This window comes from Rutidosis leptorrhynchoides, chromosome 4 (genome assembly GCF_046630445.1).
Source record: "Rutidosis leptorrhynchoides isolate AG116_Rl617_1_P2 chromosome 4, CSIRO_AGI_Rlap_v1, whole genome shotgun sequence".
In the NCBI taxonomy this organism is placed as follows: Eukaryota; Viridiplantae; Streptophyta; class Magnoliopsida; order Asterales; family Asteraceae; genus Rutidosis; species Rutidosis leptorrhynchoides.
In genome coordinates, this window is record NC_092336.1 from 328468461 (window position 1) to 328540549 (window position 72089).

The following is a 72089-nucleotide window of genomic DNA, read 5'->3' on the forward strand; positions in this document are numbered from 1 at the left end:
TTTACCGTTTATTCTTAAGGTATAAATATCTTTAAGCAATCAACCCAAAATATTTCAGAAATTCGTCAGGAGTAAAACTAGGTAATATAGCCGAAATTACTTTACCGAAAAGAGGGGCGTATATTTTTGATAATATTTGATTGATTAAAGTGGGATAAAAGACCAAAAATATTTTTAATTTTTAATTTTCTTATGTTTTTAAATTTAATATATTAATATTAAATTATTAATGTAACTTTTTAAAATTAATATATTTAAAATTGTAAATATTTGAAAAATTAATATTTTTAATATAAGTTTGTATGTATAAAAACAAAAATATAATTTAAGTTTGATGTGAATTTTTAATATGAATTTTTAATTTTATGCATTTTAAATTTAAGTTTGGTGTGAATTTAAAAACAAAAATTTACTTTATTTCGCTAAGTTAAAAATTGATTTCTAAAAATTCGTCGTGAGTTGACGACTAGGTCTTTGAACCGAAATTGCTCTACCCAAGGGAGGGACGAGAACTTTTATTATCATTATTTTTAATCTTATTGAACTAAAGTATGCCAAAAACATTTAAAAAACCCAAAAATCTTTACTTTTAAAACCGCGCTTTGAATTGACAAATTTTAAAATTTTGTCGAGGGACGGACTAGGACAACTATCCGAAACGCCCTCATCCTAAAAAGAAACAAATTTTTAAAATTTAAGTTAATCATATGTTTTAAAAGTTATAAGATTTTTATAAAAAAAAAAAAAGTGAAAATCACTGTACCCGAACCCCATGCGATCGCATGGAATTTGCACTGCAACCTCATGCGATCGCATGAGGCTGGATTTCAGCTCAGGAAGAAAAGTCCAGCGAGCTCTTCTCTTAACCACAACAAACACAATACACGAAAACTCTCCCAAAACCCTCTCAAATTTCATCAATTTTTCACCAAAATTCACCAAATTTCTTGCTACAATCCGCTCTAAACATGAATTTGATAAGGAGTTTATCAAAAAGGGTAACAATTTCACTCCTAAACGTCTTTAAATTTGATTTTTAGTGTTCTTGAGCTATAATTTACCTAATTTGATTTTATTAATTTCTAGTGTAATTAGAGTTAAATTGTTAGTATTTTATGCATGTATAACCTAGATTGATGCTATTTAACATGATTTGAAGCCAAAAACTTCAAAATTTTTAGAAATCTAGGGTTTGTGTTCTTGAGCAATTTGGGGCTTTTTGATATAAACAGGTTATGGACGATTTTTGTCATGAATTATTGCTAAATTATGTAGTGTAACATGTTTAGGTAGTTAAATGATCCAAACTTTGATCCTAAACATGATTTTTGGAGATTAAAGTAGACTTTTTAAGTCTAAAATTCATGAACTAGATAAATTTGATATAATTGCCATTTGAGACTTGTTTAATTGCTAGTAATGACTATTTTGACATGTTATTTGAGTTAAATGCTTATGAACTTTGTATACATTTTCATATATGCTTATTTGAAAAAAGTGTAGAATTGTTAAAATTGTGAAAATGTATATAAGTTTAATTTTGATTTAACATGTTATTGTAATTATGTTAATTTGTTATTTTGCTAACACTAATGCATATTTGGATGCACAAATTTTGTGTTTAATGTGTTTTGCAGAGATTTACTAATACTGATACTGGAGGTTCATCATCATCATCTAGACGACCTGCTCCAGAACCTGAACCTGAAATGCAATATGAACCTGAACCGGAACAACAACAGGAACCACAAAAATAGCCTGATCAACACGTACCTTATTATGATCCGCTACAATTTGTTGATGCCTTCATAGTATTTCCGATGCATCCACCAGTAGAATACCCAACAATTCCTGAACACACGTTGCATCCTAATCTGAGATTCGATAGAAGCTGGAGAGATTACCCATCATATCAAAGTAACAAATTCAAACTGCTACCGAAAAATGTAGAGGTGCCAAGAGTAATCGATTGGGATCCTTTGGAAAGAGTCCAACTAGCTAACCGAGTTAGACTCCATCTGATCCAAAGGTATGGCAGTTCTTCTTTTCCCGATTGGGAACGTCTATTCACCATTCGTAGGCCTGTATATAAGGAATGGTGTGTTGAGCTGATGAATACTATAGCGTTAAATGTAGATGTAGATAGGTTAGATGATAAAAGTTTTCTTAGGTTTATACTTGGCCGTAGGATGTACATGATGTCCATGCTGGATATGGCCAGGGCATTACAGATTTACACTCCTAGTGAATTCCTACTACCCGATTGTATGAATTTGATTTATCGTGGTGAAAGGGTAGATAGGAATTTTGACGCGAACGCCGTCTGGAGGCGTATGTAAAACTATAATGTTTTTACACTGGGATGAAAACACTCCTACTTACATATTAACAAAGCCGAGCTTCGTATAATTCATAGATTTTTGGCTAACTCGATTACACAGAGAGGTTACAACAAGGAAAAATTGATCTTACATGATTTATTTTACCTAAAGTGTATTCGAGACCCAAGAGGCTTTGTTAATATCCCCTACTGTGTTGGTTTTTATTTATCTAAGATGGTTGAAGGAATATAGGAAGGGGGGATAATTGGAGGAGGTATTTTTGTTACTCTCATTGGAGAGTATTTAGGTGTAGATAAGGACGAAGGGGGTCCACTTTTGGAATGTAGGGAACAGGTCGAGCCTTTAGGATTGAAGGTTTATGTGGGTGCTCAGGTATGGAAGAGTAGATGCAACCAGGCAATACCCTATGAAGGTAGTCATCCACAGGTAGAGAGAGGATCAGAAGAGGAAATAGAGGAAGCGGATGACATTAGGGATGTCATTCGGAAGGCTATGACTGATGTCTACCAGCATATAGATGAGGTAGATATGACAAACGCGGAGAGATTTCGTCAGATGGAGCAGTGGCAAGCTTGGAATGATTACGAGCATTCCAGGCAACGACAGCATGATAGATGGGACTATCATCAGCGTCAGATTATGAGCCGACTGTCACCTCAGGATCACTACGTTCTGACCCGACCCGCTTACTATCCTCAACACTAGCCCGAGATGAGACCACCATATACTCTCTACGATCCTAACCAGGCCTACCGGTACACCTATCACCAACCATGGAACCCAGACGATGACACGAACTGGAACCCCTATCCAGATTGACATAGTTCCAGTTGGTGATTTCTATGATTTTTATCTTTTTATTATTTTTATTTATTTATGTTTAAACATATGATATTGTGATACATTAAAGTATTGTTTAATATTTTTATTATGTTGTACTAATATTTCATATTTGATTTGAAAGTGGGATTTTAAGTCCCATTTCAAATTAACATGCTTGTTTATATTTGTATGTATGTATATTGTCAATTATACACAACAGGGTAAAACAACGCATTTTCAAAGACTGGCATTAAGTTCAGCAAAAGCTAATACTTTTGACGACAAAACGAAAAACAAATGTGATGTAACAACAAGACGGAATGAACAAATGATGTGCACCATTTATCATTCAGCAAACAAACGCCAATATGTTTGGAAACTTTGGTAAAATTTAATCATTTTTCTACGCTAATTACCCTCAATAATTTAAATTGTTACTGATTTCTTGCAAATGAGGGCATTGCAAGATCTTAAGTGTGGGAAGGGGTTAAATTCTTTCGGATTTTTAAAATTTTAAATTTAAACACTTGGTTACCATTAGAAATACTAGTAACGCAGTAGTTGTATTAGAATCTAGTGCTCTCTGATAATAAAGAACAGCCCTAGTCTTATATACTGACTACCCAATTCTCGTAAAATTTTCCAAAATTTTCAATTAAATGAACTCAAAATCATGTTTATACATATTTATGAACGATAAAACTAGGTGTTAACACCGAAATTATTGTTACCTTGGAAATGACATAAATTGAGAAACAAACCAAAATGTTAGAATTCATTTAAAATGGAATAGAGGACAATAAAAAGGCAAATAAAAGAAAATAAAAAGCCAAGTGTGGGAAAAATTTATCAAGTTATTTTGAACATATATCACATATTTCTGTAACAAATAATTGAAGATACTTTTGCTTTGGACTAATTTAATCAGTTTTACCCGATTTACTGTAAGAAAAGATGGATCTACACGATGAATCTACTCCATCATTAAAAGAAAGTAAAGTCTTCCGAAAAAGACACGCGCTTCTTGATTTAGGTCATGAAGTTGTCGTCCAGACCAACTGTAGGTTGACGAAAAATCTAGAAAAGTCATCACTAAAATCAGCAGGAAATCCATGGACCTCAGCATCAAACAGGGTCGCCAAGTGGTCAGACTTATCCTAACCATGATAGGATCTGTCTCGTAGAATGGGGAGGACGCCGTGCAAATTAGCTTGATAAGACTAATGAATCAGATCTCCAGAAAGGATAATCTCCTTAAAGATTAAAAATCAGCTTTTAAGACTGATATTACTCAATCCTTGAGATTGACTTTAAAGATTGAGAATTACAAACTCATGGTATTCGATGATATCTAAACTCGAGCTTGAACGAGAAAATATTTTGATCAAAATTACAAACCGATTTGTTTTCTGAAAAACCCATTTTTAATGCGTTCATTACCATTGAACGTAAAATCCTAGGAATTCACCTGGAATTCATTAGGTCACCTGAACCAAATCGGGTATCAACCGTAAGAACGGTGGTTGCATAGTATGGTCGAAGACAGGACCTTGTGCCAAATCGAAAAACCATAAGGGTGAGCTTTACTATTGCTCCTACCAAGGATAGTAAATGCATCCGACACGTTATAGACCATAATTAAAAGCATGTCAGGGGACATTGCCTTAACAATTGCTTGTTCAATGATTTCCTTTACAATCAGACGGTAGTTTACCGAAAGGTAATATACGGAGCAAGTATACTTAACGTGTTGCTTTCTCAATACAAGGTTAGCAAGTGGGTGACACAAAACCGCAAGTTTTTAGCCAAAATTTTTAAATCTGAAACCCACCAAACCCACAAAAATAATTTGCAAACACCGGTGAAGGGTTATTCCGGAAAATTTATCTAGGGTAAAAACTAGATTGTATTTTCAAAAGATCAAATGTTTTCATAAAGATCCAATTTCCTTAATGGATCTAACTTTTCATAGTCATGTGGAACTGTAAACCACAACGTTACTACCATTGTTTATACCGCCGTATAGAAATCACTGATGTACAAAGTGTGAAGAATAAACAAGTGATTCTAATATTTTTATTTCTAGACTATATTGCTTGAGGACAAGCAACACTCAAGTGTGGGAATATTTGATAATGCTAAAAATGAACATATATTTCATAGCATTATGAAATGTCCCGTTCTTATTGATTAAAAACGTTCCATATTAATTGATTTCGTTGCGAGGTTTTGACCTCTATATGAGACGTTTTTCAAAGACTGCATTCATTTTAAAACAAACCATAACCTTTATTTCATCAATAAAGGTTTAAAAAGCTTTACGTAGATTATCAAATAATGATAATCTAAAATATCCTGTTTACACACGAACATTACATAATGGTTTACAATACAAATATGTTACAACAAAATAAGTTTCTTGAATGCAGTTTTTACACAATATCATACAAGTATGGACTCCAAATCTCGTCCTTATTTAAGTATGCGACAGCGGAAGCTATTAATAATCACCTGAGAATAAACATGCTTAAAACGTCAACAAAAATGTTGGTGAGTTATAGGTTTAACCTATATATATCAAATCATAATAATAGACCACAAGATTTCATATTTCAATACACATTCCATACATAGAGATAAAAATCATTCATATGGTGAACACCTGGTAACCGACATTAACAAGATGCATATATAAGAATATCCCCATCATTCCGGGACACCCTTCGGATATGATATAAATTTCGAAGTACTAAAGCATCCGGTACTTTGGATGGGGTTTGTTAGGCCCAATAGATCTATCTTTAGGATTCGCGTCAATTAGGGTGTCTGTTCCCTAATTCTTAGATTACCAGACTTAATAAAAAGGGGCATATTCGATTTCGATAATTCAACCATAGAATGTAGTTTCACGTACTTGTGTCTATTTTGTAAATCATTTATAAAACCTGCATGTATTCTCATCCCAAAATATTAGATTTTAAAAGTGGGACTATAACTCACTTTCACAGATTTTTACTTCGTCGGGAAGTAAGACTTGGCCACTGGTTGATTCACGAACCTATAACAATATATACATATATATCAAAGTATGTTCAAAATATATTTACAACACTTTTAATATATTTTGATGTTTTAAGTTTATTAAGTCAGCTGTCCTCGTTAGTAACCTACAACTAGTTGTCCACAGTTAGATGTACAGAAATAAATCGATAAATATTATCTTGAATCAATCCACAACCCAGTGTATACGTATCTCAATATTGATCACAACTCAAACTATATATATTTTGGAATCAACCTCAACCCTGTATAGCTAACTCCAACATTCACATATAGAGTGTCTATGGTTGTTCCGAAATATATATAGATGTGTCGACATGATAGGTCAAAACATTGTATACGTGTCTATGGTATCTCAAGATTACATAATATACAATACAAGTTGATTAAGTTATGGTTGGAATAGATTTGTTACCAATTTTCACGTAGCTAAAATGAGAAAAATTATCCAATCTTGTTTTACCCATAACTTCTTCATTTTAAATCCGTTTTGAGTGAATCAAATTGCTATGGTTTCATATTGAACTCTATTTTATGAATCTAAACAGAAAAAGTATAGGTTTACAGTCGGAAAAATAAGTTACAAGTCATTTTTGTAAAGGTAGTCATTTCAGTCGAAAGAACGACGTCTAGATGACCATTTTAGAAAACATACTTCCACTTTGAGTTTAACCATAATTTTTGGATATAGTTTCATGTTCATAATAAAAATCATTTTCTCAGAATAAAAACTTTTAAATCAAAGTTTATCATAGTTTATATTAACTAACCCAAAACAGCCCGCGGTGTTACTACGACGGCGTAAATCCAGTTTTACGGTATTTTTCGTGTTTCCAGGTTTTAAATCATTAAGTTAGCATATCATATAGATATAGAACATGTGTTTAGTTGATTTTAAAAGTCAAGTTAGAAGGATTAACTTTTGTTTGCGAACAAGTTTAGAATTAACTAAACTATGTTCTAGTGATTACAAGTTTAAACCTTCGAATAAGATAGCTTTATATGTATGAATCGAATGATGTTATGAACATCATTACTACATTAAGTTCCTTGGATAAACCTACTGGAAAAGAGAAAAATGGATCTATCTTCAACGGATCCTTGGATGGCTCGAAGTTCTTGAAGCAGAATCATGACACGAAAACAAGTTCAAGTAAGATCATCACTTGAAATAAGATTGTTATTGTTATAGAAATTGAACCAAAGTTTGAATATGATTATTACCTTGTATTAGAATGATAACCTACTGTAAGAAACAAAGATTTCTTGAGGTTGGATGATCACCTTACAAGATTGGAAGTGAGCTAGCAAACTTGAAAGTATTCTTGATTTTATGTAACTAGAACTTGTAGAATTTATGAAGAACACTTAGAACTTGAAGATAGAACTTGAGAGAGATCAATTAGATGAAGAAAATTGAAGAATGAAAGTGTTTGTAGGTGTTTTTGGTCGTTGGTGTATGGATTAGATATAAAGGATATGTAATTTTGTTTTCATGTTAATAAGTCATGAATGATTACTCATATTTTTGTAATTTTATGAGATATTTCATGCTAGTTTCCAAATCATGGTTCCCACATGTGTTAGGTGACTCACATGGGCTATTAAGAGCTGATCATTGGAGTGTATATACCAATAGTACATACATCTAAAAGCTGTGTATTGTACGAGTACGAATACGGGTGCATACGAGTAGAATTGTTGATCAAACTGAACGAGGATGTAATTGTAAGAATTTTTGTTAAGTAGAAGTATTTTGATAAGTGTATTGAAGTCTTTCAAAAGTGTATAAATACATATTAAAATACTACATGTATATACATTTTAACTGAGTCGTTAAGTCATCGTTAGTCGTTACATGTAAGTATTGTTTTGAAACCTTTAGGTTAACGATCTTGTTAAATGTTGTTAACCCAATGTTTATAATATCAAATGAGATTTTAAATTATTATATTATAATGATATTATCATGTATGAATATCTCTTAATATGATATATATACATTAAATGTCTTTACAACGATAATCGTTACATATATGTCTCGTTTAAAAATTATTAAGTTAGTAGTCTTGTTTTTACATATGTAGTTCATTGTTAATATACTTAATGATATGTTTACTTATCATAGTATCATGTTAACTATATATATATATCCATATATATGTCATCATATAGTTTTTACAAGTTTTAACGTTCGTGAATCACCGGTCAACTGGGGTGGTCAATTGTCTATATGAAACATATTTCAATTAATCAAGTCTTAACAAGTTTGATTGCTTAATATGTTGGAAACATTTAATCATGTAAATATCAATCTCAATTAATATATATAAACATGGAAAAGTTCGGGTCACTACACATTATCCCTCAAGAAAGACAAGCTTTTAGTTGCAATTGTTCTATTTACAAGTGATATTCGTTTAAATAATAAAAGGTGAAAACAAAAGACAGATTCGATGAATTGAAGATGCAAACGACCAAAAAGCTCAAAAGTACAAAATACAATCAAAGTGGTTCCAATCATTGATAAGAAACGTCTCAAAATTACAAGAGTACAAGACGCGAAACGCAAAGTACAAGATATTAAATTATACTCAAGGACGTTCGAAAAACCAGAACCGGGACCAAAGTCAACTCTCAACGCTCGACGCAACGGACTAAAAATTACAAGTCAACTATGCACATAAATATAATATAATATTTAAATAATTCTTATAATTATTTATATATTATATTTATTTATAAAAACAGTCGGCAGAATGCAAACAACAACATGTGGGCTGGAAAAAGTGGCCATGCGATTGCATGGCCAGGAAGGCTAAAAACCATGCGATCGCATGGCAGTAGGTGAGAGGCCACATGCCAATAAATTCGCAGTTTGGTGAACGATATATCCATCTTTTATCCATCTCTATCTATCACGTATATATATATATATATATATATATATATATATATATATATATATATATATATATATATATATATATATTTTAATTCTAATTTTAATTTTAAATTCTAATAATAAGGGTATGTTAGCAAAGGTTGTAAGGGTGTAAGTCAAAATTCTGTCCGTGTAACGCTACGCTATTTTTAATCACTGTAAGTTATGGTTATTGTTATTTTTAAATTAATGTCTCGTAGCTAAGTTATTATTATGCTTATTTAATGCCGAAGTAATCGTGATGTTGGGCTAAATACTAAAATTGGGCAATTGGGCTTTGTATCATAATTGGGGTTTGGACAAAAGAACGACACTTGTGAAAATTATACTATGGGCTATTAATGGGCTTTATATTAACTAAACGATACCTCGTTAATTTAATATATAGACTTATAATTTGACGTATTTATATATAACCACATACGCTTGACTGGGTACGGTGGGCAGGATATCTATAAATACCAATAATTGTTCATTTTACCGGACACGGAACAGGATTAATAGTTAATAGACTTGTTGAAACATGGGTGGATTACATTGTAACACCCCGTTTTTCCCCGTACATGATTTATAGGTGTATTGTGTATGTACGACAGGCGTATGAAGGGTTCGATACATGTTTGGGTGTTAAAGTCTTGTATGCGAGAAAATGTGTCAGGCCACGTTGGGTGTCGCGGCGCGACAAAGGGAGCCACGGCGCGGCGTTTCGAATAAATCCAGATCAGAAAGCTTGTTAACAAAGTCACCAGTTCGAGGCAATCGTCGCGGCGCGACGAATTAGGCCGCGGCGCAGCGAATGGTGCGAACTGGCACCAGATTCTTGTAAATTTAAATGAAGTTCAAGGGCAATTTGGTCTTTTCGCGTTTGAGCCAGATTTGAGGATTCAACCTCATCCATTCATTTCATTTCTCATTTTAATTTCCCTTTTCTTTTCATTTTTCCTCTCAAACTCAAACACCCATTTGATTTCAAAAGGATTTTTGGAAAGGAAGGATCGGGAGTTGATCCTTGGCGTAGTTGACAAGTGTGTTCTCCTCGTTCTTAGCTACACGGTGATACTAGTGGTAAGCTCTAACTCTGAAATTCATTTTCGTGTTCATCATTCAAGTTTAGGGCTTTTGATTGTATGATTCATAGGTGAAACCCATTTAGTTGTTAATTGAAGGTTAACACCAAGATTTGGGTTTATTGTTGTTAATGTCGAGTTTTGGGTTTGATGTGCAAGTTCATGCTTGTAAGACTTGTAAATGGTGTATAATCACTAGTATTAGTGATTATTGAGGTTTTGGGACATTTAGGGTTCTTGGAGTTGACTAATATTGACTAGAGCCAAAATTAGGGTTTGGTGATGATTTTGACCCGATTGTTGATTTATTAAGGTTTATAAACTTAAAATGGATTAAGTTGAAGTATTAAACCGAGTTAAATGTGTTTTGGTGTCAAGACTTGTAAACGGTGAGATTTTGACTTAATGGGTCAAAATTAGGGTTTTGGTGTCAAAATGGGTGAGACATGTGTTTAACACTTGTGTTTGGGTTTACTTGGCATATTAGGACCATTTTCACCCGTGTTAGTAATTATTGGTTAGTTTGGGCGCGGTTTGTACTTGGAATTACATTTGGGTCGAATTTGCACTAAGTGTCAAATTGGGTTGGTTTGTAAATCCAATCTAAGTGTGTTGTTGAATTTGTGATAATGGAATAGGTACTTTCTATTGACGAGTTGCGGATTACTTGGTTGCATTCATCAAGGCTTAAGGTGAGTGTTAATATCCTATATGCATATGTATGTGTAGGATGGGTGCGGGTCGGGTGGAGTGGTTCTCGGTTATAGAGCTCACTTTACATATAGGTGGATTGATGGACTTGTGTGTAGGTCCAATTAGCACGGTTGTGCGTTTTGGTTGACCATCTTTGACGAGGTGCACACCTTGTGTGTACTCTATCACATGGGCGTGTGATGTGGATTATATAACCCCAATGGCGAAGGGTTAATATTGTGAGTGGAATAATTATGCGTGTACGTATATAATGTATTTATTTGTGTAGTATGAATGTGGTATTGTCGCGGTGTTCAAGACACCACATTCTAAGTAACGAGTAGTAGTGTCGCGGTGTTTAAGACACTACTCATTGTTTGATTGGCATGTGGTATTGTCACGGTGGTTAAGACACCACATTGTCATGGGAGTGGAATTGTCGCGGTGTTCAAGACACCACTTATTATTTTGATTGACGTGTGGATTCGTCGCGGTGTTTAAGATGCCACATTGTCATGGGGGTGAATTAGTCGCGGTGTTTAAGACATCACCCGGGGGATTAGTGATTACGCGGTGTTTAAGTAACGCTAATGGATGTTATGAACTCCGACGGTCTCTTACGAGTATCGTTCCCTTGTACGATTGGTTAACCATGGTTATTGTGTTGTAAGCGTAAGCAAATTATGTTATTCGAGATATATATATATATATATATATATATATATATACATATATATTGTATACATATAATGTTGTATTGTCGTGTTGTAGCTAACCCTCCGGGTGTAGCTTATTGGCATTGTTCACATCGTTGTTGGCAAACTTATATTTTGTTGATGTATCTTTAGCTCATTGCTTAGTGATCTTACGGTATGCTTAGACTAGCTTGCCTTGATGTTTGGATGCTCCGGTATGCGGTATTTGCTATTTTGTGGCGTGTCCATTTTATGCATATATATGTATGTAGTATATTCTCACTCACTAAGCGTTAGCTTACCCTCTCGTTGTTGATATTTTATAGGTTCGCATGCTTGGCGGCTCGGGTAAGCTTGGGAATTAGAGATCTCGACTAGGTTGCTTTAGAAGATCTTGCTTTTGGACTCGATTAGGATTTGGGTAGCGTAGTCCCAAATCACCATGCTCGGTTTTGTGTAAACGTAACTAGTCGGGTCATAATGATTATAACCGGTTTACGATTTAATTAATGAACCATTGTATTAAGGAGTTTAAATCATTAATGTATGTTTTAAGTTCGATGAACTTACTTTGATAACAAATACATTTTGGAATATGTGTAACGGGACCTAAAGTATTATTTAACGCGTATTAAAAGGAAAAATTTTTATGGGCCGGTTTTAATACGGGTTGGGTTGTTTCAAGTGGTATCAGAGCATGGTCTAAGGGATTTAGTTAGTGACTTGAGATAGGTGCCTAGACTTAGACTTTTGTGTGTGCTTATTTGTTGCGGGACTTGTAGGATTACGGGTCGGAATGGGTTTAGTTAGTGCCTTAATTATAGGTTGACTAACGTTTATATTAGTAATGCAGATATTATTAATATGCTATTGTGTTGCGATATTGATTCTTGCGTTGTGTTTTGTTTGTGGTTGTGTTTGTTTATATCATCGAGCGAGGCAGTCGTTGTACTAACGAGTCGATGCGGCGTGTGTGCGTAATAAGGACTTGTAAACCTTATTACGGGTGCAAATTGTGTCTAACGAGTGATGTACGATGAGTGTTTAGCAAGATGGGACGGTGTTGTGCGTGCGGTTTTATACGTTCGTGGACTAATCGTTTTGCATTCTTTAGAATGACGACGCGAAACGAGATCGAGGTGAATGACGCGGAGTTTAACGCTAGAGTTGCAGCCGCCGTTGCGGAGCAAATGAGTGCGTTTCGAGAAGAAATGGATAGGAAGTATTCCGAACTTCAAAGTAGTGATGAAATGGAGCGTTGTCTTAAGAGCTTCATGAGGACTAAACCCCCGATGTATGACGGAAAACCGGATCCTTTGGTAAGCACAACTTGGATCTCGGATGTTGAAGGGTGTTTTCGTACTATTGATTGCCCTCCCGAGAAAAAGACGAGACTCGCTACGAGTTTGTTGCGGGGTAGGGCGAGGGATTGGTTGGATGGTAAGATTGATCTTGTCGATGGCGAAACATTTTTGGCCTTATCGTGGGACGAGTTTAAGGATGAATTCTTCGAGGAGTTCCGTACTTCGGCCGATTTGTGGGAATTGCGTAATGAGTTGCGAAATTTGCGACAAGGGTCTATGGATTTGAATACTCTCAAGACGACCTTTATGGCGAAGGCTCGTTTTTGCCCGGAGTATTTGGGGAATGATCATTTGTTGATGCAAGATTTCTTTCGAACCTTGAATGATGACTTGAAGAGTAATATTAGCAGAGTTCAGGCGAAATCGTTTGCGGAGTTATTCGCCGCGGCTAGAGGTTTCGAGTCGTATTCACGATCGAAGAAGGGTGAACCTTCAAGGGAGAGAAAGGTTGTTTCTTATGGTGCTCCGAGTAAGAGGACTAAGGGTCCGAGTGTGAGCACGGGTGGTACGCGAACGGGTATACTGGATTCTAGTGCGGCTAGATGTTACAATTGTGGTGTGAGGGGTCACAAGTCTTGGGAATGTTCGGTACCAAAGGGTGATGGCATGGTGTGCTTTAATTGCCAAGAAGAAGGACATCGTAAGTCGGATTGTCCCAAGTTAGCAAGGACGGGGGCGGCAAGGAGACGTTAAGGTACGTTTCGTTTTAATAAATATGTCTTTTGATTATTTATTAAGTGCCGTTTGAAGTTGAGTTTATTAAATGCATTGTGTTGTGCATGTTATTGATATGGGTGACGTTCCTAATGGAAGTACCCTATGACGACGTTTTGATTGACGGGCGAAGGGCGTAAGACTTGGTGTAACCAAGCATTCCTTGATATTTGTAAAATGTTTCTACCAAGCCATGGAAATGGGTTGGTGTTCGGTTGTTAAGCGCGTGTTCGCTTTTGTGTTGAGGTCGATGAACCGTGAGGTTCGACGGGTGGGCTGAAACCCTTGAGATCGAGTGTTTTGAATCTCGATGTATGTTGGTAATGGAGTCTTTATGACGCGACATTAGGTGCCTCTTTTATACCTACTAGCGTGGTGTTCGACTCCGATTATGTTGCGGTTACATTGTACTTAGGGTACCGAAGTAAAATCCTTAGGTACATGATTGACTAGGTGGAATTTGACAAACTAAAGCAATTGGATGATTGCGAAGGTATGGTTTGTGTAATCGTGGTACACTTTTTGCTCGAAGTGTTTAAGGATTGATTGAAATCCTTTGTGTGCTCAAGGCTGGAGCAAGATATGGTGACGGGTCGTGTGAGCCCAATCTTTGTAAAGTCTACCTTAGGTAGCATTGTATGGTTGTACGAGTTGTGGATATGGGACGTAGTTCCAAATGGGGGAGGTACACTCCCGCACGAGGAAGTTTTAGTGTGAGATTTCGGATGATGCTTTTGGTAGATCCGGAAAATGTTGTCGAGACCTGATTTTGGTCGATTTGTGGTAGATTACAATTTCGGATAAATTGTACTTATGGTTTGGATTTGAATTATCACCGAGGTGGTAATGTGGTAAATCTCGATTGAGAGATAATGGACGTGTTTGGCGAGCAAGGTGAAATCCTTCGATTAAGGGAGGTGTGTCTCGGATTCTCTTCTAGAGAATAATTGTTTTGTGCCTATGTTTGATATAGGTGGTTCTTGCTCGTGTATGTGAATGGTTAGTGGTATCCGTTAGGATTCACTATGGCGTAGCAGAGCGCGATGTTACGCTACTCGTCGTTCGAGGCCAAAAGGGCGTTGATTGATGAAGCATGACTTTCGGGTCCGCTGACTTCATCATGGTATTGGTGGTTGATGAAGCATGACCTTTAGGGTCCGCTGACTTTATCATGGGAGTATGCGATTGGTGGAGCATGACCTTCGGGGTCCGCTGACTTCATCATGAGCGAGATGTTATATTGGTGAAGCATGACTTTCGGAGTCCGCTGACTTCATCCGGTGTTGAGATTGGTGAAGCATGACCTTCGGGGTCCGCTGACTTCATCATGGGATTATTGATTGGTGAAGCATGATATTCGGGTTCGCTGACTTCATCATGGTAGTGAATCGCGTGTAGTTCGGATTCACTAAGGCGCGTGTGTTTTCGGCCAGCCTTCGTGTTGTGTGATCTGTCGGTTGTTTTATACACCGATGGTGGGGTCGTAAGGACCGTGATGTTGATCTGTTGGTTGTTTTATACACCAATGGTGGGGTCGTAAGGACCGTGTTGTGTGATCGATCGGGTGTTTTTATACGCCGATGGTGGGGTCGCGAGGACCATGTGGTATGATTAGTGATGCGATAGCCGTGTTTCGCTCACGTGTTGTTACGGGTGTGACGATAGTCGATTTTGTACACCTTTGGATTTGGCGTTTTCATAGTCGTTTTGGGCGCTATCGGTTTTAGCCTTTTGATTATGATGTTACGGTAGTTGCGTATTGATCGTATTGCGCACTACAAGGGATGTTTAGTGATTGGTGTTATCCGTCAGGATTCGTTGGTTCGGTCTTCATCGTTTCGGATTGTTGACCTTAGGTTGAGACTTGGTTGCTTTTAGCGTTGTACTCGGTAAGGGTACGCTAAGGGGTTGATATCTCTGTACGAGATTGGTTGAGTTTTCCCGATGTTAGGGAATGAGCATGGTTTTAGTGCTCGGATTGTGGATTTGATAAATCGCGGGTGACGATTTAGTTGTTAAAGGCAATTCAGTGGGAAGAATTGCTTAGGAAAGTCGGTTTGGACTTATGTTTGAGGACCGTGAAGTGTGGTCCGTTTGGTTAAATGACAAGGATCACGAGGACGTGATCGAGTCTAAGTGGGGGAGAGTTGTAACACCCCGTTTTTCCCCGTACATGATTTATAGGTGTATAGTGTATGTACGACAGGCGTATGAAGGGTTCGATACATGTTTGGGTGTTAAAGTCTTGTATGCGAGAAAATGTGTCAGGCCACGTTGGGTGTCGCGGCGCGACAAAGGGAGCCGCGGCGCGGCGTTTCGAATAAATCCATATCAGAAAGCTTGTTAACAAAGTCACCAGTTCGAGGCAATCGTCGCGGCGCGACGAATTAGGCAGCGGCGCGGCGAATGGTGCGAACTGGCACCAGATTCTTGTAAATTTAAATGAAGTTCAAGGGCAATTTGGTCTTTTCGCGTTTGAGCCAGATTTGAGGATTTAACCTCATCCATTCATTTCATTTCTCATTTTAATTTCCCTTTTCTTTTCATTTTTCCTCTCAAACTCAAACACCCATTTGATTTCAAAAGGATTTTTGGAAAGGAAGGATCGGGAGTTGATCCTTGGCGTAGTTGACAAGTGTGTTCTCCTCGTTCTTAGCTACACGGTGATACTAGTGGTAAGCTCTAACTCCGAAATTCATTTTCGTGTTCATCATTCAAGTTTAGGGCTTTTGATTGTATGATTCATAGGTGAAACCCATTTAGTTGTTAATTGAAGGTTAACACCAAGATTCGGGTTTATTGTTGTTAATGTCGGGTTTTGGGTTTGGTGTGCAAGTTCATGCTTGTAAGACTTGTAAATGGTGTATAATCACTAGTATTAGTGATTATTGAGGTTTTGGGGACATTTAGGGTTCTTGGAGTTGACTAATTTTGACTAGAGCCAAAATTAGGGTTTGGTGATGATTTTGACCCAATTGTTGATTTATTAAGGTTTATAAACTTAAAATGGATTAAGTTGAAGTATTAAACCGAGTTAAATGTGTTTTGGTGTCAAGACTTGTAAACGGTGAGATTTTGACTTAATGGGTCAAAATTAGGGTTTTGGTGTCAAAATGGGTGAGACATGTGTTTAACACTTGTGTTTGGGTTTACTTGGCATATTAGGACCATTTTCACCCGTGTTAGTAATTATTGGTTAGTTTGGGCGCGGTTTGTACTTGGAATTACATTTGGGTCGAATTTGCACTAAGTGTCAAATTGGGTTGGTTTGTAAATCCAATCTAAGTGTGTTATTGAATTTGTGATAATGGAATAGGTACTTTCTATTGACGAGTTGCGGATTACTTGGTTGCATTCATCAAGGCTTAAGGTGAGTGTTAATATCCTATATGCATATGTATGTGTAGGATGGGTGCGGGTCGGGTGGAGTGGTTCTCGGTTATAGAGCTCACTTCACATATAGGTGGATTGATGGACTTGTGTGTAGGTCCAATTGGCACGGTTGTGCGTTTTGGTTGACCATCTTTGACGAGGTGCACACCTTGCGTGTACTCTATCACATGGGCATGTGATGTGGATTATATAACCCCAATGGCGAAGGGTTAATATTGTGAGTGGAATAATTATGCGTGTACGTATATAATGTATTTATTTGTGTAGTATGAATGTGGTATTGTCGCGGTGTTCAAGACACCACATTCTAAGTAACGAGTAGTAGTTTCGCGGTGTTTAAGACACTACTCATTGTTTGATTGGCATGTGGTATTGTCGCGGTGGTTAAGACACCACATTGTCATGGGAGTGGAATTGTCGCGGTGTTCAAGACACCACTTATTATTTTGATTGACGTGTGGATTCGTCGCGGTGTTTAAGACGCCACATTGTCATGGGGGTGAATTAGTCGCGGTGTTTAAGACATCACACGGGGGATTAGTGATTACGCGGTGTTTAAGTAACGCTAATGGATGTTATGAACTCCGACGGTCTCTTACGAGTATCGTTCCCTTGTACGATTGGTTAACCATGGTTATTGTGTTGTAAGCGTAAGCAAATTATGTTATTCGAGAGATATATATATATATATACATATATATTGTATACATATAATGTTGTATTGTCGTGTTGTAGCTAACCCTCCGGGTGTAGCTTATTGGCATTGTTCACATCGTTGTTGGCAAACTTATATTTTGTTGATGTATCTTTAGCTCATTGCTTAGTGATCTTACGGTATGCTTAGACTAGCTTGCCTTGATGTTTGGTTGCTCTGGTATGCGGTATTTGCTATTTTGTGGCGTGTCCATTTTATGCATATATATGTATGTAGTATATTCTCACTCACTAAGCGTTAGCTTACCCTCTTGTTGTTGATATTTTATAGGTTCGCATGCTTGGCGGCTCGGGTAAGCTTGGGAATTAGAGATCTCGACTAGGTTGCTTTAGAAGATCTTGCTTTTGGACTCGATTAGGCTTTGGGTAGCGTAGTCCCAAATCACCATGCTCGGTTTTGTGTAAACGTAACTAGTCGGGTCATAATGATTATAACCGGTTTACGATTTAATTAATGAACCATTGTATTAAGGAGTTTAAATCATTAATGTATGTTTTAAGTTCGATGAACTTACTTTGATAACAAATACGTTTTGGAATATGTGTAACGGGACCTAAAGTATTATTTAACGCGTATTAAAAGGAAAATTTTTTATGGGCCGGTTTTAATACGGGTTGGGTTGTTTCATACATTTAAGGGTAATTGGTGTAATTGTTAACAAAGTAGTAAAACCTTGGTTTACACGCAGTCGATAACCTGCTGTATTCATTAAACAAAGTATTAAGACCTTGTTACAATTCGAATCCCCAATTAGTTGGAATATTTGACTTCGGGAATAAGAATAATTTGACGAAGACTTTCGCACTTTATGACTATGACTGATGGACTATTATGGATAAATCTGTATGGACATATCGAATAATCCAGGACAAAGGACAATTAACCCATGGGAATAAACTAAAAATAACACGTCAAACATCATGATTACGGAAGTTTAAATAAGCATAATTTATATATTTCATATTTAATTGCACTTTTAATTATCGCACTTTTATTTATTGTCATTGTATTTAATTGCACTTTTAATTATCGTACTTTTTAGTTATTGCAATTTTATTTTATAGCACTTTTATTTATCGCAATTTCATTATCGTTATTTACTTACGCTTTAAATTAAGTTTTATTTATTTTTAATATTTTACATTAGGTTTTAACTACGACTTAAGTTTTAAAATCGACAAACAGGTCATTAAACAGTAAAAACTCCCTTTTATAATAATAATATTACATATATATATATATATATATATATATATATATATATATATATTTGTATTTTTATAAGATTAAAACTAATATAGCGTTAAGCTTGTTTAATTTTCCCTGTGGAACGAACCGGACTTACTAAAAACTACACTACTGTACGATTAGGTACACTGCCTATAAGTGTTGTAGCAAGGTTTAGGTATATCCATTCTATAAATAAATAAATATCTTGTGTAAAATTGTATAGTATTTAATAGTATTTCGTTGTAAAAATAATACTATTTCCTAGTACACCTCGCATAACATCAGACCCGATCAACCCTCTCGTCATCACGTGCCACGTTACATAGCTCTGTTATTTCACCATTTCCATCTAATATTACTGGAACTTAAGATAACACCCAATCCCAGGATACCACCTTCTTCTTTGACTTAACGTCCTTGTGTTTCTGATAATCGGCTAACTACTACTCAACCCCGAACTATACAACTACGCGTACTATCTCGTTCCCCTTCCAAGCCTCAACTCATGGCCACCTCAAGGTGTAAACTCATCCTATCCTAAGTTCTCGCTTCACTCGCATCTTTTTCGCTCATACTTTCGTATGAGGAAACCTTTTTATCTAAATCCTCAACGGAGAGAGAGACTCTTCATGTATTACTAGTATTCACCATGAGGGTGACTAGCCCTTACGAACTTTTTTTTTTTTCAAGTAGCCAATAAGAAACTTGTTCCAGCAAACGCTTTCGAACCATAACCAACTTGTTCAAGCATATTTTAGAGGATTCTTTTGCAACACGGTGTACCATTGTCATTTATCTCGGATAGAAATACTCGTTTCATTTCTAGTTTTACAAGAAGCTTTAGGAACACGTTTAAACATGAGTACCGTGTATCATCGACAAACCAACGAACCAAGCAAACGTACAATTCAAATCTTGGAAAGACATGTTACAAACTTATATTGTCGCCTTTAGTTGATTCCTCTTACAATGGTAGTTACCACTCGTATATTAACGCCGCACCTTTCGAAACCTTACAGCGCCTCAATTGTTGTTCTCTTATTCGTTGGACCGAAGTAGGTAACAAGCAAATCATCAGATCCGAAATTCATCTAAGAAATAACCGTTGAGATAGTTCAAGCCCGAGAAGGGCTCAAGACGGCCCGTAGTCGCCAAAAGGACTATGCCTATGTTAGACGTAAACCTTCCGGATCCCAAGTTAGTAACCGTGTAATATTGAAAAACCGCACCTCGGAAAGGTGTAATTTGTTTCGGGAAATCGAGGAGAGTCATATCCGCAATATTGATTCTTTTGAAATCTTGGGGCGTATTGGAACCGCTTCCTACCGTTTAGTATTTTTGACTCAATTAAGTTTCCGTTTACCCTACGTTCCATGTAACAAACTTAGAGACGTGTCCTGCGGAACAGGAACATGCTACACTTCTAGATAAACTTACTATCGATGACAAACTCCTCTTCGTAGAAAGACCGGTTGAAATTGTGGATCGTAAAACCAAGCCTTAATACGATGTAAATCCCGACTATCCAGAATCGTGGAAACGCCCAAGGAAGTACCTTCACTCATTCATAGGATTGACAACGCTAGGTCTCGAGTAAGAGACATCTAGTATTACTTCCAACTAAATTTCGGGACGAAATTTCTTTTAAGGTGTGGGTAATGTAACATCCCGCATTTTTTCGTTAAATTATTTTAACGCCCGTCTTTTTATTTTAAATAATATCCTTCGTGACTAGATTCGTATCCTCCGTTAGCTAACATTCTTAATAATTTTCATTATTGGATTATAACATCTCCCGTTAATGTGCGTATCTAAAATATCTCGTTTAGGTAATTCACGCACCCGCTTATAAACTAGAGGGACTAGACTTGCCAAAAGACCAAACCTTTGACTAGGTCAAAGTGGTCAACACCCACCTCCTTCTTTCATTTTCCATTTCATTTCCCTTTTCTTAAATACTTTCACCATTTTTCTCTCAATCTTCAAAACAAGAATTCATCATCTAAATTCGAATTAGGAGGCTAGCAACAAAACAAATTACATATTTGGAATCCTCTCTTCATCCTCTACAACTCGATACCAATTTCATCTCATTTGGGTAACTTTCTAAAATCACTAGATTTTGTGTGCTTGATGTTTTTGAATTATAAAGTTGTTAATAGTGTCTATGGCTCAAGTCTAACATGAATATATGATTTGTATGCTCTATTTGTTGTTTTGGAGTAACTAGCATGAACTTGAAAATGGGTTTGCTTAATCTTTGATTTTGGATGAGTTAATGTTGTTAAATTGTTTAAGTTCATGTTTTAATTGTGTTACTAGTATCGCTAGCTTCGTTTTGATGCGTAGGTTGATTAAGAAAACTTCAAATACATGATTAGTGATTTTTGTGAATTTTGGTTAGGGTTTGATAAGCCTAAAACGAACTTTTGATGTTTTGAATGCCATGAAATGTTATTAGTAAGTGTTTAGTTGTAATGTATGTTTCATTACCTTCAAAACAGCATACCATATGTGTGAATTGGATTCCCGAATCTTAAAATGAGTTTTGAGAACTTGAAACTTTGAAAATAGACTTTTAATGACCACTGGACGAGAAATCGGTTATTGAAAATGATTTTTTTGTTTGATGAGATGTGTTTAGTTGTATTCTTTGTCAAATTAGCTTTCTAACGATATAAGGTGCGAGTTCTAAGTGTTAGCGGTTTGTGATTTATGCTTGAAAGAGTTTTGATTTGAGACTTGGACATTTGAGACTGACCAGGTACCAGCTTCCGTTAAATGTCGCGGCGCGGCAGTCTTGGGTCACGGCGCGACCTAAGGTGTGTCCAGGTTCTGACCTACTTGTCAATTATATGAAAAATGTTTGGCACTCTATGGACCTCCGATTCACATGTAACTTGTTCTAACATTCTTATATATGAATAACTAGCACACAAAAATAGTTCGGGACCCGACTCGAACGTGTTGACTTTTTCGTTGACTTTGACCCGACTCAAGTTTGACTTTTTGTCAAACTTAACCAAATGATTATGCAATCTTTCTAACATGATTCTTTACTTGTATCTTGCATGAAACTTGACAATTTGATTCGCATGCTATATAATCGAGTCGTAACGAGCCATAGGACTAATTGAACATCTTTGACCGATCGTGTTTACCGCTATTGATACAACCCTAATTGTTTAGGTCAAGACTAAACAACTTTCATGCACACGTTTACTTTGTGAAGTACCTTTATTACTCGTGCACTCGAGGTGAGATCATAGTCCCATCTTTCAACAACTTTTATACTTTTAAATCATGGGATGAGAAACATATACAGTTTTATACTACATACTTTTATGCTTTGAACACAAGTACGAAAACAAACATTCCACGTGCGAGTTTAGAACGAAATGCCTCAATTCGATTATCATTAGTTACACTTGCCGGGTGTAAGCGAGAACTTATGTTGTATGGATCCATATGGGTTTGACAAACCCTCATTCGGACGGTTCACTACCGTTATGCGGATGAAATATATTTTCTTGTTTTAGTGTAGGTTATAACACTGTGTGATGGGGTAACGTTGGTTAAGTCTTGATAATTGAGTGCTCGCGTATAATAACACTTTTGGAATGCAAATGTTTTGGATAATCTACGTTATGGGAATAAAAAATCTTGTGGTTCAAAAACAACGTTTATTACTACACCTATGATTTAACCAACATTTTTCGTTGACAGTTTTCTATATGTTTTCTCAGGTTCTAGAATGATATATGATACATGCTTCCGCTCACTTTTGATACTTTCTTGGATGTCGAGTATACATGCATACACGGAGCATCTTTTGACTTTACTTTTACTTGTGTCGCATGGGTTTCATTTGTACTTATAAATTTTGTAACGTAACTCATTGTAGAACTACTTTTGTAAACTTGAACCATCCTTACATTTGAAATGAATGTGACATGTTTTTGTCAAACGTCATTTTAAAGACTTATGACCACGTAACGGGACCTAAGTAGACGGCGCCGTCAATGGCGTTTTGGTCGGGTTGCTACAGTAATAATAACGACGATAACGATCACGTCGATCGTAATAATAATAATCATTTTAATAATAATACTAAAGTTAATGATAATTCAGTTGACTATATCTTTTAATTCGTTCATCGAAACCATACGCTTTCTAAATGAAAAGTTATTAATTTTTCGCCAGTTTTTCAACGACATGCATATCATATACCTTATCTCAGTAGCATATGTATTAAATTCATGATTTGTCATAAACTATTTAACGACAAAATTAAGCATACAAGCATGCATAATCATATATACTCGAGCACTAATCAGGGATACACTATTAATATATAAAAGATAAGATATGAATGCTCATGTATCAATATTGTGATTCAATATTGCAGGCAAGTACGTAGACGCAACGGAGATGATAAACACTATGTTTGACTCACGAACAATACCCCTGAACATTTTTCATAACCTCCATAGTTATAACCCATAATTTCCTTAGCTCTATCCTGCTCGAAAAACCCGTTTGAAATAACTCGCCCATAACTTCGTCATAGTATTTTATGTATATACTAATAATAATAATAATACTACTACTACTAATAATAAGTTTAATAATAATAAGTTTAATAATAATAATATATATATGTATATACGTCGAGAGATTGAGAGATGAATTGATGAAATGAAACCAGATCACGTTCGAGCTTTATAGCCCAAGGCCTGGACCCATAAGCTCCGCGATCGCGGAGTGGTCAAGGCAAAATGGACCGTGATCGAGGCCTGACCCTGTCCAGCTCATAATCGAGTTTCACGTGGGCTGCCGACGGTTTAATATATATTTATAATAATATATATAATTTATCACAGTGGACCCCACAACAGAGACCCGTAATCATATCACAATGTAATTGATAACTCAATCATTTGATATTATCTTCTAATTCCGTCGATAAATATATTAAACATATATTGAGACAAATACGTTTAATGTAAAGTATTATACATTTAATATATTGTTAACATTTTATAGTTATAATATATACACGTATATATATACATATATATTCATATCCAATTATATAACGGTTCGTGAATCGTCGAAATCTGGTCGAGGTTAAATGAAAACATGAACACAGTTCAAAATGTTTGATATTTAACTTAACAGACTTTGCTTATCGTGTCAAAATCATATGAAGATTAATTTTAAATTTGGTCGGAAATTTCCGGGTCTTCACATTGGGGTGTATTGGGATGAATATCGTATGAATGTATGAATATCTATGAAGATTGATATGAATATTGAGAGAAAAAGTCAATTGGTCAAGATTGACTTTTTCACAACTCTCTTGAACTCTATTAGGAACTTTGGCTATGTGTGTGAAGTGCTTACTTGTAACATCCTGCCTTTTTCCGGTTACTTTCCGTTTAACTATTTTAAAGTCCGTTATATATTTTTAACATCTTTCGTTAATACCCGTTTTAAATTATCTCGATTAGGTAATTCACGCACCCGATTCAAACTTGAGGGACTAAAATTGACACGGGGAAAACTAGTTGACTAGGTCAACTAGTCCACCCCAATCACCACCATTCAACCATCTCCATCTCTCTCTCTTTCTCTCTAGCAAGAACACACACACAATTACCAAATTCATTCAATCATCATCTAAATTCGATCTAGGAGGCTTACAACAAAATAAATTACATATTCGTGATCCTCTCTTCATCCTCTTCATTTTGGTACCAACTTCATCTCGTTTGGGTAACATTTCTAAAACTCTAGATTTCTCTAAATTCGTGTTTTTGACTTGAAATGGTGTTAGTTAGTGTCTATGGCTCATTGTGATGTCGTGTATCTAATTTGTAGGCTCGATCTTGTTATTTGGTGTAACTAGCATGAACACTTGAAATGGGTTAGTTAAACCTTTGATTTTGAATGATAAAATGTGTTTAGATGTTAATGGTTGTGTATTCAAAGTGTTAGTTACTTTATTAATTTCGTTTTGGTGTGTTGATTGACATGAAAACCTTACATTAACATGATTATTGGTTTTGAGATTTTGGTTAGGGTTTGATAAGCTTTATATGAACTTTTGATGTATCAAATGCTATGAAATATTGTTGATAAGTGTTTTGTTGCAACGTGTGTTTGATTACCTTCGAAACGGCATATCATACATGTAAATTGGTTACCCGAATCATGAAATGCGTTTTTAGAACTTGAACCTTTGATTATGAATGTTTAATGCGGTTTTGGGTTGTTGTAGGTGTTAAATTACTTGTTGAAATGTGTTTAGTTGTCTTCCTCGTCAAATTACCATCCCAACGGTATAAAATACTTGACTTGATTGTTTGCGGATCATAAATTGTGTTTATTTGGTGTTTGGTTCGTGTACTTAGAAACTTACTGCATCAGACTGGAATACCAACCTGGACGCCGTCCAGATCCTTGGACGCCGTCCCATATTTCAAAGCTAGACGCCGTCCAGATATTTGGACGCCGTCCCAGCCTTCAAAGCTGGACGCCGTCCAGAAAATCTGGACGCCGTCCAGATACACTGGCAGGCCTCTGTCTTCGTTGGTCATTTTACGAAAAATGTTTGCTATGCTATGGACCTCCGATTCACATGTAACTTGTTCTAACATGCTCATATATGATTAAAAACCTCAGAAAAATAGTTCGGGACCCGACCCGAACGTGTTGACTTTTTGTTGACTTTGACCCGACCTAAGTTGACTTTTAATCAAACTTAACCAAATGTTTGTGAAATCGTTCTAACATGCTTTTATACTTGTACCTTGCATGAAACATGACAATTTGATTCACATGCTATTATGATCGAGTCTTAACGAGCCATAGGACTAATTGAACATCTTTGACCTATCGTGTGTACCGTTATTGATACAACCTATTGTTTAGGTCAAGACTAGCATTGTTCTTTGCACACGTTTACTTGTTGAAGTACTTTACTACTCGTGCACTCAAGGTGAGATCATAGTCCTACTTTTACTCTTTTTGAACTTATATTTGGGATGAGAAAACATAAACATTTCTTTTACTAAGTGAACACAAGTACAGGAAAACAAACATTCTACATACGAGTTTAGAACGAAATCCTCAATTCGATTATCATTAGTTACACTTGCAGGGTGTAAGTGTAGGCGTGAACTTATGTTGTATGGCCATATGGGTTTGACAAACCCTCATCTCGGACGGTTCGCTACCGTCCACAGATGAAATATATTTTCGAGAAACAGTGTTGTTCTAGCACTATGAATGGGGTATCAACGGACGGAATGTTAAGCCTTGATAATTGGGTGCTCGTGAATATTAACTTTTAGAATGTATTACTATTTTATCTTTGATGTAAATCTTGTGGTTCGACTTACTTTTACTCACTTACTTACTTAAACCTATGATTTCACCAACGTTTTCGTTGACAGATTTCTATGTTTTTCTCAGGTCCCTGAATGTTTTGTGATACATGCTTCCGCTCATTATTTTGATACTTGCATTGGATGTCGAGTATATATGCATACATGGAGCGTCTTTTGGCTACTTTTAAATTATGTCGCATAAGTTTCATTTGTACTTATAACTTTGTAACGTAATTTGTGGTGGAACAATTCTTATAAACTTTGAACAATCTTTACATTTGAAATGAATGCGACATATCTTTTGGTCAAATGTTGTTTTAAAGACTTATGACCACGTAACGGGACCTAAGTAGACGGTGCCGTCAATGACAATTTTGTCGGGTCGCTACATTACTTCTAAGGTTGCCTTGTGGGATATATATATCCCTCGTCTATATCCCACCATTACAAGGCTTAGCACATAATATATGCAATTCACAGAGATCTAACACCCAGTTTAATGTCTTTATTTTTGAAAAAAATAAAGTCATTAAAATAAAAAATAAAAGATGCCTTTTTCCTTGGGGACACAAACTGCTGTAGTCATCTGTAACTCTGTACCGAGGTCATCCCTCAATGATTATTTTTCCCCCCAAAACGTCCCCAAATGTTTTTGACTTATTTTTGATATTTAAAATTTTCATCCAATTAATCTGATCTGTACACGTGGTACAGTCTTGTCCTTTCATCGTCTACCAAGTGGACTATAAATAACCCATTTCCATTTCAATTTCCCTTTTTTGAAACTTCTCAAATTCCCTCAAGATCATCTGCAATTGCATTCTAGGGTTCATAGCAATTAATTTCGCAAGGTTAGTTCTCGATTCTTCTTCTCTTCTATTTCTATTGTTTTTTATTTGCTACTACCATGGCCGAATCTAGCAGCACATCTTCGCAGAAAGATAATCGCAAAGTAAATACAATCCCTTCAAGCATAACGCAAGAAAAAATAGAGAAATTCTGTATAGCATATAAGAATCTTAGACATTTGAATCTGATAGTTCCATCTTCAAATGATAGGGCCAATAAACCTCCCAAAAAGATCATTACCCAGTACAAATTACAACTAACCATAGGTAACTTTTGTATTCCTCCCTCCGTGTTTCTACAGGAAATACTTGCCCACTATGGGATAGGATTGAGCCAAATTCACCCCCTGGCTTACAAAAAATTATTCTTTTTGAAATATATTGCAATTGCCTTAATACAGAATCTTGTGTGAATATTTTTCATGAGCTATTTAGGACTCGACTAGTGAGTCAATGCTGATATCGGCTAAAAAGTTACGTTTTCACCCCGGTATTAAAGGCCAAAAACAAGAAATATTCAAAATTTATCGGCAAAATACCCACTTAGTCAGTTAGAATTGAAGAATAAGTAATTACTAAGACACTGCAAAAAGAATCAAGAGAATCGGAGCTAAAACAAAGATTCTAGAGCGAAAACGGTGAAAGACAAGAAATTAAGTTACGATACAGGGAGCCAAACGGCATGCCTGGCTCAAAAACGGCCTGCCAAATGGCTCAAGTAAACGGCCCCTGCAAACAGCTTGCCCTGGCAAACGACCCCTGCAAACGGCCTGCCAGCCGTTTGCAGGCAAAATCCTAGTTTATTTAAAGGGTCTTTGTCATTCATTTCAAACACACACTTCAATTCACTTCTTTCTCTCTCTTGTACAATGTTAGTCATACTTTCAAGGTCTTCGACTTCGTGCCGGAAACCTAGTACCCGAATAAGAACGCCGAAGATTGTACTAGGAGCGGTCTGGAGTCTTGAAGTTGTCACTTTTATATTCAGAAATCGTTTAATCTACTAGTACTTCTATCCCTTGTCTTTATATAATGTATTCCATTATTATGCTTTGTGATATCGTTGCCATGATTAGCGAGTAGTTATCTTTAGTGTATGTTATGACGTAATCAGTTATAATGCCAAAATTATATTATGGTTTGTGTATGTTGTCAAAAATGCTTTCTGATTATGCTTTGAACACAATCACTTTTCCAACTAATAGAACGTAGTTATTGGCTATGTTATTGGGAAGTCGTGAATTCCAATTCAGAGTACACTATCTGTGTCACCCCTTGGTAAGAGAAGTCTATCGGATACAATGTAAGTTGGACTGAGGCACACCGGTTGTAGTAAGTCCACCGAGCCTTGGATTTCGACTGAGGACTCTTTCGTAGTGAAACATCTAACTAGACCCCTAGTACATTGTCGGTCGTAGACCATGCTAGTGTAGTCACCAAGTATATAAAATTCGTACGTGCAGGCTGAAGCACAACGGTTGTTGTAAGCTGTACCTCTGCTGTCACACCCCAGTTAGGGCCTGGGCGAAATGTGATTCAATATCATAATACATACCAACATATTATAAAATGAGAACAAATACTATATGAATAAAACCAAATTTGCAGCGGAAGGATTAATAATGTCGTTACAAGAATTATAAATTGTTCAAATGCAGAAAAGTAAATATGCGATAAGTCTTGATCCTAGCCAAGTAAGTCATCACATAAGCAGTAGATATAGAGGTCCTGATCATTCAGTACCTGAGACAAACATGCTAAAAGTGTCAACCAAAAAGGTTGAGTGAAATTCATAGGTTTAACAAATATGATTGACCGTTTGTTCTTAGACCACAAGATTTGTTATAAAAGTAGATCACGCAGATCCAAAAGTAGTACTGATTCGTGATATTTTAGACTAAACGTTTGTTTTGTTTCCCCGATGATAAGTTGACAGTACCTTATCACCATATTTAAATCATTATTAAGTAATACAAAGACATCGCGGTCAAATGTATCGGGGACGTTACTCCCGATAGGCCTACCCCCAATAATTAAGAATGCCTTACCCTGAAAGCAATTAAAAAATATCACTGTGGGGTCTTAGTAGCATAAGCTAGTCATAGCACACTTTAAGTTCGTACTTGTGTCTAAGTTGTTTAAAGTATAAAAGCAGCATGTGTCTCACCCCAGTAAGTATAAAAAGTGCTATAGCAATAAGAGTGGGGCTATGAAAGTCACCTTAGTAATTCGGTGAGTGAAAGTATTCCTTAAAGAGAAAGTATGGATGATCGAAGCACAGAGAAGTCAACCTAAGAATAAGTTGAGAATAGTTTAGATGTTTTGCCCTTTGTTAAGATAAATTTATGAATGTTTAAGTGTAGTTTCCTTTACTAAGTTTCAATGTTTAGTAAGTTTCTTATTAAAGAAGGTTTCTCGTTTTGGAAAGGCTTTTCATATTAGACGAACTTCCAATCTAACACTTTCAATTCGAATGGCCTTTTCAGGTCATAGGGTTCTGAGCCACAGGACCCTTTAAATCGGAAGCCCAAACTCTCCGCCTAGACTTTCGAGCGTCCACTCCTCCGAGAAAGATCAAGATCTATACCCATCTAATATACCCTTCCAATACGTTTTAGGTTTAAAGTTTAAGTTATACTTATAAGTAATAATAGTAGTATTAGATAAGTAAGTTAAATTAGTGTAGTAGTAATTAAAGGTAGTATTAAAGGTTTAGGGTTTAGTATTTTAATTTATATCTTATATTTATTATACATGTAAGGATACATATATATATAGTTTAAATTTAAGTTTTAGATCAATATAAGCATTAATAATTGTCTAATAATGCTCACTAATATTTTATTGACTTCTTATTAGAATGTAACATGTTTAAAACTTTATAAAAATTTTCTATACATTAATACTAGTTTTTATGCATTAATTATTATTTGCTATTATTGTTTTAATAGCTAAATACAATTAAATAGATAAACATATTTTAAATCACATCTAATATTTTTCTTAGGATCTACAGATCAATATAAACATAGAAAATTTTTATAATTCATTGTTATGATGTTTAAGTATTTATTTCAAATTTTGCACTCGGATTACAATAATTCATAGTTAATTATGTATAAAATAACAATTTAACTCAAATAAAATATTTTATATTTTTCGTGACCTTCCATAAGTGTACTAAACTCAAGAAAATTATTTATATATCTATGTTACAGATTTAACTATTTAATTCTAAATTTGCATTATTTCCAATATTAAATAATAAAAAATATAATTCGACTTTGAAATTCAACTTTTATAATTTCCGCTTGTTTGTTCAAGTATTACAATCTCAGGAAAATTATTTGTATACTTATATTACTGACTTAACTATTTATTTCAAATTTTGTTTTGTTTTATGTATATAATCGGAATTAAATATAATTAAATAGTTAATAATTCTAAAAATAATTTTTACATCATTTTTAATTGTTTTCCAACTGTTTTCCTTCAGTACATATAGTTCTCATTATTTAAAAACCTTTTATCTCTATTTATGTGTATTTACATATAATTACCGAAACAATGATAAATAGAAAATAAATATATAAAATGATAAATAAACCAAACATTCAGTTCTGGAAATGTTTTTATATCATGTGTGACACTCGAAAATTATTAGATCAGTTATATAAATTCGTTTAATATTTATTATGCATTTACATGTATTTACCGATAATTTAATAATTCGTTTTTAAATATAAATTAATATAATTTCCGAATATATAAATCATAAAAATAATTTTTATAACCATTATGATACTTTATACTAATTATCATGTATTTTTTTATTTATTTATAATTAACTTGAATTTAATTTGTATTTAACAATCGGGTAACATAAAAACCTAATAAAAACTGAAATAAAATTATAAAAAAAAATATAGAGAACTTACAAAAAAATTTTCCAGAGATTTGAGAGAGAATTTTTCAAGTTTTTGGTGTACAAAATTTGTGAACTAGGCTATGATATTTATAGTTAAAATTTTTAGTAAAGAGAAAATAAAAAATACAAAAGTTTATATAAAAAAATAACTAGTGTCTTGAAAAAAAAAATTAAAAGTATTTATGGCCAGTCATGCCATCATTTCAAAATATAAATAAATAAAAGTAAAATTAAAAGTAGGAATAAAATAAATAAAAGTAGATCTAGATCTAGTTTATATATAAAAGAATACTTTTTTTTACAAACGGCCGAAGCCCTTGATGGGTGTTTATATATATATTTTTTTAAAAATAGAATATATATATTTCATAGTTCTAATAATGTTAACTAACTTAATTTCTATTTTTATTTAATTATTAAATACGAATTTTGATAAATATAAATATATATTCGGTATTTATGGAATTATAAATACTAAATGTGTTTTTTTTAATTAAATTATTACTTTATAATTTTATTAGTTTTATATATGCTACTACATTTATATATACTTGTATTTATTATATAGTTAATTGTATAATATATTAACTAAAAAAAAATAATATAAGTATTTTATATGTATTCATGTTATGACATAATTTTTTTATAAACATTATTACGCGTACGTTGTTGAATAAAATTCATTATTCGTTTAACATTCGTTAATTTCGTATATATATAACGACCTTTTATTAATACTTAGAGTTTATTCATTTTTCTTAAATCTTTTGTTCGGGCATTATATAGATGGAAAGAAAAAAATGAGGGTCGTTATAGTACCTCCCCGTTAATGAAAACTTCGTCCCGAAGTTTTAAGTGGAGTTCCCGTCTGCTTCATCAACAGTTGGGAAGAGATGGGGGTATTTCCGTATCATTTGGTCTTTGCGTTCCCAGGTATATTCGGGGCCCCTACGCGAATTCCAACGGACTTTAACAATAGGTATGTTGCTCTTACGAGTCTCTTTGACCTCTTCTTTCATAATCTCTATAGGTTCTTCGACAAAGTGCATTTGCTCATCAATGCAGATATCATTCAAAGGAATAACAAGAGTATCTTCGGCGAGACACTTTTTCAGATTTGAGACATGAAACACATCATGTACTTGACTTAGTTTAGCTGGAAGTTCTAATCGATACGCAACGGGACCGATTCTTTTAATAACTTTGAAAGGTCCAACATAACGCGGACTGAGTTTACTTCGTTTACCGAAGCGGATAACACCTTTCCAAGGAGATACTTTCAACATAACATTATCTCCAACTTGGAATTCTAACAGTTTTCGGTGAGGGTCGGTATAACTCTTTTGTCGACTACGAGCGGTTTCTAAACGCTTCTTGATTTGCACGATCTTTTCGGAAGTTTCATGAATAAGTTCAGGACCAGTTAATTGGCTGTCCTCGAGTTCATCCCAACATAACGGAGATCTACATTTACGTCTGTATAAAGCTTCGAATGGTGCAGCTTTAATACTAGAGTGATAGCTATTGTTGTAAGAAAACTCGACTAAAGGTAGGTGTTTATCCCACCCTATACCGAAATCGATAACACATGCTCGTAGCATATCCTCCAAAGTTTGGATAGTTCGTTCACTTTGACCATCTGTTTGCGGATGATAAGCTGTACTCATGTCAAGTCGAGTTCCAAGAGACGCTTGCAAGGATTTCCAGAAATTGGAAGTAAATCGACTATCGCGATCCGAGATAATAGAAGTAGGGACACCATGACGAGTAACAATCTCTTTAACATAGAGTCGAGCTAACTTTTCCATTCTGTCAGTCTCTTTGATTGGTATGAAATGTGCAGACTTAGTGAGACGATCAACTATGACCCAAATCATATCATTGCCATTTGCAGTCTTAGGCAATTTTGTGATAAAGTCCATAGCTATACCATCCCACTTCCACTATGGAATATCGGGTTGAGTTAGAAGACCAGAAGGCTTTTGGTGCTCGGCTTTGACTTTCGAACAAGTAAGACACTTACTTACATAAGTAGCAATGTCGCCTTTCATGTTGGGCCACCAGTAGAACTCTTTCATATCCTGATACATTTTACTAGAACCGGGATGAATAGAATACCTAGTCTTATGTGCTTCATCCAAGACTAGTTCACGGAGATTACCATAACGAGGAACCCAAATTCGATTACCAAAGTATCTTGTACCATTGGACTTAACTTGCAGTTGGTTTTTGAAATTTATAGGTCCTTCACCTTTGATAAGTGTCGGTTTAATAGCTTCCAATTGAGCTTCACAGATTCGTGAAATAAGATTCGATTTGATTTTTAGGTTTAAAGCTCGAACACGTTTAACATCGTCTTTTCGGCTAAGGGCATCGGCAATTACATTCGCCTTGCCAGGATGATATTTCAGCTCACAATGATAATCGTTCAATGTCTCGAGCCATCGGCTTTGCCTCATATTCAGCTGTTTTTGATCAAAGATGTGTCGAAGACTTTTATGGTCAGTGTACACCGTAAAGTGAGTACCATACAGATAATGTCTCCATATCTTTAATGCAAATACCACGGCACCTAACTCAAGGTCATGTGTGGTATAGTTTACTTCATGTTTCTTCAACTGCCTAGATGCATAGGCGATAACCTTTTCTCGTTGCATTAAAACACAACCAAAGCCTTGCTTCGAAGCATCGCAGTAAACAATAAAGTAATCTGAACCTTCGGGTAAAGATAGAATCGGGGCTGTGGTTAATTTCTCTTTCAAAATCTTGAAAGCAGATTCCTGTTCTTCAGACCACTCAAATTTCTTCCCTTTGTGAGTTAACTTGGTGAGAGGCTTTGCAAGAAGAGAAAAATCTTTAATAAATCTTCGGTAGTAACCGGCAAGCATCTGGTTCATTGTCCTTTGTGAACCCCAAACCTGCTTGTTTAGAGAATAAAACTGTTCCTGTCTGCTTTTTCTTTTTTGATTTCCCAAAAATTGGCGAATATGCTTCGCAGTCTTTGGCACTTCCCAATTCTGAACAGCGGTGATTTTAGCGGGATCGACATGTATTCCGTTACTATCTACAACATGTCCAAGGAATTGTATGGTTCTAAGCCAAAACTCACACTTAGAAAATTTTGTGTAGAGTTGTTCTTTTCTTAAGAGTTCAAGAATCAATCGAAAATGTTGCTCATGTTCTTTCTCGCTTTTAGAATAGATCAAGATGTCGTCGATGAAAATAATAACGAATTTATCAAGGTAAGGCTTGCAAACACGATTCATAAGATCCATAAATACGGCTGGAGCATTGGTTAAACCGAAAGGCATAACACAGAATTCGTAATGTCCGTATCGGGTGCAGAATGCAGTCTTAGGAATGTCGGATTCCTTGACTCTGATCTGGTGATAACCGGATCTTAAATCAATCTTAGAATAAATGCTTGACCCTTGAAGTTGGTCGAATAGATCATCAATGCGAGGTAACGGGTAACGATTCTTTATGGTAAGCTTGTTGAGCTCTCGGTAATCAATACACATTCTCAATGTACCATCCTTCTTTTTGACAAATAAGATAGGAGCTCCCCACGGGGACGAACTTGGACGAATAAAACCTAGATCCAAAAGTTCTTGGAGTTGGTTAGAAAGTTCCTTCATTTCGGAAGGTACTAAACGATACGGTGCTTTTGCAATGGGTGCAGCACCTGGAGATAAATCGATTTGAAACTCAACTTGACGAGGCGGTGGAAGACCAGGGAGATCTTCGGGAAACACATCGGGAAAATCTTTAACAACCGGGACATTTTCAATACGCATTTCTTCGTATTCGATCATTTTAACGTGAGCTAGTATGGCGGAGTAACCTTTCACAAGGTACTTACGGGCTTTAAGACATGAGATGATATTAAGATTGGAACAACTCCGTTTGCCTTGGATAATAAGAGTTTCTCCACTTCCTAACGGAATTTGAACGGTCTTATTGAAACAAATGATGGCTGCTCTCAATGGACCTAACCAATCCATTCCAACCACTACATCGAAACTACCTAGCTCGACCGGCAAAAGGTCTATCTTGAATTTCTTATCGGCTAGAATTAGGTTACAGTTTTTATATATTTTATCAACTTTCATTAACTTCCCATTAGCCACTTCTACTAATCGTCTGGTTTGTAGGGTTTGGGGCTTTTCAGTAAAAAGTGTTGGGATTTAACAAGTTTCATAATACTTATAATCATTCAAGAAATAAGATTTGCGGAAGCGTATAAATTTCCATTTTAAAACTTGTAAATCTTTAACCATTTAAAGTTAAATCCCAAATAGGATCAAGTTGTGAAACATACTTACAAACTAAGAGTGGGTTTAGAGATTATACCTCCTCAAGCTAGTTGAGGGTTGTTTTCAAAGTTGCAAGATGATGATGAAGATGATGATGAATGCAAGCCTCAAAGTGATGAAACCTCAACAGATTATACCCCAAACTTGACACCAACACCTTGTACAATGGTTAGGATTTTTGACACTTGAAAATAAGCTTCCAAATAAGCTCAAGAACTCCCTCTTGGATAGCAGAAAAATCAGCCAGAATTCAGCAAAAGGAGCTGAATTTCACTTGCTATTTTTGTGTATTTTTGTGTATCACTTGAGTCAAGCCTTGGTAAACTAGTTAGGCATGTTCCTTAGGAGTTGTGTCAACTTTAAAGTAACCAAAATAAGCATGGGGTGTCTCATTGGAGTCCCAAAATCTGCACACTTATAATGTTTAATAATAATACTTGTAAGTTTATAAAAGTTTATAAACTTGTTATAAACTTATGTATTATTTTGTTACTTATATATTTTATAAAATCTTTTATAAAATATAACACAATATAATTATTTAAACCCATAAACAATTATATATAAATTATCCAAATAATTTATCTCAAGTGATAATATTTTAGAAACCCGATTTTCTAAAATCTAAGTGTCGCGTATTTGTTTAATGATCCAATCATTAAGATCAAATACATATAAGGTGTCGGTAAGCTTGTTATTGGGTATGACCCAACTTGGATCAAAACATATTAGCCACGTTAATTTGATATGTCTCTCGGACATACGAAAAACCTTCAATCTCCCACTTGCACGAGAAACAAAAGAAATTAATGCAAGTGACGGATACCACCTAACGACCGTCCATCACCCCCAATATGTTATGACTTAGTGCCATTCAATAACATCATCCCTTTCGAGTTCCCATCTCGAATATGATTAGGTGAATCTTTTCATTATATCCTTTCATCCTAGATGTCATGTTAAATCCAAGAGACATAGAGTGATCACTCTCTTCTAGATTTAACTTTATCAGGCCTTAGACATCTGACTCTCAACGAATAAGAGGGACAAATTCCATCTTGACTACATATGTCCTAGATATACACTATGCATTATACCTGAGCTCTTCCTTATGAACTACCATATTTCAGAATAGCGAAGGAAAGAATCAAGGCACAATACTTAGTGAATATCCGAACCCAATATGTATCTCAGGTCAGAGGATACGATGATATTCACCTTTACTCAAGATTACATGTGATCAACCACAAAGGCTCCATTTAGTGAATCTTGAGGGCGGGTCTTCCAATATTTGTATCCTACAAATATCTATGAACCTTGGTTGCAACCTTGCCCCACATTCATCCCGTGAATGTATACCAATCCAAGTTCACAATAGTCTAAACCTCACACTTGTTCCCACAAATGTGATCGACTACGAAATTTAGAACAATTACTTATTCATGGATAAAATATGCAAAATAGGAACATAAATCAAAATAAATTAATACCATAATTATATTAATGAGTTTGAATAATTTCGTTCCATTACAGTACTTAAAACAGATCATGACCAATCACTAGAATATCGAAGCCCTAATGCACTAACATGCCCTTGATGTTTTGCACCATGTAAGAGTTTCGTGAGTGGATCCGCTATATTAAGATCTGTGTGAACTTTGCGAATACATATCTTTACCTTTTCAACTTCATCCCTTATGTAGTTGAATCTCCGCTCAATGTGACGGGTCTTTTGGTGAGCACGAGGTTCCTTGATTTGAGCAATCACACCCTCGTTGTCACAAAAGATCTCAAGAGGGTCCTGAATGGAAGGGACTACTCCTAAGTCATCGATGAATTTCTTCATCCATGCAGCTTTCTGCGCTGCCAATGAGGCGGCAATGTACTCCGACTCTGTAGTGGATAATGCAACAACATCCTGTTTTGAACTCTTCCAAGAGACCGCACCTCCATTTAACGTGAAGACATAACCGGATTGTGATCGAGAATCATCTCGATCAGTTTGAAAACTCGCATCCACGTAACCTTTTACAACGAGTTCCTCCTCACCAGACCCATATATTAGAAACATATCCTTAGTCCTCCTAAGGTATTTCAATATACTTTTAACATCAATCCAATGACTGTTTCCTGGGTTATTCTGGTATCTACTTGTCAAGCTTAGAGCGCATGACACATCCGGTCTAGTGCATATCATTGCATACATGATTGACCCAATAGCAGACGCATATGGGACATTCTTCATTCTTTCCTGTTCATCTTTCGTGGTGGGGCACTGAGATGAACTAAGGAGTGTTCCTCTTTGAATAGGTACCAAACCTTTCTTAGAGTTCTTCATCTTGAACCTTTTCAAGACCTTTTCAATGTATGCACTTTGATTCAAACCTATCAGTTTCTTGGATCTATCCCTGTAGATCCCAATCCCCAAAACATACTGTGCTTCTCCAAGATCCTTAATGGAGAAGCATTTACTTAGCCAAGTTTTAACACCTTGCATTGCCGGAATATCGTTTCCAAATAACAATATATCATCCACATATAGTATAAGGAACATGATAGTGCTCCCACTAGCTTTCTTATATACACAAGCTTCATCACCATTTTTAATGAAGCCAAATTTCTTGGCCTCCTCATTAAATCGATGATTCCACATTCTAGATGCTTGTTTCAATCCGTAGATTGACTTCTTTAACTTGCATACCTTTTTAGGATATTTCCGATCAACAAAACCTTCAGGCTGAACCATATAGACATCTTCCTCAAGATGTCTATTTAGGAAAGCGGTCTTGACATCCATTTGCCATATTTCATAATCATAATGAGCAGCAATGGCAAGTAATATCCTAATAGACTTTAGCATTGCTACAGGCGAAAAAGTTTCATCATAGTCAACCCCTTGAGTTTGAGTGAAACCTTTTACTACAAGTCTAGCTTTATATGTATCCAAGTTTCCATGTATGTCGGTTTTCATTTTGAAAAGCCATTTACAATCAACTAGCCTTGAGCCAGCAGGTTGTGTAACAAGTTCTCAAACTTGGTTGTCATACATGGATTGCATCTCAGCGTTCATGGCTTCCAGCCATTTATCTTTATCAATCCTTGATAAAGCATATTGGTAGTTTATTGGTTCATCCAAATCAACCACATAGCAACCATCCATGAGAAACCCATATCTCTCAGAAGGATTACTAATCCTACCAGATCTGCGAACGTCTTATGTATTTTGTTCATCCATTTGATCACTCTCAACATTTTCATGTTGAGTGCTAGTGTCAACCAATTGTGTATCATCTACTTGATCTTGATCCTCTTCAAGATCTATCTTCCTTTCACTATTTTCTTCCATTAGGAACTTAGTTTCAAGGAATTCAGCCTTTCGAGCAACAAATACATTCTGCTCGGATGGATCATAGAAATAATATCCCATATCATCCTTGGGATATCCTATGAAGATACACTTCGTGGATCGAGCATTCAACTTATTAGGGACGTAACGCTTAGGGTAAGCTTCACATCCTCATACCTTTAAGTATGATAGAGATGGAGGTTTTCCAAACCATATCTCATGAGGAGTTCGTTCCACTTTCTTGGTTGGGGCCATATTTAAAATACGAGTCACGGAGCATAGACAATAACCCCAAAATGATAGAGGCAACGAGCTTCTAGCCATCATAGATCGAACCATATCCATTAGGGTTCGGTTCCTCCTTTCGGAAACTCCATTAAGTTGGGGTGTTCCAGGAGGAGTGAGTTGCGAGATAATCCCACAACTTTTAAGATGATCTTGGAAAGCATTGCTTAGGTATTCACCTCCTCTATCGGTACGAAGTACCTTGATTGTCTTATTGAGTTGATTTTGTACTTCGTTTTGATATTCCTTGAATGCTTCAAAAGTTTCGTCCTTGTGTCTTAATAAGTAGACATATCCGAAACGACTAAAGTCATCAATGAAAGTAACGAAGTATCTTTCACCATTCCTAGTTATAGGCTTAAAGGGTCCACACAGAGTGTATTAATCCCAATAAGTCCTTAGCCCTTTCATAGGTCCCTTTGAAAGGTGCTTTAGTCATCTTGCCTTGTAAACAAGATTCACATACATCAAACGAGTCTAGTTCATTTTATTTCAAAAGGCCATTCTTTTGAAGTGTATGCATTCGATTCTTGTTTATGTGACCAAGGCGACAATGCCATAAGTAGGAATCACTCAAATCCCTTTTGAGTTTCTTCGTGTTTGCATGGTATATTGAGCTATTGTATGATGTGTCATCATGAACCAATTCATAAATACCTTTCGAAGGCGAAGCCTTAAAATAGAACACATTATCTAAAGAAACATGGATATCATCATTAATAAAATTAAGATTAAAACCATATTGTTTCAAACGGGATACAGAAATAATGTTTCGAGATAAATCGGGTGCATACAAAACATTTTTCAAAATAAGCTCCAAACCACTTAGAAGCTTTAAAACAAAGTCTCCATGAGCTTTCACTTGCACCCTTGCTCCATTTCCCATGAAGAGACTTGTTGTTCCCGCATCTTGATTACTTCTTTTGAACCCCTGCAAAGAATTGCAAATATGAGTTCCACATCATGTGTCTAATACCCATGTATTAGAAGAAGTAATACTAAGCTCAATGTATACCATATATACATTACCTGAGGTTTGCCTTGCATCCCTCTTTTCCTTCAACTCCTTTAGGTAGACCGGGCAGTTGCGTTTCCAGTGACCCATCTCACCGCAACCAAAGCACGGATCTTCCTTGGGGTTAGCTTTACCAGCAACCTTTTACTTCTTGTTGTTGTTGGTTGGGGTAACCATCTTCCCTTTTCCCTTGCCTTTGCCTTGGTAGGCGGGTCCCTTCCTCTTAGCCGCCTTTGGCTTAGAAGTGTTATTGTTTTTGGACCCGCCTTTATTGATCGTAAACACGGGTGAAGCCCTTTTACCCATGCTTGCTTCTGCCGTCTTAAGCATGGCATGTAATTCGCCAATGCTTTTATCCCAACCATTCATGTTGTAATTCATTACAAATGTGTCAAACCTTTTTGACAATGAGTTGAGAATGAGGTCCGTGGCTAATTCATTAGACACGTTGCAATTTAGACGGTTCGCTCGATCAATAAGGCTTTTCATCTTAAGGACATAAGATGAAACGGATTGGGAGTCTTCCATCCGACATGCATGAAGCGCTCGAACCGTTTCAAAGCGCTCGACACGAGCTTGTTGAAGGAACATCTCCTTCAACTGTGTGATCATGTCATCTGCACTATGATGCTCAAAATCCTTTTGGAGTTCGGGTATCATAGTCCCAAGCATAAGGCAAGAAACTTGCAACGAATCGGTGCAATATTTCTCCCAATAAGCCATGCCTTCTGTATCATCCTCGTCCGGTTGATCTGGAATGGGGTCTTCCAACACATACGCCCTGTCCTCTAGTTTGAGGACAATTCTTAGATTACGGAACCAATCCATGAAGTTCGTATAGTTGAGTTTTTCCTTTTCGAGGATTGACCTCAACGATAGGTTGTTAAAGTTTATTGGTGCGTTCGGAATGTTGTTGTTATTGGCGGCCATCTACAAAATTTAACAAAGTTGTTTAAGTATCAATTTTAATTTAACGATCAATACCCTTTAAATCCAATTGATATTTATTAAATTTTAGAATCCAACAGTAAACCAAATTTCGGTTAGGTGACCTTTATCCCGTCATTTGATTTAGCTAGGTAGTCATTATATGACAATTGCAATCCTTTTGCAACTTCTAAGTTATGGGATCATGCAATCCTTTTACATGGCATATTTATCCCATCAACGCCTATTTGTTCCTCATGCTTCGGGGACCCTAAGTTCATGATTTCCAAATCAAGTCGTCCTACTTGTGTAAATGTGTAAACTTAACATACAAGTGGTTAGGTGACCTTTATCCCACAAGCATGCGAAATTCACCTTAATCATATTAGTTTGCTCATAACGGTTAGGTGACCTTTATCCCATTGTGAGTTCCCTAATATTTTTAAGTGTTGCACAAAAGGATGGCGTTTAACTTGTTTGCCTTGTTAATAAGGGATTTTAAGTTTTCATTAATTCTAGTTTGAGAAAACTTTTATGCCATACACCAACATGCATTTGGTGTATGGTTCATTTGAAATCCATTTTCATGTCTATAATCCATTTTATATATATGATCCTAATCATGTTCTTAATAACCGTTTATTAATGTCCTTTTAGCCATTTTTAATTTAACCAATTAAATTGTCGTTTTGCATGTCGTTAATTAATGTATAATTTAACCAATTAAATTGCCATTTTGCTTGTTGTTAACTTGTGTGATTAACTTGTAGCATACAAACATACAATCCACAATCATACAATAAACAACCATGCATGCAAAACAAATATGTTCACAATCAAGCCATTTTGGTAGACATTTGTTTAGCCGAAAACAAATGCCACCGGATAAGGGGTTATAACACAAAGTAGGAGATTTTAAATCTCCCACTTAATCTTGCATCCAAATGCTTCTTCTTGTGTTCTTCAAGTCTTCATCATCTTCATCTTTTTACAAAATATATCCTAATACATTTTGTCTAAAAAATTGAAATTACAACCTAATCTATTTTACATACCAAATATAAAATAAATTACATAACCAAAATAATATTATTACATACCAAATGAATAAATATTAAATCAACCAAACATGCAACCAAACACAAGGTCAAGGCTTAGATTGTGAACATCATCAACATAAGTGATAGGCAATATAGAATCACAAGTGATTGGAAACACAGAATCACAAGTGATCTGCAACACAGAATTACAAGTGATTGGCAATACAGAATCACAAGTGATCGGCAACACAGAATGCAGAATCCCAAGTGATTTTGGCCAAAATGACAAACCACTCAAAATCGAAAATTTTACATTCTACTTCATGCATGTTCATAGAATGCAAAATTATAGTGGGTTTAATAACCATCTCGAAGCATATTTCAACAACTTCGGCTCTAGATACCATTGTTGGGATTTAACAAGTTTCATAATACCTATAATCATTCAAGAAATAAGATTTGTGGAAGCGTATAAATTTCCATTTTAAAACTTGTAAATCTTTAACCATTTAAAGTTAAATCCCAAATAGGATCAAGTTGTGAAACATACTTACAAACTAAGAGTGGGTTTAAAGATTATACCTCCTTAAGCTAGTTGAGGGTTGTTTTCAAAGTTGCAAGATGATGATGAAGATGATGATGAATGCAAGCCTCAAAGTGATGAAACCTCAAAGTGACACTTGAAAATAAGCTTCCAAATAAGCTCAAGAACTCCCTCTTGGACAGCAGAAAAATCAGCCAGAATTCAGCAAAAGGAGCTGAATTTCACTTGCTATTTTTGTGTATTTTTGTGTATCACTTGAGTCAAGCCTTGGTAAACTAGTTAGGCATGTTCCTTAGGAGTTGTGTCAACTTTAAAGTAACCAAAATAAGCATGGGGTGTCTCCTTGGAGTCCCAAAATCTGCACACTTATAATGTTTAATAATAATACTTGTAAGTTTATAAAAGTTTATAAACTTGTTATAAACTTATGTATTATTTTGTTACTTATACATTTTATAAAATCTTTTATAAAATATAACACAATATAATTATTTAAACCCATAAACAATTATATATAAATTATCCAAATAATTTATCTCAAGTGATAATATTTTAGAAACCCGATTTTCTAAAATCTAAGTGTCGCGTATTTGTTTAATGATCCAATCATTAAGATCAAATACGTATAAGGTGTCGGTAAACTTGTTATTGGGTATGACCCGACTTAGATCAAAACATATTAGCCACGTTAATTTGATATGTCTCTCGGGCATATGAAAAACCTCCAAAAAGGGTGCAAAACTCATTTGACACATAACTCTTATCGGCTCCCGTATCAAATAAAATAGTGGCATAACAATTATTGACGAGGTACGTACCGGTAATGACCTCATCCTCATCACTGGCTTCTGCAGTAGTAATCACAAAAGCACGACCTTTGGCAGTAGCATTTGCTCCAGTAGCTGGAGTATCTTTCTTCTTTGGATAATTCGGGCTAATATGCCCCTTTTCACCACAAGTATAGCATGTTGGAGGAGCTCTAGCCGGAACAATGGCTCTATTCTGAGGTAGGGTTCTACAAGTCTTTGCAGCATGGCCTATCTTCTTACATATTGTACACACAGCAGTGCACTTTCCCGGATGATGCCTTTCACATTTAGAACAAAACGAACTAGTACCCTGATAACCGGGTCTCGTACCATTTCCCGGTTTCTTGTTAACATTTTGAGCTGAACCCTGAGATGGTTCAAATTTCCTCTTATTGTCACCGTTTTTAACTTCGACTTGTTTATTAACCGAAACTCTCATATGTTTAGCCATCATTAATGTAGTGACCCGAACTTTTCCATGTTTATATATATTAATTGAGATTGATATTTACCTGATTAAATGTTTCCAACATGTTAGGCAATCAAACTTGTTAAACTTGATTAATTGAAATATGTTTCATATAGACAATTGACCACCCAAGTTGACCGGCGATTCACGAACGTTAAAACTTGTAAAAACGACATGACGATATATATATGGATATACATATGGTTAACATGAGATTATGATAAGTAAATATCTCCATAAGTATATTAACAATGAGTTATATACATATAAACAAGACTACTAACTTAAGGATTTCGAAACGAGACATATATGTAACGATTATCGTTGTAACGACATTTAAATGTATATATATCATATTAAGATATATTAATATATCATAATATCATGATAATATAATAATTTAACATCTCATTAGATATAATAAACAATGGGTTAACAACATTAATTGAGATCGTTAACTTAAAGGTTTCAAAACAACACTTACATGTAACGACTAACGATGACTTAACGACTCAGTTAAAATGTATATACATGTAGTATATTTAGATGTATTAAAATACTTTTGAAAGACTTAAAGACATATATCAAGACACTCATACTTAACGAAAATGGTTACAGTTACTTTCCCATTCTTTTCTTTCATCAAGAATTCTAGTCGTATTCTTACCCGTATTATACACAGCTTCAAAACGTACTTACTATGGGTATATACCAATAGGAACTAGCATGGGATTCCACTCTTGATTATGTCATGTATGACTAATCAATTTTAACTTCTACCATGAGCTAGTCAACTAACTAGAACTCCTTTTAACCCCACTCACCACTCACCAATTACCACTCATCATTCACTCCATTTCACTTCCAATTCTCTTTCTAATTCTCTCTCAACACACACACACACTATTATGAACGTATTTTTCCAGTAGTTAATCATCATCTTCATCAAAAATCACTTCAAGAATCAAGCTATAATCATCATAGGAAGAACACTTCAAGAACACTTCAAAAATCCCTTCAAGTTTACTAATTTACTTCCAAGCTTTCTAATCCATTCCAAGTAATCATCTAAGATCAAGAAACCTTTGTTATATACAGTAGGTTATCTTTCTTATTCAAGGTAATATTCATATTCAAACTTTGATTCAATTTCTATAACTATAAACTATCTTAATTCGAGTAAAAATCTTACTTGAACTTGTTTTTGTGTCATGATCCTACTTCAAGAACTTTCAAGCCATCCAAGATCCTTTGAAGCTAGATCATTTCTTAACACTTCCAGTAGGTTTACCTACTAAACTTGAGGTAGTAATGATGTTCATAACATCATTCGATTCATATATATAAAACTATCTTATTCGAAGGTTTAAACTCGTAATCACTAGAACATAGTTTAGTTAATTCTAAACTTGTTCGCAAACAAAAGTTAATCCTTCTAACTTGACTTTTAAAATTAACTAAACACATGTTCTATATCTATATGATATGCTAACTTAATGATTTAAAACCTGGAAACACGAAAAACACCGTAAAACCGGATTTACGCCGTCGTAGTAACACCGCGGGCTGTTTTGGGTTAGTTAATTAAAAACTATGATAAACTTTGATTTAAAAGTTGTTATTCTGAGAAAATGATTTTTATTATGAACATGAAACTATATCCAAAAATTATGGTTAAACTCAAAGTGGAAGTATGTTTTCTAAAATGGTCATCTAGACGTCGTTCTTTCGACTGAAATGACTACCTTTACAAAAACGACTTGTAACTTATTTTTCCGACTATAAACCTATACTTTTTCTGTTTAGATTCATAAAATAGAGTTCAATATGAAACCATAGCAATTTGATTTACTCAAAACGGATTTAAAATGAAGAAGTTATGGGTAAAACAAGATTGGATAATTTTTCTCATTTTAGCTACGTGAAAATTGGTAACAAATCTATTCCAACCATAACTTAATCAACTTGTATTGTATATTATGTAATCTTGAGATACCATAGACACGTTTACAATGTTTCGACCTATCATGTCGACACATCTATATATATTTCGGAACAACCATAGACACTCTATATGTGAATGTTGGAGTTAGCTATACAGGGTTGAGGTTGATTCCAAAATATATATAGTTTGAGTTGTGATCAATACTGAGATACGTATACACTGGGTCGTGGATTGATTCAAGATAATATTTATCGATTTATTTCTGTACATCTAACTGTGGACAACTAGTTGTAGGTTACTAACGAGGACAGCTGACTTAATAAACTTAAAACATCAAAATATATTAAAAGTGTTGTAAATATATTTTGAACATACTTTAATATATACGTATATATTGTTATAGGTTCGTGAATCAACAGTGGCCAAGTCTTACTTCTCGACGAAGTAAAAATCTGTGAAAGTGAGTTATAGTCCCACTTTTAAAATCTAATATTTTTGGGATGAGAATACATGCAGGTTTTATAAATGATTTACAAAATAGACACAAGTAATTGAAACTACATTATATGGTTGAATGATCGAAATTGAATATGCCCCTTCTTATTAAGTCTGGTAATCTAAGAATTAGGGAACAGACACCCTAATTGACGCGAATCCTAAAGATAGATCTATCGGGCCTAACAAACCCCATCCAAAGTACCGGATGCTTTAGTACTTCGAAATTTATATCATATCCGAAGGGTATCCCGGAATGATGGGGATATTCTTATATATGCATCTTGTTAATGTCGGTTACCAGGTGTTCACCATATGAATGATTTTTATCTCTATGTATGGGATGTGTATTGAAATATGAAATCTTGTGGTCTATTGTTACGATTTGATATATATAGGTTAAACCTATAACTCACCAACATTTTTGTTGACGTTTTAAGCATGTTTATTCTCAGGTGATTATTAAGAGCTTCCGCTGTCGCATACTTAAATAAGGACGAGATTTGGAGTCCATGCTTGTATGATATTGTGTAAAAACTGCATTCAAGAAACTTATTTTGTTGTAACATATTTGTATTGTAAACCATTATGTAATGGTCGTGTGTAAACAGGATATTTTAGATTATCATTATTTGATAATCTACGTAAATTTTTTTAAACCTTTATTGATGAAATAAAGGTTATGGTTTGTTTTAAAATGAATGCAGTCTTTGAAAAATGTCTCATATAGAGGTCAAAACCTCGCAACGAAATCAATTAATATGGAGCGTTTTTAATCAATAATAACGGGACATTTCAGTTGGTATCCGAGCGTTGGTCTTAGAGAACCAGAATTTTGCATTAGTGTGTCTTATCGAGTTTGTTAGGATGCATTAGTGAGTCTGGACTTCGACCGTGTTTACTTGAAAAATGATTGCTTAACAAATTTTGTTGGAAACTATATATTTTTAACATGTGAATATTATGTGATATATTAATCTCTTAACGCGTTTGATATTATGTGATAGATGTCTACCTCTAGAACAAGTCCCATTGACTCACCTAATAAAAATGAAGAGTCAAATGTAAATTGGAATGATTCGTGGACTGATTCACAAGTTCCCGAAGAGGAACCGGAAGAAGAGTCGGAACCGGAAGAAGAATCGGAACCGGAAGAAGAATCGGAACCGGATGAAGAAATAGAACCGGTGGGGGAAATAATAAAACGGTTAAGTAAAATAAAATCCTCAACCAACAGACCAAGGTTAATTATGGTCAATGGTGTTTCCGCCAAGGAAGCAAAATATTGGGAGGATTATCAATTCTCCGATGAATCGGATTCCGAAGAGAATTCCGATGATGTTATAGAAATTACCCCAACTGAATTTAAAAAGGCAAAAGAAAATAATAAGGGAAAGGGCATAAAAATAGAGAAATCTAATTCCAACCCCGATGAACTTTATATGTATCGTCAACCCCCGAAGTCCTTAAGTTGTAACAATGACCCGGGAACCTCTAAACCACCAGGTTTTTCTAAACCAATGTGGATAACGACGGCTCGTATTAGGGGAACATCATATATCCCTAGAAACTTGGCAAAACGAACCAAAACCGAAGAAGAAGAAACAAGCGAGTCGGAATAAGATAGTTGTATTCGTGTGGTGTAATATAAGTAATATAGTGTGCTTATGCTTTATGATATATGTAAAAATTGCTTGTATTAATAAGTATTTTTTTTATGAATCTAACTCTTGTCTATTTTACAGTATAAAAACACAAAATGGATAGACAACCCAATATTTTAAGAGACCTACCCGGAGACATGATTGATGAAATCTTGTCTAGAGTCGGTCAGAATTCTTCGGCACAACTATTTAAGGCGAGATCAGTTTGTAAGACATTCGAAGAACGTTCCAAGAATGTCTTGGTTTATAAAAGGCTTTCGTTCGAAAGATGGGGGATATCACATTGGGAAATCCATAAGTTACGATGTGTTTACTTTGACGCATATATTTCGGGGAACCCAAATGCTATTTTACGCAATGGGTTAAGAAATTATTTTGACTCAATATATCCGAATATTGGACTTCGTGATTTAGAAAAAACGGCTAACATGCAACATAAAGAAGCATGTTATGCTTACGGATTAGTAATGTTCGCTTCTCACCAAAGTGAGAACAAGAACATCGGGCTACAACTATTAAACAAAACGTTCCCACAAGTGACGGAGTCGGTAATTGGGGTAAGAAATGAGGTTTTTAGATTGTTAGGGGACTGTTGGACATTACGTAACCCTCGTCCCTTTGACGACGTTACAACACGCTGTCTTATCAACGGCCATAACGGTTATGTTCCACAAGACCAAGGATGGGAAGTAGTCCTAGTAAAACCAGAATGCATGACTTGTTTCTGGACATATGAATTACGTGTCTTTATTGCCTTTGCTGAACGACTTGTGTACTAGCTAGAATTATCTTCACAACTATCTTATATCAAAGTTATTGTGTGCTATATTTCATGCTTTATGTAAAATAAGCGGTATTGTACGTTTGTAAAATATTGTATAAAAGTTTGAACGCGAAATATTATTATAATCAGTTTTTCATATAGAATTGTAGTAGTTGAATTTTATATTAGCTACTAAGTATGAACTTAACGGGTAGGTACTACCCGAATTTAAACTTATAAAACGCTAATATGAAGAAAAAGCTTTTATAAATGAGTTCATATTATGCTACGAAATACTATTAACTACTCTTAAAATTCTGTATGATTAACTTGTTCCATTTGACTATTTTGAAGGAAATGGCACCGACTACTCGACACACCGTGAATATGAATGAAGAGGAATTCCGTACTTTTCTAGCTTCAAACATAGCCGCAGTACAGGCTGCGCTACATACGAACAATAACCTTGGATCTAGCAGTACAGGAAATCGTGTAGGATGCACCTACAAAGAATTCACTGCCTGCAAACCTTTGGAATTTGATGGAACCGAAGGACCGATCGGATTGAAACGGTGGACCGAGAAGGTCGAATCGGTGTTTGCCATAAGTAAGTGTACTGAAGAGGACAAAGTGAAGTACGCTACGCATACCTTCACAGGTTCTGCGTTAACATGGTAGAATACCTATCTAGAGCAAGTGGGACAAGACGATGCGTACGCACTACCGTGGTCAGCATTCAAGCACTTGATGAACGAGAAGTACCGTCCCAGAACCGAGGTCAATAAGCTCAAGACAGAAATTAGAGGGTTACAAACCCAAGGATTTGATATTACCACGTACGAAAGACGATTCACAGAATTGTGCCTATTGTGTCCGGGAGCATTCGAAGATGAGGAAGAGAAGATCGACGCGTTTGTGAAAGGATTACCGGAAAGAATCTAAGAAGATATAAGTTCACACGAGCCCGCCTCCATACAACAGGCATGTAGAATGGCTCACAAACTAGTGAACCAGATTGAAGAAAGAATTAAAGAACAGACTGCTGAAGAGGCCAATGTGAAGCAAGTCAAAAGAAAGTGGGAGGAAAACGGTGATAAGAATCACCAATACAACAACAACAGCAATTACAACAATAATCGCAACAATTATCCCAACAATCGCAACATCAATCGCAACTACAACAAACGGCCCTAAAACAACAACAACAACAACAACAACAACAACAACAACAGCAACTACAACAATCATCCCAACAACAATAATAACCGCAACAACGACAACAATCAGAAGTAGCTATGCCAAAGGTGTGAAAAGTATCACTTGGGGTTCTGCACCAAATTTTGCAACAAGTGTAAAAGAAATCGTCATAGCGCGGCGAAGTGTGAGGTCTACGGACCAGGGGTTAATAGAACGAAAGGAACAAATGGTGTCGGAACGAGTAATGGCGGAGCAAGTAGTGTCGGAGCAAGTTATGCCAATGTAGTTTGTTATAAATGTGGAAAACTGGGCCACATTATTAGAAATTGCCCGAACCAGGAGAACACGAATGGACAAGGCCGCGGAAGAGTTTTCAATATTAATGCGGCAGAGGCACAGGAAGACCCGGAGCTTGTTACGGGTACGTTTCTTATTGACAATAAATCTGCTTACGTTTTATTTGATTCGGGTGCGGATAAAAGCTATATGAGTAGAGATTTTTTGCTAAATTAAGTTGTCCATTGACGCCTTTGGATAGTAAATTTTTACTCGAATTAGCAAATGGTAAATTAATTTCAGCAGATAATATATGTCGGAATCGAGAAATTAAACTGGTTAGCGAAACATTTAAGATTGATTTGATACCTGTAGAGTTAGGGAGTTTTGATGTGATAATCGGTATGGACTTTTTGAAAGAAGTGAAAGCAGAGATCATTTGTTACAAAAATGCAATTCTCATTATACGAGAAAAAGGAAAACCCTTAATGGTGTACGGAGAAAAGGGCAACACGAAGCTACATCTTATTAGTAATTTGAAGGCACAAAAACTAATAAGAAAAGGTTGCTATGCTGTTCTAGCACATGTCGAGAAAGTACAAACTGAAGAAAAGAGCATCAATGATGTTCCCATTGCAAAAGAATTTCCCGATGTATTTCCGAAAGAATTACCGGGATTACCCCCACATCGATCCGTTGAATTTCAAATAGATCTTGTACCAGGAGCTGCACCAATAGCTCGTGCTCCTTACAGACTCGCACCCAGCGAGATGAAAGAACTGCAAAGCCAATTACAAGAACTTTTAGAGCGTGGTTTCATTCAACCAAACACATCACCGTGGGGAGCTCCTGTTTTGTTTGTCAAGAAGAAAGATGGTACATTCAGGTTGTGTATCGACTACCGAGAGTTGAACAAAGTTACCACCAAGAACCGCTACCCACTACCGAGAATCGATGACTTATTTGATCAACTACAAGGCTCGTCTGTTTATTCAAAGATTGACTTACATTTCGGGTATCATCAAATGCGGCTGAAAGAAGATGATATTCCAAAGACTGCTTTCAGAACACGTTACGGTCATTACGAGTTTATGGTCATGCCATTTGGTTTAACTAATGCACCAGCTGTGTTCATGGACCTTATGAATCGAGTGTGTGGACCATACCTTGACAAGTTTGTCATTGTTTTCATTGATGACATACTTATTTACTCAAAGAATGACCAAGAACACGGTGAACATTTGAGAAAGGTGTTAGAAGTATTGAGGAAGGAAGAATTGTACGCTAAATTTTCAAAGTGTGCATTTTGGTTGGAAGAAGTTCAATTCCTCGGTCACATAGTGAACAAAAAAGGTATTAAGGTGGATCCGGCAAAGATAGAAACTGTTGAAAAGTGGGAAACCCCGAAAACTCTGAAACACATACGCCAGTTTTTAGGACTAGCTGGTTACTACAGAAGGTTCATCCAAGACTTTTCCAGAATAGCAAAACCCTTGATTGCATTAACGCATAAAGGGAACAAATTTGAATGGAATGATGAACAAGAGAAAGCGTTTCAGTTATTGAAGAAAAAGCTAACTACGGCACCTATATTGTCATTGCCTGAAGGGAATGATGATTTTGTGATTTATTGTGATGCATCAAAGCAAGGTCTCGGTTGTGTATTAATGCAACGAACGAAGGTGATTGCTTATGCGTCTAGACAATTGAAGATTCACGAACAAAATTATACGACGCATGATTTGGAATTATGCGCGGTTGTTTTTGCATTAAAGACTTGGAGGCACTACTTATATGGGGTCATAAGTATTATATATACCGACCACAAAAGTCTTCAACACATATTTAATCAGAAACAACTGAATATGAGGCAGCGTAGGTGGATTGAATTATTGAATGATTACGACTTTGAGATTCGTTACCACCCGGGGAAGGCAAATGTGGTAGCCGATGCCTTGAGCAGGAAGGACAGAGAACCCATTCGAGTAAAATCTATGAATATAATGATTCATAATAACCTTACTACTCAAATAAAGTAGGCGCAACAAGGAGTTTTAAAAGAAGGAAATTTAAAGGATGAAATACCCAAAGGATCGGAGCAGCATCTTAATATTCGGGAAGATGGAACCCGGTATAGGGCTGAAAGGATTTGGGTACCAAAATTTGGAGATATGAGAGAAATGGTACTTAGAGAAGCTCATAAAACTAGATACTCAATACATCCTGGAACGGGGAAGATGTACAAGGATCTCAAGAAATATTTTTGGTGGCCGGGTATGAAAGCCGATGTTGCTAAATACGTAGGAGAATGTTTGACGTATTCTAAGGTCAAAGCTGAGCATCAGAAACCATCAGGTCTACTTCAACAACCCGAAATCCCAGAATGGAAATGGGAAAACATTACCATGGATTTCATCACTAAATTGCCAAGGACTGCAAGTGGTTTTGATACTATTTGGGTAATAGTTGATCGTCTCACCAAATCAGCACACTTCCTACCAATAAGAGAAGATGACAAGATGGAGAAGTTAGCACGACTGTATTTGAAGGAAGTCGTCTCCAGACATGGAATACCAATCTCTATTATCTCTGATAGGGATGGCAGATTTATTTCAAGATTCTGGCAGACATTACAGCAAGCATTAGGAACTCGTCTAGACATGAGTACCGCCTATCATCCACAAACTGATGGGCAGAGCGAAAGGACGATACAAACGCTTGAAGACATGCTACGAGCATGTGTTATTGATTTCGGAAACAGTTGGGATCGACATCTACCATTAGCAGAATTTTCCTACAACAATAGCTACCATTCAAGCATTGAGATGGCGCCGTTTGAAGCACTTTATGGTAGAAAGTGCAGGTCTCTGATTTGTTGGAGTGAAGTGGGGGATAGACAGATTACGGGTCCGGAGATTATACAAGAAACTACCGAGAAGATCATCCAAATTCAACAACGGTTGAAAACCACCCAAAGTCGACAAAAGAGCTACGCTGACATTAAAAGAAAAGATATAGAATTTGAAATTGGAGAGATGGTCATGCTTAAAGTTGCACCTTGGAAAGGCGTTGTTCGATTTGGTAAACGAGGGAAATTAAATCCAAGGTACATTGGACCATTCAAGATTATTGATCGTGTCGGACCAGTAGCTTACCGAATTGAGTTACCTCAACAACTTGCGGCTGTACATAACACTTTCCACGTCTCAAATTTGAAGAAATGTTTTGCAAAAGAAGATCTCACTATTCCGTTAGATGAAATCCAAATCAACGAAAAACTCCAATTCATCGAAGAACCCGTCGAAATAATGGATCGTGAGGTTAAAAGACTTAAGCAAAACAAGATACCAATTGTTAAGGTTCGATGGAATGCTCGTAGAGGACCCGAGTTCACCTGGGAGCGTGAAGATCAGATGAAGAAGAAATACCCGCATCTATTTCCAGAAGATTCGTCAACACCTTCAACAGCTTAAAATTTCGGGACGAAATTTATTTAACGGGTAGGTACTGTAGTGACCCGAACTTTTCCATGTTTATATATATTAATTGAGATTGATATTTATATGATTAAATGTTTCCAACATGTTAAGCAATCAAACTTGTTAAGACTTGATTAATTGAAATATGTTTCATATAGACAATTGACCACCCAAGTTGACCGGCAATTCACGAACGTTAAAACTTGTAAAAACGACATGACGATATATATATGGATATACATATGGTTAACATGAGATTATGATAAGTAAGTATCTCCATAAGTATATTAACAATGAGTTATATACATATAAACAAGACTACTAACTTAAGGATTTCGAAACGAGACATATATGTAACGATTATCGTTGTAACGACATTTAAATGTATATATATATATCATATTAAGATAAATTAATATATCATAATATCATGATAATATAATAATTTAACATCTCATTAGATATAATAAACAATGGGTTAACAACATTAATTGAGATCGTTAACTTAAAGGTTTCAAAACAACACTTACATGTAACGACTAACGATGACTTAACGACTCAGTTAAAATGTATATACATGTAGTATATTTAGATGTATTAAAATAATTTTGAAAGACTTCAAGACATATATCAAGACACTCATACTTAACAAAAATGGTTACAGTTACTTTCCCATTCTTTTCTTTCATCAAGAATTCTAGTCGTATTCTTACCCGTATTATACACAGCTTCAAAACGTACTTACTATGGGTATATACCAATAGGAACTAGCATGGGATTCCACTCTTGATTATGTCATGTATGACTAATCAATTTTAACTTCTACCATGAGCTAGTCAACTAACTAGAACTCCTTTTAACCCCACTCACCACTCACCAATTACCACTCATCATTCACTCCATTTCACTTCCAATTCTCTTTCTAATTCTCTCTCAACACACACACACACACTATTATGAACGTATTTTTCCAGTAGTTAATCATCATCTTCATCAAAAATCACTTCAAGAATCAAGCTATAATCATCATAGGAAGAACACTTCAAGAACACTTCAAAAATCCCTTCAAGTTTACTAATTTACTTCCAAGCTTTCTAATCCATTCCAAGTAATCATCTAAGATCAAGAAACCTTTGTTATATACAGTAGGTTATCTTTCTTATTCAAGGTAATATTCATATTCAAACTTTGATTCAATTTCTATAACAATAAACTATCTTAATTCGAGTAAAAATCTTACTTGAACTTGTTTTTGTGTCATGATCCTACTTCAAGAACTTTCAAGCCATCTAAGATCCTTTGAAGCTAGATCATTTCTTGTCACTTCCAGTAGGTTTACCTACTAAACTTGAGGTAGTAATGATGTTCATAACATCATTCGATTCATATATATAAAACTATCTTATTCGAAGGTTTAAACTCGTAATCACTAGAACATAGTTTAGTTAATTCTAAACTTGTTCACAAACAAAAGTTAATCCTTCTAACTTGACTTTCAAAATAAACTAAACACATGTTCTATATCTATATGATATGCTAACATAATGATTTAAAACCTGGAAACACGAAAAACACCGTAAAACCGGATTTACGCCGTCGTAGTAACACCGCGGGATGTTTTGGGTTAATTAATTAAAAACTATGATAAAATTTGATTTAAAAGTTGTTATTTTGAGAAAATGATTTTTATTATGAACATGAAACTATATCCAAAAATTATGGTTAAACTCAAAGTGGAAGTATGTTTTCTAAAATGGTCATCTAGACGTCGTTCTTTCGACTGAAATGACTACCTTTACAAAAACGACTTGTAACTTATTTTTCCGACTATAAACCTATACTTTTTCTTTTTAGATTCATAAAATAGAGTTCAATATGAAACCATAGCAATTTGATTCACTCAAAACGGATTTAAAATGAAGAAGTTATGGGTAAAACAAGATTGGATAATTTTTCTCATTTTAGCTACGTGAAAATTGGTAACAAATCTATTCCAACCATAACTTAATCAACTTGTATTGTATATTATGTAATCTTGAGATACCATAGACACGTATACAATGTTTTGACCTATCATGTCGACACATATATATATATATATTACGGAACAACCATAGACACTTTATATGTGAATGTTGGAGTTAGCTATACAGGGTTGAGGTTGATTCCAAAATATATATAGTTTGAGTTGTGATCAATACTGAGATATGTATACACTGGGTCGTGGATTGATTCAAGATAATATTTATCGATTTATTTCTGTACATCTAACTGTGGACAACTATTTGTAGGTTACTAACGAGGACAGCTGACTTAATAAACTTAAAACATCAAAATATATTAAAAGTGTTGTAAATATATTTTGAACATACTTTAATATATATGTATATATTGTTATAGGTTCGTGAATCAACAGTGGCCAAGTCTTACTTCTCGACGAAGTAAAAATCGGTGAAAGTGAGTTATAGTCCCACTTTTTAAATCTAATATTTTTGGGATGAGAATACATGCAGGTTTTATAAATGATTTACAAAATAGACACAAGTAATTGAAACTACATTATATGGTTGAATGATCGAAATTGAATATGCCCCTTCTTATTAAGTCTGGTAATCTAAGAATTAGGGAACAGACACCCTAATTAATGCGAATCCTAAAGATAGATCTATCGGGCCTAACAAACCCCATCCAAAGTACCGGATGCTTTAGTACTTCGAAATTTATATCATATCCGAAGGGTGTCCCGGAATGATGGGGATATTCTTATATATGCATCTTGTTAATGTCGGTTACCAGGTGTTCACCATATGAATGATTTTTATCTCTATGTATGGGATGTGTATTGAAATATGAAATCTTGTGGTCTATTGTTACAATTTGATATATATAGGTTAAACCTATAACTCACCAACATTTTTGTTGACGTTTTAAGCATGTTTATTCTCAGGTGATTATTAAGAGCTTTCGCTGTCGCATACTTAAATAAGGATGAGATTTGGAGTCCATGCTTTTATGATATTGTGTAAAAACTGCATTCAAGAAACTTATTTTGTTGTAACATATTTGTATTGTAAACCATTATGTAATGGTCGTGTGTAAACAGGATATTTTAGATTATCATTATTTGATAATCTACGTAAAGTTTTTTAAACCTTTATTGATGAAATAAAGGTTATGGTTTGTTTTAAAATGAATGCAGTCTTTGAAAAATATCTCATATAGAGGTCAAAACCTCGCAACGAAATCAATTAATATGGAGCGTTTTTAATCAATAAGAACGGGACATTTCAATTAAACACTGTGCCATGTGGATCACTGCATCTACAGTAACCTTCTCGGCAGAAATCACATTCCCTTGAACATCCTCGGGTAGACCCTCGATATACCGCTCAATCCTGCGGGCTTCAGTTGGGAACATTTCGGGACATAAGGTAGAAAGCTCCAAAAAATGATTGGTATAGCTTTCGATATCGGTTCCTTTAACTCTGAGTTCCCAGTACTCAGCCTCGAGCTTTTGGACTTGACTTCTTGGGCAAAACTTAGTGATCATCATGCCTTTGAGTTCATCCCATGGGGTAGCATTAGCATTATCTATTCCTACAGATTTGGCATGAGCAGTCCACCATGTCATAGCATTGCCAGTGAGTGAACTTGTGGAAAACTTCACTCGATCATTATCTCCGCAGTTACAGATACGGAAGATTGATTCTAGCTTTTCAAATCATCGGACCAATTCTATGGCTTCTTCTTTTCCACTAAAAGTGGGTGGGTTACAGTTCTTAAAATCTTTATAGGAGCAAGTTTTAGAAGGAACATTATGATTGTTATTGTTATTGCCTTGGGCGGCCGCTAGCAACAATTGAAATTGTTCAGTAGAAAGAGTGACTTTTGGTATAAGATTGTTGTTGTTGTTGTTGTTGTTGCCACGAGTTGAGTGAGGCATTGATCTTCAATACATAAATACATTATTAGTTGAAGAATCAAGGTGTTATAAGTTTACAATCATGATTTATAACGTTTGCACAACACACATAGGTGAATAAGACAATATGCTTAAATAAACACTTACCATTATTGGAAACGAGGCATTATATAAGCCTTTATTACACGAGTTTGGAATGGAAAAAGTTTAGGCATAAGCCTTTACATAGATGGGTAAATGGAAAATAGGAAAACAAAAGATAGGTTTTAGTTCTTCTTTTTCTCGTTCTCAGCTTCCTTCATAAATTTCTCTATCTTTTCATTTTTCTCCTTTTGTTTCTCGTGGAGGTATTCAAAATTATCGTAGAGGTTAGTGATGCGGCTGTTGACAAAGTTGTTGTTGAAATCCTTGATAGCCAGTTGATGATTGATTCGGTTTTTCTCTATTTTCATCTTAGACTCAACTAGTTCTTGGAGGTAGGCAAGAGATTGCTTTCCCCAACGGGTATTCTGTTCTTCCTCAGTCTTCACTTTCATTACTGTCTCCATCACTTTGTCCATGTTATTTTTCACAAGTTTTTCTAGCTTTTCAGTTTGAGAGACTCTTTGATGATTTCTTTCAAGATTGTGTTTTCTTTTTCTAGGTTGTTTAGACGCATTTCTATTCGAGCAACATGGCGCCTACTATACTCTTTATTCTTATCACAACTTCGCTGAAGGTTGAGGAGGTTACTCTTCATCATCACGTGCTAAATGTTATTACAAAATAATGGACCGGCTTCTCTAGTGGCGGCGGGTTCGGGTTGTTATCTCTTTCGAGATGAGTTTTCAGATGATTCTTCAATAGGCTCTTCTTCAGGCTCATAATCTGAGAAGTCACTGTCATGGTTAGGGAGGTCTTGATGAGCATTCCATTCGGGAGTATTCATCGGTTGATGAGAGTCAGAGTCAGCAGAATTGGTAGGATGTTTTCCTTTGCTTTCATTTCTCGGGGTTGGATAATATTCGGGAGACCCACGCGAGTTGTAACGAGTGTTTGGGCTATAGTTCATTGGTGGTGAAGGAGGACTATAAAGTGGGTTTCGAACTGATTTTTCGATAGAAGATCCTTCAGTATCTTCCTCAGCTGGTTTGAAAAGAGTCATTTTGTTTATTTGATGATAGCTTGACATCCTAACATTAAGATAGAGATTTTGATTAGATTTTTAAGCTAGGATTGTAAAGAATGAGAGGTAGGGTTGAATCTTTACTTTAACATTCTAAGGTAATCCTAAGTGTTTTAAAGTCTAAGGCAGGAAAGGTTATAGTTTCCTAGATCGTTAAGGTACCATAGCTAACAAGTAAGGCACACATAAAATGCAATCTTGGTTCTCTATAACAGCTTGGTTATGCTCTGATACCAATCTGTCACACCCCCAGTTAGGGCCTGGGAGAAATGTGATTCAATATCATAATACATACCAACATATTATAAAATGAGAACAAATACTATATGAATAAACCAAATTTTCAGCGGAAGGATTAATAATGTCATTACAAGAATTATAAATTGTTCAAATGCAGAAAAGTAAATATGCGATAAGTCTTGATCCTAGCCAAGTAAGTCATCACATAAGCAGTAGATATAGAGGTCCTGATCATTCAGTACCTGAGACAAACATGCTAAAAGTGTCAACCAAAAAGGTTGAGTGAAATTCATAGGTTTAACAAATATGATTGACCGTTTGTTCTTAGACCACAAGATTTGTTATAAAAATAGATCACGCAGATCCAAAAGTAGTACTGATTTGTGATATTTTAGACTAAACGTTTGTTTTGTTGCCCCGATGATAAGTTGACAGTACCTTATCACCATGTTTAAATCATTATTAAGTAATACAAAGACATCGCGGTCAAATGTATCGGGGACGTTACTCCCGATAGGCCTACCCCCAATAATTAAGAATGCCTTATCCTGAAAGCAATTAAAAAATATCACTGTAGGGTCTTAGTAGCATAAGCTAGTCATAGCACAGTTTAAGTTCGTACTTGTGTCTAAGTTGTTTAAAGTATAAAAGCAGCATGTGTCTCACCCCAGTAAGTATAAAAAGTGCTATAGCAATAAGATTGGGGCTATGAAAGTCACCTTAGTAATTCGGTGAGTGAAAGTATTCCTTAAAGAGAAAGTATGGATGATTGAAGCACAGAGAAGTCAACCTAAGAATAAGTTGAGAATAGTTTAGATGTTTTGCCCTTTGTTAAGATAATTTTATGAATGTTTAAGTGTAGTTTCCTTTACTAAGTTTCCATGTTTAGTAAGTTTCTTATTAAAGAAGGTTTCTCGTTTTAGAAAGGCTTTTCATATTAGACGAACTTCCAATCTAACACTTTCAATTCGAATGGCCTTTTCAGGTCATAGGATTCTGAGCCACAGGACCCTTTAAATCGGAAGCCCAAACTCTCCGCCTAGACTTTCGAGCGTCCACTCCTCCGAGAAAGATCAAGATCTATACCCGTCTAATATACCCTTCCAATACGTTTTAGGTTTAAAGTTTAAGTTATACTTATAAGTAATAATAGTAGTATTAGATAAGTAGGTTAATTAGTGTAGTAGTAATTAAAGGTAGTATTAAAGGTTTAGGGTTTAGTATTTTAATTTATATCTTATATTTATTATACATGTAAGGATACATATATATATAGTTTAAATTTAAGTTTTAGATCAATATAAGCATTAATAATTGTCTAATAATGCTCACTAATATTTTATTGACTTCTTATTAGAATGTAACATGTTTAAAACTTTATAAAAATTTTCTATACATTAATACTAGTTTTTATGCATTAATTATTATTTGCTATTATTGTTTTAATAGCTAAATAGAATTAAATAGAGAAACATGTTTTAAATCACATCTAATATTTTTCTTAGGATCTACTGATCAATATAAACATAGGAAAATTTTATAATTCATTGTTATGATGTTTAAGTATTTATTTCAAATTTTCCACTCGGTTTACAATAATTCATAGTTAATTATGTATAAAATACCAATTTAACTCAAATAAAATATTTTATATTTTTCGTGACCTTCCATAAGTGTACTAAACTCAAGAAAATTATTTATATATATATTTTACAGATTTAAATATTTAAATCGAAATTTGCATTATTTCCTATATTAAATAATAAAAAAATATAATTCCACTTTGAAATTCAACTTTTATAATTTTTCGCTTGTTTGTTCAAGTATTACAATCTCAGGAAAATTATTTGTATACTTATATTACTGACTTAACTATTTATTTCAAATTTTGTTTTGTTTTATGTATATAATCGGAATTAAATATAAATAAATAGTTATTAATTCTAAAAATAATTTTTCCATCATTTTTAATTGTTTTCCAACTGTTTTCCTTCACTACATATAGTTCTCATTATTTAAAAACCTTTTATCTCTATTTAAATGTATTTACATATAATTACCGAAACAATGATAAATAGAAAATAAATATATAAAATGATAAATAAACCAAACATTCAGTTCCAGAAATGTTTTTATATCATGTGTGACACTCGAAAATTATTAGATCAGTTATATAAATTTGTTTAATATTTATTATGCATTTACATGTATTTACCGATAATTTAATAATTCATTTTTAAATATAAATTAATATAATTTCTGAATATATAAATCATAAAAATAATTTTTATAACCATTATGATACTTTATACTAATTATCATGTATTTATTTTATTTATTTATAATTAACTTGAATTTAATTTGTATTTAACAATCGGCTAACATAAAAACATAATAAAAACTGAAATAAAATTATAAAAAAAAAAATATAGAGAACTTACAAAAAAAATTTCCAGAGATTTGAGAGAGAATTCTTCAAGTTTTTAGTGTAAAAAATTTGTGAACTAGGCTATGGTATTTATAGTTAAAATTTTTAGTAAAGAGAAAATAAAAAATACAAAAGTTTATATAAAAAAATAACTAGTGTCTTGAAAAAAAAATTAAAAGTATTTATGGCCAGTCATGCTATCATTTCAAAATATAAATAAATAAAAGTAAAATTAAAAGTAGGAATAAAATAAATAAAAGTGGATCTAGATCTAGTTTATATATAAAAAAAATACTTTTTTTTTTACAAACGGCCGAAGCCCTTGATGGGTGTTTATATATTTTTTTTTATAAAAACAGAATATATATATATTTCATAGTTCTAATAATGTTAACTAACTTAATTTCTATTTTTATTTAATTATTAAATACGAATTTTGATAAATATAAATATATATTCGGTATTTATGGAATTATAAATACTAAATGTGTTTTTTTTTAAATAAATTATTACTTTATAATTTTATTAGTTTTATATATGTTACTACATTTATATATACTTGTATTTATTATATAGTTAATTGTATAATATATTAACTAAAAAAAATAATATAAGTATTTTATATGTATTCATGTTATGACATAATTTTTTTATAAAAATTCTTACGCGTACGTTGTTGAATAAAATTCATTATTCGTTTAACGTTCCTTAATTTCGTATGTATATAACGACCTTTTATTAATACTTAGAGTTTATTCATTTTACTTAAATCTTTTGTTCGGGCATTATATAGATGGAAAGAAAAAAATGAGGGTCGTTATATCTGCTAAGTAAGGCCATGAAACACGGTTAGTGTTGACTAGTACACTTCACCATAACGTGGTCTCAAGCATTGCACCCCGCTTAAGGGATTCTTGGTTAATTAAGGAATTTTTTGTCCGAACACATAAAGGAATGGACGTTAGGATAACCGAACGTATTCATGGAAGTCAGCTTGACTTGGCCATGGTGTTCTTTATGGTTGAACTCTCTTAAGGACCTAACTATCTTTAAAACCAATCATTAACGAAAGCATCGAGGCACATCACGTCTCTCGGATATGGAAAACCATGTATTTTATTATACTTAAGAAAGATTTGACCATTTTGGAATGTTAATATGTCACCCAACCGGGTTGCTCAATTGGATGAGCTGTCTGAACGTGTATGCCTGCAGTCAGACTGCACGGGCATCAGGGGTAAGGGACGTTGCTGTCTATTCAGAATCTTCAAGCCTATCGCATTACCCTGTGACATGTCTTATGACAGGGGCGTTTCGGACTAGTGTAGTAAATACAAGGTCATTGCCTATCCATGAGACAGCACTCCATAATACCGGCAAAGTAGCTGATGAAATCATAGCATGCACTTGTTTTAGCCTTATCTAAATTACAAATTTTATCGTATTTACTTTACTTTACTTTATCTAGAAAACCCAAAATTAGGTAATCAACCACTAATCCTGCACCTTAGAATTATCTTAAGTCTTAGATATAGGTTCGATTCTACTGATATCTCAAAAATACGACTCTAGTCATACTTCCCTTACTCATAATAAGGAGTAGTACGATTTAGGACCCGCTAAATATAAATTTAGAACAAGTACCCTCCCTCTCGGTGGCTGACTCTGACGCGTTGCGACCTAACGACATCGCACGAAACAAAACCGTCTGTTTTGGCCATATCAAGAGGGAGACTAGTTCCGGGGAATTGGTATCAGACAATACTGCTCTCTATCAAACTCATTCACAAGCATATAAGTGGTGTCTAAGAAAGATAATTATACACAGACTTGGTTGATGGATTTTCCTAACAGTCTCCAATTATATTGGAACCAAAAGGATCCTGCCTCTCCGTAGTCGGCCTGGCTACTTGGTTTGTTGAATAGTTTGTGCGAAGCTCTGTTATCGAAAATACCAGGGAATCAGTAGCAAGAACCAAAAGCATATCTATAATTAGGATAACTAGAATACTTTAGCTTAGAATACCTTAGATTACTTCAGATTAAGATTACCATAGATTACCTTAGATTACTTTAGATTAATCTTAGATTGCCTTAGACTAAATTAGAAACCTAGTTTATCTGCCTAAAATTTAAAACAACAAAAAGAGGCATACCCAGTGTATGACCCAAACTCGATCTAGACTAGGGCCGTTGTTATTCGTACCTGATTTAGACGCCATAATCTCTAAAGCACGTAAGGAAGCACGAATCATAAAATAAATGGCGTTACGCGTTACTTTAGCAGAAAACACTAAACCCTCGATTGAAGGTCGAGGAGGACCGATCAGATTTCTAGATATTCAAGGACACTCGTTCGAGTTAAAACATCACATTATACAGCTCATCCAAAATGGCTGCCAATTCCATGGATTACCGAATGACGATCCAAATTCTCACCTTGATAAATTCATATCTCTTTCGAATTCCTACAAGTAGCCATGTATAGGACAAGATATAGTCCAAATATACTTGTTCCCCTATTCTCTCACTTATCATGCACAGACATGGTTTGAAGGACTGGAAAAAGATTCCATCACGTCTTGGACGGAGATGGCCACTAAATTCCTAACCAAATATTTCCCTCCTTCTAAACAAACCTAACTTAAGAATGACATCATTAACTTCAAATGAAGTTATGATGAATCTCTTTACACTGCATTGGAGCGATTCAAAACCCTGCTGAAGAAATGCCCTAATCACCAGTTAGAACGGTCAGCCCAAATCTGCACCTTCTACAATGGTCTTACTGTAAATCATAGATGACGATTGATGCTGCCGCTCAAGGAAACCTGATGAACCAAACCACAGACAAAGCATGGGAGTTGCTCGAGAATATGACAATGCATCATCATGACTGGAACAGTGGTGAAACAACTTCATCATCTGCACCACTCTTCGCACTTAATAATCAAACAGAGGCCATCAAATCTCTCACAAACAAGACGCAGTCTCTTGCCAAACAACTCGGAGAATTGAAGACGCAGCCGCCGCAAGTTAACCAGGTCCAGGCCTGTGTTAATTGTACCAACCCGCAACCCATTGAAGAATATCAAGTTGAGTACGAAAACCCTGACGGTTCAGTCTGTTATGTTCAATACCCAACTCACCAATCAAATCCCGGATTCAATCAAAAACCTAGGGTTAACCAATTCCAAAGAAACAATCAACCTTTTCACTATCGTTACCCACCTTATCCACCCCAACAATCTCAATTGACCTACGATCAACCACTTCCACTCGCTGGTCCACCAGCTGAGGAAAATTCCCCAACCACCCAAATTACAAAAGTAATCAACCCTACTCTCGGAACCGATGATCAGTTGACACAGTTCATTCAAGGACAGCAACAGCTAAATCAGAGAACTGCATCTAGACAAGACTAGACGGAGATACTAATGAGAAATCAATTGGCTCTGCTCAAAGGTCTAGAAACGCAGCTCGGATAGTTATCACAATGCCTTGAAACCTGACCACATGGAAGGTTAACTAGTAATACTATCTAAAATCCCCACATAGAGGAAGCTAAGCAAATGGACTCAGTAATCCCAGGAGAAGAACCACGGAGAAGGTCAGCTAGAATCAAGAACAAATCGACATATACTTAGCAGTTGTCCACCGTAACTCCAGTTCGTGTACCCTACCCTGGAAGGTTACAGGAGGAACCATCCAAGCATGATTCATTCAAACCTGATGAAAGATTCCTAGACACCGTGTCCAAAGTTCCTAATCAAAACAGATATATCCTAAGGCTTCTCTCTACAAAGTAAAAGATATCAGATTCTAACAAAATTTCGCTGAGTGAAGACTGCTCAGCAGTTCTCAAAAACTCTCTACCGCAGATGCTAGGAGATACAGACCGATTCATTTTCCCGTGTTCAATCTACCAATCTGGAACCATTCATGCGTTAACAGATTTAGGAGCAAGTATCAACCTAATCCCCTACTCTCTCTACAAGAGATTAGAGTTATGAGACTTGTCACCAACTAAAATGACAATCCAACTTGCCGATCATACAATTCGATATCCTAAGGGCATAGTTGAGAACGTCTTGAAAAGTCGACAAATTCTTGTATCCTACGGATTTCGTAGTAATGGATATTAAGGAAGACCTACACACACCAGTAGTATTAGGAAGACCTTTCATAAATACGGCTAGGACTGTCATTGATGTGTACAATCAAACCTTGATCTTACGATCACATGGGGAGAGCGTTACCTTCAAAATTGACCGACCAACCGATCGTTCTGGATAGGCAGAGATGTTTGCTATTTCCACCAGACGGATCACTTCCGATGATGAGTCTACACCACCAGCCGATGATATCGAGATAGGTGTTGATTCACAGCCTGTAGACGATCTAGAAATAGAAGAAGAGGATCCAAGCGAAGAAATAGAGGAAGAGGAGGAAACTGAGGAGGAAGAGGAAATGGAAGACGTAAAAGAAACTACAATAATACCATCTCCAAGCCCAGAGCGTCATGAGGAATTAATGAGGCTTGAGACTAAAGATCACAGTTTAATCATTCGCTTCAAAAAGAAGACCGATAAGGTTGAAGTTAAGGACATAGAAATTGATCCCGAAAGTGTCAAAGTGAAGAACCAGAATACTAAAGAAACCCGTTCATCAGACGAATCTTCAGACGATTATTCTACCAATGTTAACGAGGAAGAGCAACATGAAGACATTCTGGATAACTCATATTCTCCCTCCAAACCAGATCAGGAGGAGCCGGACTCTTCTTCAGATCGGATTCCGATCATATCCACTCACGTCGACATGATAACCTTCATCAATGACACCGATGAATTTGAAGAGATTCTCGAAGCGATCCATAAATCAACAATTGATTACACGCTACGGTTAACCAAAAGAATCACGGCTATCAAGGACGAATACAACCTTTATCTCCAGAGAGAAGACAATAATGCTAAAATCCTAGAAGAACGCATTCAAGACTTTATCAGTACCCTTCACGATCATATCTACAGCGAAAAAAGGCAACGAGAGCACAATTCAGTAGTTCGCACTATTTTTGAGACGAGATTTTGTCGAGACCAGAAGATCATTTACTCTAAGGTCTACAATGCCTTAGCTGGATCTGCACTTCCATTCTCAGCAAATCGACGAGCACTATTGACTCTCATTCGGAAGCATATGGATCATTCCACCGGACGCCCGACTTATCACTCTGATTTACAAATGATCGAAGATATTCACAGCTTTTACGCTCTCTTGGAAAGAGATAATTTCGAAAGCACACCAGATAGGCTAGTGATTTACGTAACAATTGATCACCACGTTGATCTGATTATCAAAGAGTTACGAGATGCAGTCACAGAGGAAGTAAGGCGCAACAATCTGTTCTCTCATCTTGAACCAGACCGAGTCAACATTGCCACCTACGTTACGAATCAAATAGCACGTATCTTCCAAGAATCCATGGATCCTAGTTTCACATTCAGAACCGGATGTAGGGAGATATACTCAAAGACGGTGACATTAATGCTTGGGTCAGGGCTTCTATTCACTTTTTTTCAGCTTCGCCTTTTGGCTACTTTGTGCAAAGCTATGGACTCCTACTGTGGAGACCACCGATCAGAAGATTTCGAGATATTAAAGATACAATTTCTGACACTATTTGAAGATCTCTGAAATGAGCATCCTATCAGAGAGATAATCACCACCAGCACTGCCTCAATGATCGACATTCATGGATTAATCAGCAGAGCAGTGGAATATATTCTTATCGGACTTCAAGATTTGTCACGAGCCAAAACCGCGCATTATCTTTCTTTTAGAAGATCTTCAAGAGAAGTACCGGATGTGTTACTGAAAGGACCCGTTCATATATATTATAAACAATTCACAATAGTTGATTACAATGTGAGGTATTTGACCTCTATATGATACATTTTACAAACATTGCATTCGTTTTTAAAAGACAATCTTTCTTTACATCAAAAATTGACAGGCATGCATACCATTTCATAATATCTACTATCCAACTATAAATTGATTTAATAATAATCTTTGATGAACTCAATGACTCGAATGCAACGTTCTTCGAAATATGCTATGAAAGACTCCAAGTAATATCTTTAAAATGAGCAAATGCACAGCGGAAGATTTCTTTAACACCTGAGAATAAACATGCTTTAAAGTGTCAACCAAAAGGTTGGTGAGTTCATTAGTTTATCATAATCATTTATTTCCATCATTTTAATAGACCACAAGAATTTCATTTCCAGTACTCATAAATATACGTCCCATACATAGAGACAAAAAATAATCATTCATATGGTGAACACCTGGTAACCGACATTAACTAGATACATATAAGAATATCCCCTATCATTCCTGGATCCTCCTTCGGACATGATATAATTTCGAAGTACTAAAGCATCCGGTACTTTGGATGGGGTTTGTTAGGCCCAATAGATCTATCTTTAGGATTCGCGTCAATTAGGGTGTCTGTTCCCTAATTCTTAGATTACCAGACTTTAATAAAAAGGGGCATATTCAATTTCGATAATTCAACCATACAATGTAGTTTCAATTACTTGTGTCTATTTCGTCAAACATTTATAAAAGCGCATGTATTCTCAGTCCCAAAAATATAAAGGGTAAAAAGGCAAATGAAACTCACCATACTGTATTTCGTAGTAAAAATACATATAACGTCATTGAACAAGTGCAAGGTTGGCCTCGGATTCACAAACCTAAATTAATTATATATATTTATGTGTTGGTCAATATTTGTCTAACAAATTAGGTCAAGTCATAGTGTATCACAATCCTAATGCTCGAGACTAATATGCAAAAGTCAACAAAAGTAAATTTGACTCAAAATAATTTCTAAAAATTTATACATGATTAATATATAGTTTAAATATCGTCGTTTTATATTTTTAAATATTTTTTAAAAGATTTATTAGAGTAAATAATATAATTTATTTATTAATAAATAAAATTTTATATTATATTTATATAATAAAATATACTTTTATATATTTTAAGTAATAAAATTTATAGGGTTCATTTAATATTATAAAGATAATATGATACGTATTATTAAAGTAAGTTATTACACGTAGTAAAATATGTTTGTATCAAATATTCATTTGATAAAATAATATCTATAATGATAGTAAGTAAAAGTTGTATTATTTTGTAATAATAATAATTATTATAAAAATATCAATATTTATAATTACTAAGACGACATTATGATAAAACGATAATTCTAATTATGATAACTTTAATATTTACGATAATTTTTAATATTATCTTTAAAATAATAATTCTATTTAAAATAATAATTATAATGATATTTTATAGTAACAATGACATTTCTATTAAAATGATAATTTTTGTTAAAATGATAGTTTTAATACTAACGATAATTTTAATAATAATAGTAATGATAAAAATAATAAGAACGATAATTTTATCTAAATCAATATCTTATAATATTTTAATTTCATCATGATACTCCTACCCATTATTTCCTAATCGTTTCGTTTAATAGCTTTTAATCGTCTTTTATATCGTGTTCGTAATAATGATAATAATAGTAATCAAAATAATTAGGTGTTACAAATATTTGTTTTAATTACACTAATATTAATAATGATAGTTACTATAACATTATTAACGATAATACTAATAATTATCTTAATGATAATATAGTAATAATAATAATAATAACAATAACAATAACCATTTTTAAATAATGATATATATATTAATAATGATAATAATAATAATAATACCAATAATAATAATAATAATAATAATAATAATAATAATAATAATAATAATAATAATAATAATAATAATAATAATAATTGGATAATAATAATAATAATACTAATTATAACTTTAACGATAATAACGATAGTAATAATAAAAAAAATAACAATTTTTAATGATAAATCCATTTATTGATAAAGATAATAATAATAATAATAATAATAATAATAATAATAATAATAATAATAATAATAATAATAATAATAATAATAATAATAATAATAAGATAAAACTAGAACGACGATAATAACGACGATAATAATAATCATTTTTAATAATAATACAAAAATTCGATGGACTATAACTTCAAATCCGTTCATCGAAATCATTCGATATCTAAATGAAAAGTTCTTAATTTTTCGCTAGCTTTCCAATGACATGCATATCTTATACCTTATCTCAGTCGCATATATAACTAATTCAGGATTCAACATAACCTAACTAAAGGCAATATCAAAAGTACAAACATGCATAATCCTATATACTCGAGCACTAGTCAGGGATACACTATTAGTATGTAAAAGTTAAATTATGAGTACTCACGTATCAATATTGAGATTCAATATTGCAGGAAAGGTACGTAGATGCAACGGAGATGATAAACACTATATTGACCTCACGAGCATACCCATGAACCATACCAATCACCTCTATAGCTATAACCCATAATTTCCTTAATCCAATCCCACTCGAAAAAACAATTTCAAAATCACTCGGACAGCACTCTGACGTAATATTTTATGTATACTAATAATATCTTGAAATAATATGGAGTAAATATATATATGTAAATTGATTGAGAGAGTTTAGAGAAAAATATTTTCAAGTTTCTATGAAATAATGAAACCTATTGAATTCTATTTATAATAGATTTTTGAATTATTAAAGTGAATTATTAAAGTATGAATTATTAAAGTATGAATTATTAAAGTGAATTATTAAAGTTAAAGTAAAGTAAAAATAAAGTAAAGGTAAAGTTTAAGTATAGTAAAAGTATAAAACTATAGTAAAACTATCGTTATCTTTATCATACTGATTAAGTAATGAGTTGTCAAAAGTGGTTCTAGATATTTATAAAAGTTATATACGTTTTAATAATAAAGTTCTTTTTGAACTGAAAACGTTTTTGTACGTTTGAAACTAAATCAAATAAATATAATAATTTTGTTTTCCAAAACCAAATATATTTTTAAGAACCATTTTGTTTAAAGGTTAAAATAATGGAAATCGTTATATCATAAAATGTTTTAAAAAAGTAGAATCATATATATTCATAATAGGTTTCAAGTTTTTAAATTACAGTTTGTTGGTGAAGCATGGGATAAAGTTCAAAGGTTAAATAAACGTATGAAATCATCTTAATGAAAAATGTCGATTTACTTAACTTGTCGATATCCAACATCTAAGTTATTTACACTTCACGTTCTTACTTATAAATCACTTTACCATTTTCCGAATGTTGTCAAAAAGAATAGATTTCTTAAATCACAGTGGACCTCATAACATAGACCCGTAATCATATCATAATGTATCTGATAAATCAACAATTTGATATTATCTTCTAATTCCATCGATAAACATATTGAAACAAATACGATCATGTAAAGTATTATACGTTTAATACTTTATTAATATTCTCAAGTTATAATATATATATATATATATATATACATATATATACATATTTATTTATATATAACGGTTCGTAAATCGTCTGAATTTGGTCGAGGTTATAATGAATGTATGAACACAATTTAAAATTCTTGAGATTTAACTTAACAAACTTTGCTTATCATGTCGGAATAATATAAAGATATATTTAAATTTGATTGGAAATTTCCGGATTGTCACAGTACCTACCCGTTAAAGAAATTTCGTCCCGAAATTTGAGTGGAAAGGTCGTGAATGATAATAAGTATGTTTTCATGATACATACAGGCTGAAAATTAGAGTTTTATCATCAACGAATAATTTGGATAAACAATCCATTTATATGAAGAGTACGAATGAAGCTAACATAGAAGAGTGAAATGAGTAAGTGTATATTCATCTTATCATTTGACGTAGATATGATTGATTTCCAGATTTCAAGGTATTTGAAGAAAATCTTTGTAATAAGATTTGATTCTCTAGTAACAAAAGGAATTAGGATCCGCTTTAAATGCGATCGTCCATTTTAATTGTTCTGTCAGAGATTTTCTTATAAATTCACCTCCTTCCTTTTCTTACAACTCACACCTTCTGTTGATGCATTTTATGCAAGTCCCTAGACATCTACCCACGTCCATTGCAGGTACAACAGTTTACAGGCCACCATGATCATTCGTTATTACCCTATCCGTGTTTGTATGTGGTTACAGCAACTGCAGGAACGAGATGTGGATGTTTGACTATGTTAGACTTAGTCAGACGTCCGAGTGAAGCCTCACTTGTACAGCTGACAGGCTCATACGCACGGTTGATGCTGAGCTAAGTCACAATTACAACCTAAATGAGAAGACACGAGTGAGTGATCACCCGTACGGCTGATGAAGCCAACTCGTATGTGTGATGGATGAATCGTACGGGTGAGTCAACAGCAGGGGTATATAAAGTCTTATGTTCTTCATTTTTAGGTTAAGCCTCTCATTTGTTACACACACTCAGATCTGGTGAGCTCCTCCGATTCTCTCTCAACCCAAATCACCCAGGTGGTGAA